Source organism: Aplidium turbinatum, chromosome 2 (genome assembly GCF_918807975.1).
Source record: "Aplidium turbinatum chromosome 2, kaAplTurb1.1, whole genome shotgun sequence".
NCBI classification, from domain to species: domain Eukaryota; kingdom Metazoa; phylum Chordata; class Ascidiacea; order Aplousobranchia; family Polyclinidae; genus Aplidium; species Aplidium turbinatum.
In genome coordinates this window covers 44,732,014-44,804,102 of record NC_137473.1, presented here as the reverse complement: position 1 = coordinate 44,804,102, position 72,089 = coordinate 44,732,014, and the positions used below count along the sequence as shown (strand labels likewise).

The 72,089-nt window shown below is 37.2% G+C and overlaps 3 protein-coding genes across 3 annotated transcripts in view; 2 read left to right on the top strand and 1 right to left on the bottom strand.

Moving 5' to 3' along the window:
- The window catches only part of LOC145764790 (small ribosomal subunit protein uS12m-like), a 4,395-nt gene extending 2,025 nt beyond the window's left edge, over window positions 1-2,370 (top strand). Inside the window, exons 2-4 of the mRNA XM_082576467.1 lie at window positions 1-123; window positions 563-679; window positions 991-2,370. The exon at window positions 1-123 is cut by the window's left edge and continues 3 nt beyond it. Coding sequence (XP_082432593.1) covers window positions 1-123; window positions 563-679; window positions 991-1,104 — 354 coding nt within the window. The 3' untranslated portion in view covers window positions 1,105-2,370. The remainder of the gene's footprint in view (window positions 124-562; window positions 680-990) is intronic.
- Window positions 2,371-24,054: 21,684 nt separating this feature from the next.
- Window positions 24,055-27,924, top strand: LOC145764737 (uncharacterized). Its single transcript, XM_082576393.1, has 3 exons — window positions 24,055-24,381; window positions 25,852-26,043; window positions 26,677-27,924. Exons 1-3 carry the CDS (start codon window positions 24,069-24,071, stop codon window positions 27,354-27,356), a joined length of 1,185 nt encoding a protein of 394 aa, XP_082432519.1. The 5' UTR covers window positions 24,055-24,068; the 3' UTR covers window positions 27,357-27,924.
- A 4,157-nt stretch (window positions 27,925-32,081) lies between these two features.
- LOC145787978 (choline transporter-like protein 2) lies at window positions 32,082-54,074 on the bottom strand. The gene is made up of 19 exons (XM_082599821.1): window positions 53,936-54,074; window positions 52,495-52,546; window positions 47,788-47,910; window positions 45,833-45,923; window positions 45,531-45,615; window positions 44,165-44,350; window positions 43,484-43,621; window positions 42,839-42,972; window positions 41,215-41,356; window positions 40,715-40,817; window positions 40,083-40,182; window positions 39,763-39,943; window positions 39,137-39,216; window positions 38,571-38,756; window positions 37,619-37,817; window positions 36,830-36,947; window positions 36,480-36,595; window positions 36,101-36,185; window positions 32,082-35,408 (listed from the first exon to the last, which is right to left on the bottom strand). Exons 2-19 carry the CDS (start codon window positions 52,544-52,546, stop codon window positions 35,296-35,298), a joined length of 2,232 nt encoding a protein of 743 aa, XP_082455947.1. The 5' UTR covers window positions 53,936-54,074; the 3' UTR covers window positions 32,082-35,295.
- Between the last annotated feature and the right edge of the window lie 18,015 nt (window positions 54,075-72,089).

The window sequence follows — 72,089 nt, the reverse complement described above, 5'->3', positions numbered from 1 at the left end:
GACGACTTGTGGATGTTATCTAGAATTGACGAAAAGCACCAAAGACAGGGTGGACTTTTCAAAAAGAAGAAAAAGCCGTCCAAGATGGATGGGAAGGCCCAAATAAGAGGGGTCGTTTTAAGGGTACGGTTGTTTCCAGCGACTCCCTTTACGCAGTAGGGAACCCATTGTATTAACCTATAACTGATTGTTTGAAGTACTTTCCTCAGTTTATGAAACCTTTTCTGCTTAATCTTGACAAAACTTAAGAGTGTCCTGAAAATGTACAGTAGGCTGAGTTGGTAATGGCCAAGGGTTTCTTCAAAAACAGACTTTTAATTATTTAAAATATTTTTGCAATACAAAATCTCTTTGGAAACCAAGTGCTGGTGGCTTCGCATGCTTGTAGAGTAGACCAAATGTATATGCTTTAATTTAAACCACTGCTGCGAATCCGGTTATGAAGAGTAGTGGTTAAAACTGTACGTACAGTCGTACATGCCTTTTACTCAAGGAGTTTTTCGTGCCAACTTTTAGTTTTCATTGTTATTCACACAAATATATTGTTTATTTTTTTTTTTAGACTTTGATACGAAAACCTAGGAAACCAAACAGTGCAAATCGTCGTTGCTGTGAAGTGCGGCTTGATAATGGAAAGACAGTCATAGCTCGTATACCCGGCGAAGGCCATAATCTTCAGGTAGACTTTGATGAAAAATAGGCAACATCGATGATGCTTGTTATTTTGTTCTTTATACAAGATTGACTCCTGTGTGCATCTGCGTTATGCAGAGCTGAAGGGTTGGTGCCTAAATTTTGTCTCCGATTTAAAGTATCTTTGTCTGTAAAATTTAGATTGGTTTGTTTCCATCAGTATCAACTTTTAAACTTGCAAAGCCTTCAGTAGCTTAGAGATGTTGCATTCGTTTTTTATTGAAATGTCGCTTTTCTAGCTGGATCAATCCAAAATTTATGATTGTCCAGTAGTTATAAGAAAAGGTTTGTTTTTAGGAGCACAACGTCGTGCTGCTTCACCTGAAGAAAAGCCAAGATCTCATCGGAGTTCATTTTCGTGTGATCCGTGGAAAATATGATTGCGCTCACGTGGTCAAGCGTACACAATAAAGGTTGATGCCAATAACCTCTGATGTGAAATTGATGAAAGTCGCCGAAAACGTTGGCTTCTGGACCGTCGGCGGAATCTTCCACAACGACAAATGTCTCGAGAAGTTGAATTGTTTATAGGCTGATATTCGAACGAAAGTCACTGAGTCAGTGCTGTTTCTTCTGATGACGCCACATGGATGCTGGTTTTTCAGCGCAACGTTCTTTAAATTTACGGTCATGATCGTGATTAAACTTGTTTGATAGTGTTGTGACCTCTATATATATTTTTTTTGAAAAATGCATACATGTGCTGCAGTCTTGTGGTTGAAATTTGATTGGATTTGTGCGCAAAATGGCGTTGTAAAGCTTTAATTTCACTGGCAGAATAGTAGGCCACCACATCGAGCTAAAATTAGGTTAAATGAGGTTTTGTTACCAATTCATGATGTTTGAATTGTGATATTTTTTATATCTTGTGACCTTATAAACTACGGTAATTGTAGCCCAATGGGATGCAGAGAATTTTGTTGAATTTTTAATATGGCGTTTCGTCTACCAAACTATTTGATTTTTGTAACAATTTTACAAGTTAAATTTCCTCTTTGTCCAAATTTTAGATGAATTCAATATTTTAAATCAAGCTTGCAAGCTTTAGACGCATGGGATTGTGATATTAATTTAATTCGAGTGATTCGCTGCTACCTTTTTTTAAACCATGTTGCGTCACATAAAACATTGCTTTCATTTCCACGTTCAAAATTGAAATCAAGCTAAACCGACTAAAAAATTCGCTTTCAGAGTAACAAATCAAGCACTACATCAACTATTAATTACCAAACACTTGCAAATTAGATGATAGTTAAATGAGGATATGTTTGCGCGAGGCAGTGTTGTGACTGCGCAAGATGCGGTGCTGATAGACGTACTTTGCAAATGAAACCTGTTCCGCTTGTATGAAACTAAGAGTAAGAAATATTATTTATGGTGTGACGCTGTGCTTTATGCCGAAGAAGCTTTGCATTTAAATACATTCATTGTTCGGTGGTTACGCTCAAGTTCTTTGTAAAAACAGGTTCGATGTCCCTTGCATAGGCTTAAAACATAAATTATCCTCATCTTTATCAGATTGTGCTCTGCTGGTCTAAATACCGCCAACTCAATCAGTGATTTGACGACCACACATTTGTGTTGGAGAGAAGGCAGTGCTATTCTTATAGCATGCAAGAGCTTTATTTACAAGCAAGCATGTGGTGTCCATAAACGCAAAAGTGGCTTCAGAATCTCAAATCAACCTCATTTTCAGCAAAACGTAAACTTTCGATTGTAAAAACAATGAAAGATTTACGTTAGTTCAGTGGCTTAGCTAGGGGGGGCGGACCGCCCCGGGCGGCAAGTCTGGGGGCGGCACTTTCAGACCACGATTTTTGATCTTGATTATAATCTGATCATAAAAAAACGCATTTCATTTTCACATGCTTTTTCTTGAAGGGGCGGCAAAATCTGAATCCGCCCTGGGCGGCACATTCCCTAGCTACGCCACTGCGTTAGTTTACATCTAACTTTCTTCTTGACTTGCGTGACGGCAGCTGGAAATATCAAAATATATTCCAAAACCTGTTTTAGTTGCCTACTGTTCCAGACGGTTGTTCGCCTGGTCAAACGTCATGTAGAAACCGTTCGGGTCTACTGAATATTACGTCATGGAAATTCCTAAAACATGAGCCAAAATTGCACCATCGTCTGTAAGACCTGTGTCAAACCTGTTGAAACCGGTTTAAACATGAAATGTTGCGTCGCGCTACTGCTGGCGTGCCTTTGAGTCATCACAAATTTTTCTGATTCATTCTCGAAGTTGTTTGTTGGAAGTCGGTCGCACATTTAACTGGTTTATTTGGTGCTTGCTAGCTGGACAAATTCTCCGTCTTTTATCCAAGTAATCTGTATCGTAGTGACAGTTTTAGAGGTGTATCGCGTTGCACCCCATTTCGATAGCCGCGGGCTAATTTTACAGAAATACACTGTTTGAAAAGAAGTTCAAGTGTGTGTTTCTTCGGTCATTATATACAGACGAACGGATTCGGGAACTTTATGTTAAAATTTTCCCACGAAGAGATTATGGTTTACCGCTGTGACCACCTACATTCTAGCCTAAATCGACAGATTTTGTTCTTGATTGGTTTTTAATTTCAGTATTCCAAAAGCCAGCAAATGTTTCGAGTTTGCAGCTCTGACGACGTCACAACTATCAAACAGGAGAGGTGGATACGACAGACATAAACCCCCTTCAACACATAGAGCACTGCTCCATTAATGAAAGGCTCACTAAAACAACCATCACTCCAAATAATAGTTTTTAGCGATAACTTTCAAATCTGCATTTTTTTGAGTGTCCAGACTCCTGCTTTTAGGGCTCTTTCAACATCACATAAAGGTCCAAAAGTGCGTAACAGTTCCATACACACACCTTCCTCGCAGTGCCTTGTTCATTTTTCTGATTATAGGAATCGATGTAAGTCATCAATTTAAAAATAGTGCAATTCTTACGTGTAATGTATAATTCAAACTTGTAGTCTACGCTACCGTACTGCCTGAGTTTGGCAAGTTTCACATAGCCTACACTACTATACAGCAAACTTCAGCTTAACCACAAGCGGAAACAACTTTGTTGATCTCAATAACCTGGACTGCAACAGTGGTTCTACTCCTCTGCACATTGCTTGGATAAAGTTTCCTATAGGGTTTTTTTAGTCTCAAGACAAGCTTTTCCTTCCACCATCAACTAATTTGTATAACGTCAAACCAAGATGTGTGAATTCTAGTCAAAACAACACAAGCATGGGTATGGTGATTGTTTTCGACACATCCTTAGATGGAAGGAACGTATTGCAGCTTTAAGTTGTTAAGCTTTAGCTTTTATGGATGGAGGTATCTTGACAAGGCCGTCATGTCTTAACGTTGAAGTTCACATTAAAGTTTCCCTAGACAAGAGTTAAGTACATTGGCTCAGTCTTTAATTAGTTTCTTGTAAAATTGTGGATTTTTGACTGTTGCTATGTAGTTTAACAGAAGGCAAAAAACGACTATTTGAATCTTGAAGGTAACATCCTTACCGACAATTCTTTAATTAAGTTAGCGAAAAAGTTAAAAAATGCAATGTTTTGTGTCTATTTTCTGACCTATCTTATGCTAAACTTTGTGCGCGCGATCGTACCACGTTTAGTGTCCGCTTGGGAGCGTTAAAGATCTGAATTAATGATTGTGTAACAAAAAACTTATCTTGGTGTCAAAAATATCGCTAGAAAATTCTATGGCATATCATACCGTACATCTTTCTGATGTAAAATTCGCTTTCCCTGTTATCTGCTCGCAATGTTCAGCCATTACACCAGACCACAAATAGCCTACTTTCCGTAGATAAAAATTGCCCTAATCATTAATGATAATTAATCGCCGTAATCATTAATGATCATTAATGATTATGGCAATTTTTATCTACGGAAGGGCAGAAGCTTGATTGTGGTAGTTTTGCTAACTTGTAGAGGCTTTGATCCACTAGCAGAGACCTAATTGTTAAGGTTTATTCATTAAAGTTTCTAGTTGTTGAAGTGTTGTTGCCTATGAGTTATAACAACCTTTTACAGACTTTGTCAGTCTGATGATAAAGATTCAAAATCAACCGATCAGGTTGTTGCATGCACTAAGTGCCACTGAATGGAGAGTGGAGACTGTTCCTTGAAATATATTGCTCAAGTCAATACTCCCAGTGTTGATCAATGGCGACTTGGTCTTGCCATTTCTTTTTCGAAACCTGGTACCGCTATTTGCTTTATTCTGAGCTAGCAGATGCAGATCAAACAAAGAGTGTGACTGTGGATTTAATTCAAGTACTTGGCGAAGTTTTGGTGGGATGACATTTCCAGGAAACTTTGTCACAGGAAACTTTTGTTATTTATTTTTATGAAGTTTAAGCTGTAAACATGAAGAAAAAATTCTTACTTTACGAGGGGAGAAAGAAATGTTATCAAATATTTATTTTACGCAGCACGTGATCACGCCATTTCTTAAGTTCATTCACCTTCATTGCGGTTGCTTGCGCACACAAGATGAGTCAGGATTAGTCTGAGAGGTCTTCAGACGGTTTGCTGACGTAATGTATTTTTCATGTTTCAGTGTTTGTTTAACTCTCAAAAAGCTAGTTATCACACTTTAATCGTTTTTTTTATATTGGTTTAACATTTGCAGACGTAAAATCAATGTGAAAAACGGTTGATTTGCTGTCTGGAAAGCTAGTATTTTTCCGGAATCTCGATTGAACAATCTCCCGCAAAGCAACGGAAAGTTTGAAGTCATTTGTTAGTTTTGTCACAACACAACATCCGTTCAATGTTTCTCAATTTTACGACTGCAATTAAAATCAGAAACGAAACGTCAGCTTGTTGAACTTACGTCACATCAAGGTGAAACCCCAAAGCTGGAAAACAGTCTAGATCTAGACCAGCGGTTCTTAACCTTTTGCCTTGTTGGCACCACCTTGAAATTACCAACCAGTTCTTGCACCCCCTCCTAGGATTGGCTGAAAAGTAATACTTGCCTACAGTTCAAAATTTTTGTTGAAACCTGGTAAAAACAACTTTGCTTCTTAAGTCATATTATAACAAACCTTAATAATTCAGCATCCCCGCATCGCTTAGGCACAGGTCTCGCACCTCAGGTTAAGAACCCCTGTTCTAGACACTTCAATTACAGTAGAAGCACAACCAACCAATACCAGCTGTTTGGCCTACATGCTAGATATGGGGTGACAGAAAAAATGTCTATTTAATTTCACTTGTGTTTCGTTAGGGTGCTAAGCGTAAAAGAGTATTTCTACCACGGACAGTGGTAGAAATAGCGATATAGTTTACCAGAGTGTCAATGAACGTGAAAAAGTGGTAGCACCTCGAATAGAGTTGAATTGTGGATAAAAAGTTTTGGGAAAAAGGCTAACCCACATGTTTAAAGCGGCCAATATGGCACACTACAGTAGCGCACCCAGCATGGGGCTAAGGGGGCTCAAGCCCCCCCCAAACTCGTCACAAAAAATAAAGTTTTTGTATGTTCCCTATGTAGGCTAGGCTATACCTTTTACTTACAGGTTAGATATGAATAAGACACAACAATACAACAGGGCTGAGCATTATAACAATATATTTTACATAATTACCGTACAAATAGTTTTAACAGTCGAACGTTTTCGGCTTAATTTTAAGCCCTAACCAAGAATCAGAAAATAATTAATAAATGCAATAAATTTCAACTTCTTGAAGGTAAATTTACATTAGGAAAAGGCAACTACATAAATAACTACAAAAAATTTGCACCACAGGGAACGTGATACATCAAGTAAATGTTGAGGAGAATGGAGGCGCCTCCAGCAAATAATTGCTTGTTTAAATTTGGGTTATAGCGTATAGCGTTAACAGTGCTTCCTGGATTTTGGTGTCAAATTGGGATTTTCCTTTGCTTAAAATTATAAATGAGTCAGCAGAGAATTTTTGATCTGTGCAAAAAGAACACTCAATGATATGGTCTTTGATGGCACCTTTCTTTAACTCCCTAAAGCTCATTTGCTCCTGTACTCTCGTGGTCAAATGTCTGGTGGACAACTGGACATACCGATGTACCATAGCGTCATACGTCAATGCCGAATCACACGGACATGTAAAACTGTATAGGCCTACGACATTTGAGCAGAGAGACGAAGGCGTCTGGGACTTCAATTGAAAATACGAACTAATTTTGAATGTTTTGTAAATAGGAAAAACGTCCACATCAAATTTACTGTTTACAAAATTAGTGTTTTGTTTCAAACTGTTTTCGTGCTAGTTGTTGGTTTCGCACTTATCTGTGTTGGCAAACAGAAAGCTAATTCTATCTTGTCATAAGCCTAGATGACGAAAAGTCGAGATCTATAGAAGATTGCGAGAGTGGACGTAGGGATGAGAGTGTTGATGGTTCTAATAGCGTGGGGTTCACTAGGCCAACTTCTAATCTGATTTGAGAGAACGAATCTTGATGTATCGGCAAACCGGTGGGTAGTGGGCTGTGAGTGCCTTTAAATATTAATCAAAGAGATGGGCACAGTGCCGGTCTTAGGGTATTTCGGGCCCTGTGCGGAATATATTTTGCTGGCTCCAATGACAATGATCCAATTCAGTAGCGAAGCTAGATATTTTGAAAAGGAAGGGGCGTGGTCTTACGGTCGGCGAGCGAAGCCTGACGGCGTCATCGCCGAAGCCCACCCTGTGGCGGGGGGTCTGGGGGTCCTCCCCTAGAAAATTTTGAAAAATTACTTTGAATTTGGGGCATTATGAGAGCATGTTCATCAAAAATTTGGGTATGAATATTACTGTAAAATGGTGCTGTCCGGTGGCATAGCAAAAGGATAAAATCATGCTTTCCTCAGCATTTTTCGGAAATATAAAGCTATGTCTCTATGTTGATTTGGATGCAACCTATTTCGTTCCCTAAAAAATTCTTACCCCGATTCCGTACCCTGAAGTCGGAGTAACAAAATCAAATTTCGACTTAGTTCGTCCCCTGAAAACATCGAGAGAAATTTTGAAATGTTTGCGGCAACTCCGATCAGCGACTTCGGCTCTGTTGTTTTTTTTCTCGATCTTTTCAGGATACGAAACATTCAGGGGACAAAAAAGGTTGCACCCGTTGAGTCTCTATGTTTTCTTGTTGCTAATTCCTTTGTTGAATTCACTTTGTTGAATTTTTCCATTGGAAATAACAAAATTACTGCATTTTCTGATTAGATTGCGAGCCCCCTAATTTGCGGGCCCTGTGCGATCGCACGGTTTGCACACCCCAAAGACCGGCACTGATGGGCATTGGCCTACAGTCACTATTATCGCAAATCACTCGACCGACACTTCTGAATTAGCCCCCCCCTAAATTTTTTTCTGGGTGCGCTACTGGCACACTATAATAAACAATCATCTCTCTCTCTCACACTTTTGTCGAAAATGCGTTAAGATTTCTATCATACGTCTATTATATTTTTCTTTATATTTTTAACTTAATGGAATCGAATAACTTCTTTTTCTTTCAGTATGAAACTTGGTGAGAATTCAACAAAATAATAAGTATGCTATTAAATGCTCACATTCTTGATACCGATATGCTACAAGAAAAGTTTTATATCCGTTCAAGATACTTTTGCATTTTTGTAGATTAAGTAAACATGTTATAAAAGATTGTAGTAAAAAATCATTGTATTGCTTGGTTCTGAGGAACTGGTCATCAAACACACTTCAAAAGCCCCACGTTGTTACTCTGAGTCAGTTGCTCAGTTAGCTTTTAACAAGTTGTGTTTTTTTCACCATACAAAGTCAAGAAGATGATCATCACTTCTGTATGGAAATTAAGATCCTTGATCTAATATTTTTGAGCACTCGTCATATTTGGTGCCTCTACGTTGAAGACTGAAGTGATCTTAACCAGTGGCTGATATAGCTAGAAAGTTGTTTTGACCCATTTAGTAATTTCGTTATAATTTGGTGGTTGAGCAATTCCATGTGTCATCAGCCCGCCTCTTGACTCAACTTTAAGACGCATGTTTTCAAGACCTAATTTTAGAAGGTTTTGTGATCGCTCATAAAAGTGAGATATTTACTGTTGTTCAGAATGAGTAATCGAAAATAAAGTCATTCGTCTTACTGCTTTTAAATCTTGATTTCTAGTCACTGGATTTTAGAAGATATTGTAGGCTACAGATCGTCACAACAAATGAGCCATGATCTGTTTTGGATAGCCGCGCGATCACTCAGAGGCCATAGGTTAAAATTCCATATAGCCTACTGTTTGTAAACTAAACACGTGTTTACCAACGCCTGCCCAATGTTACAGGAAATTTGATCTACCAACGTGGTTTAATTTGTTTTTGGTGATATTTTCGTTCTCATTGTCGGATCAGTTTTAGTTTATTGTGAGAGCTTTTCTTCTCAAGTGTTAAATGACTGTTTCGGTGTACAATAGAAGAAGGTAAAACTATACTAAAATACCAGCCCCGCGTTTTGTTGATCCAGAAAAGTCGCGTTGTTTTGGAAATTTGATTTGGCAGCTTGTGGGAATTTTCATGGAACAATGCACGGTATCCGGTTAGAATGAAATGAAACCTCGTGACTGTGGAAAAGAATACGTCGGCTTATTAACAGACGACCACACCAAAGTAAATCATCAATGATCTCAATCATTAGAGTAACTGACTGGAAACTGCAAAAGTGCTGACTTCAGGATTATGCGCCTCGCTTTGCCCTCTGGGGCGGAGACCTTCAAACGACAAAACTTACAATGAGTTGGTTTGGTTTCAAATCTTTCCTATTTAAACCAACGAACCGACAAAACCAACACCAACGTACACCTAATACACATAGCAAACAACAGAGAATCTTGGAAACTTTTCAATTTCATGCAAGAGGCAGTCAATGCTTGGAATCAAGTGCGACAATAAAAGAAGATCCTCGTACTGATAAATCCTTGATAAGTTATTCCTGGTAGTTTCGTATACTTGTAGAGGCTTTTGACGTAGGGTCGGTTACCGAGATTGACAAAGTGAATTTTCCGATTGTTGAAGTGTTGTTGCCGATTCATATCCGATCATTGCAAGAAGAAAAGAATATTTACCAAATCAATTCAACCTTGAGTGCAATACAAACTCATGTCAGTTAATTGTGTGCTTAAAACAATTGCATTGTGTGTACTACATTCTGCATTTTTGTCTTGTTTTGGCTGCAGTGTTGCAGGATCAACATAAACAAACAAGTCAAACGATATAGACTAACTGAGGAAGCAAATATTTGCAAAGATTTATCTCCTAATCTTTAGGTTTGCCAGATGCCCTCAGGTGACGTTGAGCACTTTGAGCTTAAAATAGCCAACCGTAGTCACGAGTTTTGGTTAAGTGCACTCGAATGCCGCAAACTGGCGGCGTGACGAGGCTTCCCAGTGCCTAACTGCCTATTAACACTCTATAGGCTATGGCATGTAGTTTCATCAAATGACATTATGTTAAATTCAGCCTATTTCTGTCAACGAAAATGTCAATTCAACAAATTACCTTAGAAAACCTTTATTTTTCAAGAACACATGTTTGTATTATTTGGAAGGTATATTTCAAAAAAATTAGTTGTTCCAAATGAAACAATTATGCTTTAACCACGTTTACTTGCTGAAGTTTGTACCGTACTTGGCAAGATTTTGCTTGTGCCACAACGCAGAGAATTCGAAAAAAAGTGAATAGTGTCAAGAGTTTGAATTGGCATCCTTGCGTTTCCAACACAAGTGATGAATTCCCATCAGCAAGCCTAGTGTTCATATACGTTTGTGGGCTACTGTTTCGCCCAAGCCCATAAAAATGTTTTTGCATTTTACTTTTCGACCACATTGTGTTTTTCATTTGAAAAGTCTTGAAATAGTCGAAATAAACGACCAACAGACGTACGGCGAAAGCAATGGTGCTGACTGCTAAGCATCCTACGTAGTACATTAATATAATTTAATTCTTGTGTTGTTGTGTTGGTGTTTTAACTGAAGTAAATCATCGGTCGCAATAGTTTGCTGTTCTTGGACTTGGTGCAAGCAATTTAGCAGAACCTCAGGTGTAAATACTAAATAGCAACAACGCGAATTGAAATACCAAAAACACCAGTTAATTTCATTTTAATCTAATTAAACGCATTGCGATATAGCACACGCAAGTAGGCCGAGCCAGCCGATCGTGTTTGCAAAGCAGTTTTCTCAACTAGTAACCAGCAAGAAATTTTCAGAACCGCTTTTCTTGGAAAGGACCACATCGTGAGAGCAAACGTGTTGTGCGGTTATTGCTCAAAACTGATTTACGTCAATACGAGACCGATAAGCAGTCAATGCTGTTCAATTACCTGAGGCAAAGGTCATATTTTGTAACATGTTACATCTGTTTTTGGTAGTGAAACATGTCCAAACAAACAACAGGAAGCGATTTAAATTCAAATTTAACACTGAAATATCAGGTGAATGTTTTCTTCCTGGCGGTGTTGGTTAGTAGCCTATCCTTCTCAATTTCCTACTAGCCTAAACACCTTATCACTCACATGCTGTGTAGCCGCTTGGAACAATACTGAAAAAAAAATTTAAGTGCACAAAAACTTTGTAATTAGTCCTCAAATTCTTAAGCGTTCTTTGTATTGTCGGATTGTTGATAACAATTTTGAGTTGAAGCAAGAATTAGGCTGATATTTACCATTCTGTCGTAGACATTGGGCTTTGAAAAGTTCGTTCTGTATGAGTGCGCTCAAAAATTGCGGTGACTTAAATGTAAGTTTAAAAAGTTTAACTGTGCAAGTTAGAAAAGTTTTTACACAACTTTATGCATCATATTGATTTATTTTGTCGGAAAAAAGTAGGTGAATCGCTTTGAAAGTGGCCAAGTTATGCAGCTCTAGGTCATCTGGCATGGAAGAATTCTTGAAAAGCTTTAACAACGGTACAAATACCTGAATGTGGTAAATTTGTTAGACTTAATCTCATAATGTTGTTTATCGTTTTGGGTAGTAACTGATTGGTTGCCTGCTAAAATTTGCTAGTTTGAGTGAGAGATTCATTGTCAGATGTTAAGTGATACAGTTGAGTTTATTCCATTAGTTTATTTGGCAAATCCAGCAGTAAATCACAGCATTCCCATTGGACGTTTTAAAACAAAACTTTGCTTTTCCCATGGCTATGTGCAATAACTCTCTCTGATCCAAGTCTTCTAAGGGAATATGTATTTGGAATCGATAGGCTACCACAACAGAAATCCAACATTTAAATACTTAGTTTAACAATCGATTGGCATTGGCCTCCCACAGATAAGATTACTGAGAAGCATCGCTTTAAAGCAGTGGTTCTTAACCTTTTTTCTATCAAGCCCCCCTTCAATAATGGTCATGTGCCTCGCGCCCCCCTAGATTTTAAATAAGTATCTTACCAAAAACATTGTATTTTTGTCTGTTTATTGTACACATCAGTGAGTTACTTGACACTTGTTCTTAGCGACTAGATTTTAATGCGAGGTTTAACTCCAGAGAGTGAACAACGTAGGAAGTCTCCTTCAACTCTCAGCCTGTTTCTGTACTTGGTCTTGATAGCAACTTGAGTACCACGTGACTGCAACTATAGGCTGGGGATAGGCCACTGAGCTAAGCACTCATGTGACCTGATAAGATGATAGAGCATTAAATAAAAGTGTAAAAAAGCAATCGAACATTAAGTAAGTAAAACAGGCCATTAGTAGCCTACAGGTAATATTAAGTAAGGTGATCGAGCATTAAGCAAGTAAAACTGTAAAAAAGCAATTTAAACAAAAAAGTAAAAATGAAGCAACGTCGAGAAAATTTGATAAATCTGAAGGAGTTCAGCGCAAAATAGTTTTGTAAAGTTCTGGTCTAACTAATAAAGCAAGAATTACTGAATACAATATAAAATAAGATAAAATACTAAATATGACGAACGGCATAGGTCCTAGGACATTAAAGTAATTAAAAAAAAAATTGAAATTGTTGTAGAGCTCGCGCCCCCCCTGAGAGATGCTTTACGCCCCCCTGGGGGGGCGTGCCCCCCCGGTTAAGAACCACTGCTTTAAAGAATTTAATAATTTGTTGTTAAACGGCAAAATAATCTTTCAAACTCTTTCCCAACAATGCTTAAAAACAAATTTCGGAAAGAAACTTTAGGCTAGCCATTTACCTTGTAAGTAGGGCAACCAAAAGGCAATAAAGGTATAAGACATTGAAACATCAAGTGCATTGTGAAATTGAGAGGAGAAAAGTGCCTACATTGGTTTGTAAAGCGTCCGAAGATAGGCCCACCCAACCTGCTATGCGCCTGTGAAAAAAAAGCTGCCCTATGATGGCAAAAAAATGGCCAGTAACAAAAATTTAAAAGGCTACAACTAGGACAACCAAAACTAAACAAGAGTAGTTTTTCTTGCATTTTGCTGCTGACAAAACACCTACAAATTACATTTCAGGGTTATACGATGAAAGGCTGCAAAGTTAGTAACTGAACAAAGTCAAAATACATCGTTAAATCAATATTCGTCAATAAAGCTGAAGTTCTAATTTTCTAGATCAAACAATTTATGAACTTCTTGTTAATAAATATCGTAATTGTGGTTTGCTGAGTTCATCGGACGGTTTTGTTACATTTCTGTAAGCTACTTTTTAAAAGTTTACAAATTATTGCTTTTGGACTATTGACCTAAGAAGCAAATGCGCAGCTATTAACTTGTGCATAACAATAGCTTTGAGCAGATTACTAGATACAGTCTGCTGGAAATAGTTCATTTATTTGGGTGTGTCTCACTCGTACATTGCTCTACCTCGGACCAACTGAGCTAATTATAAAGTTGAATTAATTGGGTACTTTTCTGATATTTCTGAACAAAGATGATTATTTAAATGATGGCTTTTATGTGCGGTTTTCCGGCAAAGCAAACGCTGACAGCAATTTCAGCCATGAACACACTGCTGTGGATGTGCAGTGTGCACAATGACAAAATTAAATCAAAGTTTACGGCTGAATTTAATTGAAGTATTTTGCGTGATGCTCTGGGCTACCGCCGTGTGACACACGATGAAGAAGAGGGTTGAAGTATTTTTGATGTCCATTTCATCATCATCAGTCGTCATCTCCGCTTGCAGCAGATTGCGCATCAACATAGGTTATTTGCCATCGTTTTGGTTGTCTGCCACGTTTTCTTTTTCCTTCTACTTTGCCTTTTGTGCAAACTTTGCTGATTCCGAATTGTGATCTTTTAGCGTGGCCGAACAGTTTTAAAACTTTTGATTTTCTTATTGCTGCAATTGATTGTAGTTTTTTCATAGTTAAAAGATCTTCTGTTTTCGGGTGGTCAAGTAGCCTTTTGTTGGTCATGCTTCTCATGATGTGGTTTTGGAAGGTAGTGAGTTTTTTCATTGTTGGTGATGTCCAATTTACGCATTCTAGACTGTACAGCACGACTGGTAAAACGTAGGTGTTGAAGATTTTTGATTTCAGTTTAATTGGGAGTCTATTGGATGTTAGAATCTTTTTGTTCTTTTCAAATGCTGCCCAGCCTAAGCCAATTTGGTGTTGCACTGCAGTCATTCCATTGTTGGTCGCGGATAGTCGGTGGCCAAGGTATATGAATTCCGGTACTTGTTCTATTTGTTTTCCGTAGAAAGTGAGATTGAGTGTGTTGTTAGTTTTGTCGGTTGTCATACATTTGCTTTTGGACACATTTATTTGTAGGCCAAATTTAGCAGCATTTTTTGACAGGGCGTCTAGGTATTGCTGCATTTTCAGTTTAGAATTATTCAAATTATTCCATTTCATGCAACAGCCAAAACTGAAAGTTGAAACTACTATCGGCTACACTGCTCTGATGATTTTGTAAAAGAAACTTTATATCATAGCAATAGTCTCATTGTGAGTACCAGTGTGTGAAAGTTGAAAGGTAGTTAGAAGGGTCTATTGCCAATTCAATGTAGGCTACATTCTAATCTAAAACAATATCCAGAGAACAAAATCCGTCATTTTGTAAATTAAATGTTGAATCAATGTAAAAATGACGGGTTTTTCTGTCTGGGCTTTTAATTCTGTGCAGTTTTCTACATTTGCATCGTTTTGAAACGCTGATCAATTTTAAAGTCTCATTCTACGTTTTTGTTTTTTTCTTTCCTTCCAGCTTCCACTTCAGACAAAAGAACGAATCTCCTATTCAGCACTTTTAAATATTTTGCATAGAAGTAATGGAACTAAACTTGAACCTTAAGTTAACAATAAAACAGAAATCCACCACGTTCAATTTAAAGAAAAAACAAACTGGGCAAATTCATTCAATTACGCTAAACGACAAAGCTTTCTCAAACCAGTTTTGTAAAGGTCATGTGTATGTATTTATTTATTTTAAAAAATCTGATCAATTATTCACCATTTCTTTAAAATAAAGCTAAAAATAAAAAGAGCATTAGAAAGTATCTGAACGTGTGACGTAGAAGTACCCTTTAAATTATGCATTGGTGTTTTAATTCATGAATATCAAAAAATAATGTTGTTAAAGCAAGCAACCTGTCATTATATTTATATGTAGGTGTGAAGATCAAAAATTAATTTGAATTGAGCCTGAAAATTAATTTGGAAATTGTGAGATTTTGTAAAGACAAAGTCTGGTTTGTCCACAATTATACAAAACGTATTCCTTTCAAGGTAGATAATAATTAATATTTCTTTCACATTCGAGGGTGATTCAATATCTGAATATCCTAAATTAATGTAAAAAGAAATAATTTTGCTTGTTTGAATCCGCGACCCTTTGCACAGTTTACAGCCAGCAAGTCAATTCGTTTTTGCAACGATTCGAATTCTTTAGCAGCCGTCGTTACTATAACTTCTTTAACGTTGAAACAATATAAATACTGCTGGGGCTGGGTCATTGTTCAATGACAACTGAAAAACAAACGTTGAAGCTGTTGAGCGGTCATCAAAGCATGCCAGCTGGAATGCGGTTGGTCTTTTGCAGGATGTTTTTCATCAAGCTGCAGCTGTTATCCCACTCAATTTGGCCAATTCCTGGACACCAAATCAGTCGTTTTTTACATTGATGCAACGTCTGTCGAATCAATGTAAAAAAAGCGAGTGATCTGTTGTGTGGGTTGTTGTGAGGAGAACGTTTCTGATAAAAGTCGTAAAAAAAGCTCACCTCCAAGCAAATATTGGTTTTGGAATCACTGGATGAGAAAGGCGGACTTATTGACAAACAAGCCAATGATTTTTATCTTTTGCTGTGTATCGTGTCTTTGATTTTGAACTCTTGATTTTGTAACAATTTTTTTGTTTAAATCTTATACTACCCGATACAATAGAGCGAAATCCATAGAAATACAACTTCGAAATGACATAATTATAAAAGAAGTTCTTGTTTAAAACTCTCTGCACATTTGCACATGCAAAAACCAATATTTAGCAACGCTAAGTTTATGTTCTTTGTTTGTTTAAGTACAAAACTTTTTACGTTCTGTCCAAAATCAGGCCTTTGCATCCAAATCAGATATTAAAATCTCAATATTAAAATTTTAATTGGCATGTTTGATGACACGAGGCAGAATTTTTGAAATTTTATGGTAATAAAATATAGATCAACGGTGGTACAGGATATAACTAGTTAACTACGTGCTTTATATGGAAATGTATGGTATGTTGCAATTCTAACACGGGTTCTAAGGGCATCATGTGATAATTACGTGTTTAAAGAAACATTTTATCAATGGGACTTCTGTGAGGCTTGTGGGTCGTCACTTATCTTTTCATGCAACGTTCTTTAACGTTTACTTGACAAAAGAAAAACATGTTGCACTGTTCAGAAGCAAACAGCTCATTCCACTCAACATAACTTTCAAGCCACCAATTTCGAGAAAGTCCAATTAAACGCGAAACATTTGTTAGAGTCGAAAATTACAAGTACTCCCACACACACTTCTAAGAACCGGCTAATGGTCACATTTGAAGTAATTTAGAAATTGCTAGGTTAACATTTGACTCAATTAAGGTTAATTAATATGGACAGTTGTCAGTTGGTGAATTAAAGGTAAAAGTAGCTTCTTGATAAATGACAGAGCACCAGGTACAGAAAGATAAAATTCTGATTGCACTAGCACTATGTCTTCCTTACTAATGAAAGCAAGGTGGTCACATTGTTTCTCTCAGCTACACTTTCTTTATCTTCTAACTGAGCCAATTCAGTCTTATCAGACCATGACATATGAGATCAGGGCCGTTGAGTATAAAATTTGGGCCCACTGCCAATGAAATCCTCAGGGCCATAAATCAAGACACTATTAAAAAAGCGCAACATATCCAAAGAATACGCGGTGGTTTCTTCAAGTTCCCAGGCCCTTTGGAAAGGTTCCAGGCCCCCAAATCATCTCAGGCCCTGGCTAAAAGTATCACTGGACCCCCCTATCAAGGCTACTGGATAAGATATGAGCGGTGTTTGTGAATACTTAGCTGTGTGCCAAAGCGAGTTTACGAGATTGCCATCTCACGGCAAATTATAGTGCGACAAATGTGAACTTTAACTTACTTCACAACACAAATGCATCTGTTTTAATGTCACACATCGATTGATGTCAAAGTAGAATAAAGGAATAACGTCAAATCTTTCGTTTTGAAATTGATCCGCCTTACATTGGGGCTTGTTTCGAACACAGACGGAAAGCAATGTATAGACATTTCTTTGTCCTCGTCATCCATACCACGCAGGTCTTTTGGACATAAAAATAATACAGCACAACTGTGTTAGTGACGTGATTTTACAGTAGGTATGTTTCTCAAAGCCAAACTCACAGAAAGCTAAAATCGTAACTCCCTCTGTTTCAGCCTGATTTATTTTTCCGCTGTCATTCCACTCTCCGTTTGTGGACTGTCCATTGTCCAATCCGACTGGTATGAAATCAATATTGCGACAACTGATTATTTTTAAAAGACTACATGTAAAATGTTACCTCAAAAGAATGTGGTTATTTAATATTCTGATTGTATTTTAAACGATAAAAGTTACAGAAAAACAAAAACGTTGCTTTTCTTCTATGCATGTAGGCTATAGTGTAGTGTATTTCGTTTCGAGACTGGAAAATATAAAGGACCAAACTTGGGAATTCAAAATGGTTTGAAAATTAGGCTCTTGGCTTTGTTGATGTTGTAGCGTTGTTTCCCCAACAACGTTGTCCCCATGATAAACAATTTATTCTATTTGGTTTCACGATGCTTTTAAGTTTTGGCAACATCACCACACAGACGGACAGCAATCTTAAAATAAGAGCACGAGACACGTTGTCTGTCTTCCGGATATTTATTGATTGCTGCAGCGAATTTAGAACAAGCAAAGTCAGGAGGACACCAAAGTTTCAACAAATCAAAAATGTAAGAGAAAATAGACAGTGCAAAAGTTGAAGCTCAAAAAAACAAATGACCCAGTGCCCCCTTTGAATTTTCTTCTGGCTGGTGGACATCTTTATTTGGCTGATTGCAAATAGAAACGCATGTGTCAAATCTAAATTGGTATTTTTCAAATGTAAATATTTAATTTATTGCTGAATGACGTTTTGGTGTATTTTCAGTGACGTCACAGTGACAAGAATATTCCAAGTTCAAGCGCCGAAGTCCCAGACTGAAAAACCCGTCAGTTTTACATCGATTTAACGTCAGCAGACGTGAAATCAACGTAAAAATGACTGATTTTGATATTTGGGGTGCAATGGGTATACTCCTAGTAACTATTTGGGCTTTATCGGCTTATCGTAAGTAAGAAAGTTGAAATGGCAACTCAGTGTATGAGTGTGACGTCACAATCTAAATTTGATCAAGCAATTGCCAAATATTCTTTTGTCAATGATCCATGTGTTTTGAAGTACAGTAGGTCAAAGTTAACCGAGCAAACAAACTGCCAATAACTCGCCAAATTAGCGTACAGAGCACACTGTTGTTTCCCAGCCATTAAATCTGTCCCTTTTTACATCAATTCAACCCTCAATTCTCAATTCAACCAACCCTTAACGTTAATCCAATATCACAAAAAAGAACCGAGTTGTTGGTTGGATTGAATCCGAATCCCATTATTTGACGTCAGAGAAAGATTACTATCATTGCAAACAAAAACCAATGATGACATCATGGCGAACAGCAATACAACCAAACAACAACTAATCAGTAGCGTTGACAAGGAGGTTCAAAGGTTACTTTTAGATCCGGGTCTTGGGTCATTTTAGAGACCGAAAATTTCTTTAGGAGCACGAAAACGAAAAAGTATCGCGTGTTCTTTGGAGTCTTATTGTTTTTTTGCAAAAGTTTGTTGTTTTGGGGAGACGGACCTTTTATTGGTACCGGGGCCAATTTATCCTCTCAACGGCCATGCAAGCAATACTGCGCAATTCAATCACATGCATCTTATATCAGTCACAATTGGTGAAAACAAGTTTGTTACTACTACAACAACACAAGATATTTTCATTAGAATTGAAACGAAAACTATACAACGATTGCATGAAAACAAGATATTTTGAAGTCGCAGGAGCGCAAAAAAAAAAGAATTTTGTGCGAACTCTGAAAATGGTTTTCTTTTTAATTCACAACGAAACGAAATATATTTTATTTTGAAATAAAACTAAACGAAGACCGAGTTTTTGTACTTATGCAATATATTCTTATTTCGAACAGACTTACCGCACAGTGGATTTAAAGCGTAGTATTTATGCAGTATATTGAGTATTGTTGTATAGACGCTTTGCAGCAAACTTCAGTTTCAAGAAAAAGTCAAGCTGGACCTGCTGAAAACTTTCCGTAGGTGCTTTCCAGCATAAATCCGCGGTGTTATGGTGTTGGAAAAATTAGGAAATTAGAGTATAATAAAACTGAATGAAAAAACAATGTTTTCCAAAATCTTCCAATATTTTTGATATCCAATTAACGTAAGAAGATGTTAAAATGACGAAAGGAATTAACATTTTTAACTAGTGTTTCATATTTCAATTGTGACTATATTACCAATATGTTGCTAGGCAATTGATTTCCCGGCAAAACTGGCATGGCCTGGATGAAGACATGAATGATGCAACAATGGCGCAATATGTTGAAAACCGACTGAGAGAAGCTGTTTAAATATTTATCGTTTTATACGTATAATCAACGTAAAGAATAATTTTTAGCAGAGTGCTCTTGCTTGAGCGAAAAGTTCCCGCCCATTTGTGTCAGCAATGATGGATCGTCAACTTGATTTGTATGCATAGTGGCAAGGCATTAAGGCAGCGAAGTGCCGTCTATCATTATTCAAGCACTCAAATGTGCTTGACCTTAAAAAAGGGAAATATGTTTTGGCGAATTGAAAGCAATTGATGACTACCTTGTGCTGTGTTTGTTTGTATCGTCATGCAAACTAACTCCTAGCTTCGTGTAAATCAGCAATGCTGTGTTAAACGAAAAAGCTTTGCAAAGTTGCAAATCTCTACTAAAAGCAGCCCGTTTATGACGTGTTTTTTTGAGAAAAGCTAGCTGCAGTGCAGAATGCTTCGCGCCATTTTGCAACAACATGCTGTTGCATCATCTATTTCCACTAGAGCACGTGTTTAACCCGGAAGTTTCTTCATGCAAAACAAGGAACTAAGGAAGTCATCGCAAAATTCTTTTCCTCTCGTGGGATTTGTTTTAAGTCACGTGATATAGCGTCAGCATCACGAGACACTATGCCACGTCTTCTGTTATGACGTCATGTCGCTTACTATGTCGGCTTCAGCAGCATACGGACAACGCTACCAAGAGCTTATTGATCAGGCTGATTATTTTCAGAGTAATCGAAGTTTTCAATCGATGCAAAAATTGAAAAGGTTGGAAACATGCTGCATATGGTAGGCGGTTGGCAAAAATAACCTGACAATTTTTTTCCTCGTAACCATTTCCAACAGTTGTTACTGGATTTTAGTCTCTTGTTGCAGTATCATAGCTTCGTCTTGTCCCTGTAAGATGGACCTATAAACCACACCCTCTAGTTTGGGTAAATGGGTAGTTTTATGCTATGCTGGACGCTTGATATTGCACTGGTGCGAATGCTTGGGAAATTTAAAAAATAAGTTTTAAAGATTCCAGCCATTGTTTAGGTACTTTTATACTACCTACAAAACGGATTAGGTTTTTTGCATGTTTGCACAAAAATAAGTATTCTTCTTGCTTATGAGGCAGCAATTCAGGCAACATTTCCCAATTGTTGCACAAGTATTAATTGATGACAAACGCACAGTTTACAGCAAGGGTCGATGACAGTACAAGAAATTAAGTTTCTAAATTATTGCTATGCGTAACTTGGTCCAAGAATATGAAGTTGCGCTCGTTACTTGATGAAGTCTTGGAAAAGCAAAGCAGCTTGAGTTTTAAAACCAAATTTAAGTCTAAAATAACGTCATAGAGAAAAGAGCGGAGCCGGCACAAAAATAGCTTCAGCAGTTGTTACGAAGATTACGATTGAACGTTCTTTTACATAAGCTCAACATGCAATGACACTGGATCAAATTCCGAACATCGGATCACCAAAATAGAAGACGGCTTTACATTTCCATAAAAAAGTCGTGTACTCTTCGTTGAATGTATGTACAGAAACAGCAAGAAATGATGAAAATAGTTGCTTTTGTTTGATGGGATTTCGTGGCTGATTGAAGCAACTGAAGCTATTTTTGTCTTTTTGTTTTCCAACTCCCATGGTGTCGTTGTTGTTAATATTTAATAAAGGACTTCGAACAGACACTACATTGACAAGACCTACCATTACCACACCGGGCGTCAGCTTGGATACGACCACCTTATTCCTGTTCCGTTTCTTTTTCAATGGGAAATGATCTTGGTTGAAATTAACGTGGATTTGGCATTTTGTCACAGCTATTTGTTACAGTTTTCAGTTTCGTATAACTTTTACCGTTATTTATCCATAATCTGTTTTGCTGTTAAAGATGATGGCAAAGCAAAAGTGTGTACTGTTTTAAATTAGAATCATGTGATTTCCGTGGTTTGTGCATTTTTGGACATTTTTGGGTTGTGAAAGCTCTCGTGTGTGTGTGTGTGTGTGTACAATATTTTGCTGCTAGTTTCGTTCAGGCAAGGCAATGTTTTGATTTTCTTTCTCCAACAAGGTACAGAGATATTTAAATTTGCTTGCTACAAATTATACAAGGTCATTTAATACTTGAAATTGCGTTTACCAGCTGTTCAATGTTCATCTCTCGATAGCGAAGAAATGTGAAGGTTATTTCAGGTAAACACATTTCGCAATCAGGCGCAGATGGATCACGTACGCTATTTCGCAATCCAATCTCCTAAATTGTTTTATAATGCATGCACCACTTCACAGTCATTTGTCTGTTGAAGACCGCAAATAATATTCTGCATCATGTCATTGTGTTTCGATATCTAAGGGCATTTCTCGGTCGCAACCTTTTTCGAATGATGTCACTAGCAATCTGCATATGGCATACAGCTGCACACGAATTTTATTTAAGTTTTTGAGTTTTAGAACTTGAACACAACAAAGTTTTCAGTTTCTCATAAGTTTTACCTTTATTTATAGCTCTCTCTCGCAAGCCAAAGGAAGCGTGCCCCAGGCAGACAAAGATTGACATATAGCAACAAACCCACAAAAACAACATCAGCAGTCAGCTCAGATCTACGGAGAAACTTGGAAACTTTTCGCATAACAGACAGTCAATGTTTGGAATTAAGTATGAAAATGAAAGAACTGCATTTGCATTCAATCCATTTTGTTTTAGAGACAATCTCTATTTTTTCTCGACGGATTTGAATTTCGTATTTTCCCTCCCTTGAGAGGTGTCTTGTTTGTTTCCTTTTTGTTAAGACGTGTCTTGCTGTGCTGCAATAGGGGTCGTGACTCGTGAGATCATAGAGGAACTAGGTCTAAAAAATCTTCTCAACGGCCCTGACTGCAGTTATAGCTTTTGTTGTAAAAGGACAGGTCAGAGTGTTAAACACTCAAGCAAATAAGTGTCATTCTGCAAGTTTGTCACAGCTACTTGGTGAGTCAAAATCAAGTTATATTTTCACGTTTTGGAAAGCAGTTATGAATTTATGCCAAGTATCGCAAAAAGAATGTGACGTCAGAAAATAAATTGTGTTGTTTTCATGACAATCATTTGCGGAAATAAAGGGACCAACAGCCCAGAGGCAACCGCCAAGAACAACTCCATGTATTTTGGAACATGTTGGTCAGCGTAATTTTTGATGGATATCCACGTTTCAGTGAAGTAGGACTTGTTGACAACAACCAGTCTCACACTCCTGTGACCTACAAAAAAACGATTATCGCCTCTCAAAAGCACAGTTCATGTTAACAGTCGTCTGCCTTTGGCAGTCTGAAAATAGAAGAAAACATTGAAACAACATCTTGCAACCCTTTATAGACAATACAAAAATACAAGTTAAAAGCTGCCTTCAATTAGCTATCCAGCGTAGTGGGAAGCCTGGCCGCCAAAACATTACGCAACCGCACGCGGAAACACTTTACACACACATGCTATTCCGCACACACACAATGCGCGTTGCGTTTCAATTATGCAAACACACCGAACATTCACTCCCCGCAGAGCTGTGTTGTGACGCAGAGCTCGAGATTCTTTGTCATTGAACATTGAACAAAGAATCGTTTGAAGCGGTGTTATTTCCACTCGAAAACAAACAACAAGGGACATTGGATCAGGCCATCAAGTTTCGGCTTGAAATCCCAAGAGATTTTAACGGGTCAATAGATCAATAACGGTTTTGGATGGTTAAAAGAAGCAAAAAGAAAATGGAAAAAAGGCTGGAGTGAGCGTTAGAAAATCAGTAGCCCGAAAGGTCGTCGATTGAAGGGCATAGTGGAATTTTAGAAGAAAAACGCAGCGCGGCATTAAGGCAGTGCTCCTCGCAAAAGGGCTCGGCTCGCTGACAACCTCGTGCCAGTTGGGTACTTACCTTCAAACTCAAATATGAAGCACCGATTCATTTCAAGTACCGGGAGTTTCAACTTGAAAGTTGGCTTCCGAGCTAAATTCACAGAAGATTATTATTTTGACCTATAAAAGACCCTGTTTTTAAAAAAAAAGTGATCCAAAGTTTTAACGAACAACGCTATGCCCTGAGGCGAGTTAAAATGTAGGCCATAGCACTCACAAATAGGATTGGCTTATTTGGTATATCTGTGAAAGCCCATCACGATCACAAAGCACTGCGCCTAATAATTCGCCATATATAAGAGAGAGGTTAGTTTCTTCACGCTTTTTCAGAAATCTTTCTATCGACAGTTGGCTAGGCCTGTAAAGTATTGGCGGCTATGATGATGGCGGTGTAGTTTTTTTCAGTCTTTTAACTTCAACTTGTTTTTATCTCAGAAATAAGAATAAAACAAAATGCTTTTAAATATGGATACTGAGCTGCAGCATCTGATCAGTATATCCATGGACAAAATGACATCGGGAGCCGGTGCTTCTTCGGCCAGCCATGGAAGCCGGAAATCCCGTGGAATAGACTTGCGTAAAGCCCTTCTAGTTGCTCATTTTCTTCAAGATGTTCGATGTGCATATTTCAACGAAGACTATCAAATAGTGGAGAATACAATAAAAGAGCTAAAGACACCGTTATTAGATGTTAACATGGAAATAAATAACTGCGACAAAGAAACGATAATTCCTTTGAAAGACGTTGATGAAAGATGTAAAGAAGGTAAGTTGTAGTTTTGTTTTTTCCACAAAGATTCAAAAATGTTACAGAGCAAAAGGGCTAAGTACCTTTCTAAAAGTAAAATCCCTTTCTAAATTATATGTGTCTCAGTTGTAGAACCAATTGGGGTCAGTGGAACTTCCTTGTTTAATTGCTTTTGCAGCTGGCACAAACTTTTCAAAGCATAATCGGAAGAGGAAGGAGTTTCGTCAGGTTCTAAATTTTAATCCAAGTTAAAGTTACATTGGCAAATTTTTACCCAAAACTTTGCTATTATTGGATTCTTGCAAACAATACCCTTGTGAGGTTACACTTTGAGAGTATTGTGAGTGAAAACATATTTCCTTTTGGTTTAAAAAATAAAATGAAAAAGTAGTTGTCTTTTGTTGCTGGGGATTTTTGCAGTCACTTGTCAAGCATTGCTCCGCTTCATTGCAACCAACGTATTTCTTAGGTTAAAGCCTTGGCGTTTAATCTTGCTCACAAAAGGTCACAGTACCTCAGGCGTTTATTTTGTGCCTAATGTAAATTAAAGTGTGCTGTCCATTGTGGTTGTGGACTGGTTTTGGTCTGGCTCTAGATTTAACGTTTTAAAGCATCAAATTACATAAGATAAAATTTTAGAGTGCAATAAAAACCACAAATATCTGCAATGCACAGAGTGCAAAAATGTGTGGGTTATTTCTCCACTTCAAGGTCATTATTGCGGTATGAGATTATTTTTCTGCAAGTTTGCACAAGTGCTCAATGGTTGTGTTGTGGTTATTGTAGATGTCAGTAAGTTGCTGTAGATTGTGAGGTATAACCTATACATTTTAAAAACTCTTCATTTTAATAAATCATTATGTAAAACAATGTGGAAAGTGATAGCATCGAAAACCTGAAACTAATTTAATAACAGCAATATGTTGCTCTTTCAAGCAAGTCTTGCCTTTTTATAATTCCAAGATAATATTTAACCTTTCAATCAGTTGGACTTTGAAAAGGATAAAAGTTAAAACAGCTTCAAATAAGATATTTTCCACACATTTACAGACTGGTTGAAAAGACCAATTTACCATGTGGTCTGAGAAATCCATTAGTGTAATCAGATAGGCCTTAATCAGATCAAAAATGCATTGTGGAAGCAACTGAAATAGCCATGGATTGTTTTCACACCAAACAACCCTTAGAACACTTTTTAGGTCTTGTGAATTTGTGTATGCAGCATTAGATAGCTCATTCTTTTCAATAATTTTCTGTCTTTCTAATGCAAGTTGTTTATTAGGTAATAAAAAAGCACTTACGTATAACTTCAAAAATCGTTAAGCTTTTGATTTGAATGCTTTGCTGTGATAACAGAGAATTAACATGGACAGTTAGACAAATTAATCAAAAGATATTTTTGCCACTGTCTAATTCTAAGGTATGTGTTATGTAAATCCTATCTTTTACTAGCAACAAATTATAACAGATGTGCTTTTTTTCTTTCAGAATCCAAAACATATCTCATGGAAACCGATTTGGTTTCTCCAGCCTCATCTACATCAAGTTTTCAATCCTGTGTCACGAACAGTGATGTCATGGTATCCAGGATTGCCCAGGTCACTCGTCCTTTGTCAGTATCAGTCAACACGAACCATATCATGTCTTGCCCCAGTTCCTTGGACTTGTGTACCAATAAAGGTGTGTATTGTTTTAGAAATCGTGTCGCACCCCAAACAACAAATCAATAGTTTTTTACATTGATTCAACGTGTGCAAACGTTGAATCAATGTAAAAAGCGACTGATTTGCGATCTGGTACGCTTCTTTCAGCACATGGTGTTGGCATTTCTGTGCAATAATCATGTCATCAAAACATGTTCCGTTGTTTTAGTTCTAAGAACATTTATAATAATATGCTTTGCAGCGCTGACGTGCAGTGTAGTAAACAGCGTGATGTGTTATTTCTTTTAAAAGTTTCTTTAGTTACTGTCGATTGGCAGCTCACAAACTACGTCCCAGTATATTCTATGGTCGTTGTGCTGGTATTCATATTTGCGTAAAGTTTAGTAGCAGCGTGTGATCTATAGAGAATATCGTATTGGGATAATAATAATCAGCATGAAATTGGTTAGCTCACAGTTCCTGAGAACAAACTTGTTTAATCTAGTTTTTCGCCGTTTGCTGACTTTCACACGCGTGCTTGTGTGTTGTCATGTCAATGTAAATGCATTTGTCATATAATCGAAGCTTTTTGGCACTTTGTTGAAATTAATTATATAATTTATCATTTATACGTGTTCTTGTATTTTTGACGTGTTCACTGCATTTTCAGATGAGTCTAACAATGAGGAGGAAGTTCCATCGATTTGCGAGGAATTAGAAGTGTCTTCGTGTTGCGAGGTGGATGGTTGCAATACAGATGAGGACGTTACTCAAAGCGCAGGCGAAACGACACGAGATGGTCAGGCCACCAAAAGGATGGATTTACTAAGCGGAAATAAGTCAGCCTCGGAAACTAGTGTGATTCGACCGCATGATATGGCTTGTTTACCATCTTCACCACAATGTGCTGCACTAAACAACAATGAAGCCACGTCTGTTTCAAAAACGGTTACACCTTCAAGAACCTGTCCTTTACCGAAGAAAAAGAGACCTTTACCAAAGGAATTTTTAACAGATGACAAACACGTATTTTTCTGTCCTGTTTCTAAAACGTCAAGATCAAACTTAACGTTACCGGTCGAAACCAGCATCAACCAGTTTGCCTCAACTACGTCTGCTACCTCGATAGCCCACGCTGTAACGCTAGAAAGCATGACATCAACATCACTTTCTACTGTATGTTCAGTCATGGGTACAATTCCATCATATAGTGTTCAAAAGTCAGGAAAGTTTCAACCCAACCCTAAAGTTGTGGTGCAACTGACTCATTCTTTGGACCCGTATTTGCCGATTTCTTGTTCCCAAAAGCTAGGACAGCGACTCAGTGCGATGGCAGCCAGGGCGTACTAAACTTACTGTGAATTTTTTTTGTTTGTTGAAGGTTTTTTGATTCAAATTTGTTCCTTAACTTGATTTGGCAAAAACGCCGCAAAAACTCATTTTTGGCAGCAAATCACTTTCTGTGTGTTTTTAAGAGTTCAATAGGTTTTTTACTTTGCACATTTATGTTCATTGTCTAAATTTGAGAAAATCTACGCTGATTTTTTTCTATAATTACAACTGTGCATAAGTCACGGTTGAAATGTGTATCTCTGCAATGCGATTGTTGCATTGTGGATTATATGGATACAATATACGTAATAATGATCAATTTTGACCTGGAGCTTGTAGATTGGTGTGATTTTGTTTTGTCATCATGTTGTGATAAAATCCACTTTGATGTTTTCAGTGTTGTGTTTCCAGTTAACAAAAACAGCTTCTGTCCGGCTCAAAGCTTTTCTTGATTTGCTCATGCAAAAAGGAAGCTGTTTTTAAGCTGCGTTTTGTCGTTCAAGTGCAATTTTAATGTTTTCTTGTGATTTTTTTTTGTTCGTCTTTTTTTTTCGCATTTTTGAAACAAGGTTCTTGATTTTGCAAACTGAAACTGTCTTGATATTGGCAGAAATGTAAGTTCGCAGGCTTGTTTTGAGGCAGTAGCAGTTAAACTTTTGTCATGCATCATCAGATGATTTATTTGCTCGACCAACTATTAACCTTATGCAGAGAGCAGTTCATTTGAAGTGTATCAGTGATTTTCAATCGAAACACCAAAAATAGCTTTGAAAAGAGCTTTCCGATTAGCTCAGAGCACGGTCACTGTTCGTTTGTGACGTCATGTCCTTCCAGGCATAAGATATTAATTTATTCACTCAGTGGCGTGATATTACTCTTAAGCATTCCTAAAGTTGTGACCTCAAAAAATTTAAGTTTTTTGCTGCTGAAGCTGCAACAAATGCTTTCGGCACACTTTGCACAATTGCTATGACGTTGAAGCGATGTAAAAAGAGCAATTCGGCATCTCAAGGGCTCACATAACAAAGCAGCATTGTTGATGAGGTCAGCTGATCAATTTACAATACGTGACGAGACAGAAGCTAAAATGATGTTTGGCATACCAAGCTATCGGTCTTAGCCAACTGATGATGCAAATTTGGCTTCGACAAAATGGAACTTTTTCTTTTCTTGTTTTGTCAATGACATATCATGCCACTCGGTACGTTTCTACGAAATAATATTCTGAAAACAATTTGCCCACCAACTTACCAAGTTTTGTTTACACCCCGGTGTCCGCAACAATGCAATTCATTCAGTACAGAGTTTAACCAAAATGTAGAGTCAGCTACTCTGGTCGATTAAACTTTGATACCACAAACTTTACGACACTGCAAATACGGGATATTTGCTAAAGGGGAGTTTGCAATGCTGCAAGTTTTTGACCCTTTTCAGTTTCAGCGTGGACAAGGTTGTCTTTTCCAGCTGAGCTATTTGCCTTCAGGTACTACGGGATCAATTGAAACCTGTGGAGGGAGACAAGACTTTTTTCCCGGCGGTTGGTAGAGTGACGTAGTATCACCGTCACCGGGTTCGTTTCTCTTGTCGAGGGTTTGTTGCAAGGTTTTTCAATTGCAGTTTTGTTGTCAAATCTTGTTTAGTTTTTAATATCATTAGGGCTAGGCCTAAATTCTATACACAGCAAAATTTTCCAATAGGCCTAGAGCCCTAGACACGCCTGAAGTCCCCTTTAAAAAAAGTGACATTCTAGTGATATGTCACAATAGCCGAATTCTAGTGGGCATATCAATTTTGTAAATCAACAGTGATAGGAAAAGGAAAAGTGTTTTGTGAAAGTTCCATATTTCCACAACAGAACTTGCCATTTTCACATTATTAGAATTTAGAACGTCGCCAGACCCTGAAATGATATGAAAGATAACTGCTGGTTAGGTAGGCGTTTTGATTGCATTTCTTGCAGGTGCGATAATTTTTGATCCATGCAGGTGCTTTTATCGCTATGATCTTGCTGGCGTTGATTTTACATGTATCAACTTCGATGCTGCACTGGCATGCAAAAGAAATCTCAGTTCTCTGCAGTATATCCCACAATCGACAGCTTGTCAAGATAAGGCTTTCAAAATATACAAGGCAGAAAATGTGAAGTCATTGTTTAGGCTGATAACGTAAAACTTGTGGCTTGCCAAGGTTTCCTCAAGCAAAGCATCGAAAGGTAAGTTAGACTCGCTTGTCAAAATGGAATAATATATTGTTTAAAATTATAGCGTTAGTTTACTAATAATCTCGACCTGTGCAACTTGAATTGGATCTAAGTTATCCAAAAAGGTGACACACAAGCCCTCAATCTCAATTGATCTAAACCAGGGGTGGGGAACCTGCGGCCCGCGGGCCGAATGCGGCCCGCGTGACTGTTCCATGTGGCCCGCGTCAAAATTTCTTTACCCAAAATATATTAAAACAACAGCTCAAAAAAGAGTAGGCTCTGCATTCTCGGTATATTGCAAATGGCCTTCTGTGACTAGTAATCCATCATAAAAGGCCATTTGTAACAACAATGTGTACGTCACAATGTGTAGGCTACGTCACAATGTGGCCGTCCCAATGTGACCAGTTATTGTTAATCGGCCAGTTATGCCATTCGTGAAAAGTGTTTTGCAAAGTTAGTGGCCTACTTCTCAAATTAGCAAAATTTAACGTTGTATAATGGCTTCTGGAAAGAAAAGAAAGATTGGTGATGAAGACAGAATGTTCCAGAAAGATTGAACAAAATTTCGAAATTTTTAGTGGCCCACCTGTGTTATTTCTCATTTTATGTGGCCCGCAATGCTAAAAAGGTTCCCCACCCCTGATCTAAACTAAAGCAAACAACTTTAGTACAGTACTTTTAACCAAACGTGTTCTACTCCGTCATTTCCTCGACCTCATGTGCCATTGCTACAGAAAATTGCATGGTAAAATTCCCAGATTGCAGATCAGTCCCTTTTTCATACTGATTCCAACGTCTACAGACGTTAAATCAATTAAAAAAGGTCTGATTTCCAGACTGGGTTTACACTTCACGTGCTTAGACTACCCCAATTCAGAAAGGTATTTAAATGACGTGTTTCCTGACATTTTCTGATGCGATCGCTGACGCATATAAAGAACTTACAAATCTTTTTATATTCATGTTTGAAGCAATTGAAGTGGAAAATTGCTGTAGCTTTCTCGAAACAAGCCGTCGCTTTTTCAATCCGTTCAAGGCTTTCCGGTCCGAAGGGTATGCGGGAAAATTTCAACAGATTGTTCTTCAGGTCACTTCAGGTCGGCTATCAAAGTCACATGACAAAAAAAATGTCTTTCTGATTGGCACAATGGTGGAAGCAGAAATTAAAAGTTGATGATTCATCACTTTGAAAGCCATTAAAAATGCTGATTACTACAGTCTGCTGAGAGTTTGTATTAATAGCTGAAACTGATGACTTTACCCAAATGCTTGCACGTTTTACCGGAATTTTCAAAGGATTTAGTTTGCTTAAGCCAAAGCTTTAAATAAATATTATAACGAGAAGCAATGAATGGATGCGCTGTTGCTGATCTTGGCTTTTCTTGGAAATCGAATTGCCTCGAGTAAAGCAAGCCAAACGCGAAAGCTCTCGTAGAGCATGATGTCATTATTGACTAACGTGATGTTTCCCTCAAGCTGGGTATGATTCAAATACGATTTTACAGTCAATTGAATGCCCATTTTTATTTGAAAGACGGTAATGACGATCAAAAACGAAACCCAAAGGAGTTCAACCGCTCACTCCCGTCATGGTTTCGTTGAATTCGCTCATACACAAATGCGATTGATCGCTTTTAAACTATTCTAGAATTTAAAATTTTGAACTCGTGAGAACTCGAAAAATGGTGCAAAGTTGAACCAAACTGATTGCAACTCAGAAGTATTTTAGTCAAGGCTTGTCGAGATGAAACAAAATTCTTTTATAAGAAAATTAAATCGAAACAAAAGACAGGAAATTTGCTTCGAAACGAAAACGTATGAATCTTTTTGTTGCGAACGCTCGCAAGGCCAAACAATGGTTGGCAAATCTTTAAAGAACATGGGCAAGCACACACTGTGAACGGCATGGCTCGAAGTTCTGATTTCTACGATTTTTGTGATTTCGATTCAAAAGACGAAATCGATTGGAAACCTTCGATGCGCATTTCATGTGTTGCATTGTAACAAACCCACTTATGCAACAGCAGGAATGTCTATTATAGAAGTTAACCAGTCGATAAAAAAATACAGCTTCAGAAATTTTATTGATTTCACTTGAACCATCGTCATTCTGTCAAAGAGTTTAAAATTAAAAAGGGACCATCAAGCAATCGTTGCGAAGCAAATAAAACATAATCTCTAAGCAGCCAGCTCGTTAGTTTTAGTAGATTTTGTATTGCTGATATTTCGTAGCTGAGATTGTCAAACATTGCTTGAAAGTTATCCCTGGTTTGGTGCAGAAATCTTTCAACTAGAATAAAATGCGGAAAATTTTTAAAAGCAGTCACGGAATTGGTTACGTTGAGATGAGTCAGCTTTAAATAGCTCGCTTGGAAGTCATCAGACCACAAATTCCTTGGATTCCTTGGGTCAGCAGGTGAGTTAGTCTGCAGACACGTCACAATGACTCGATATGCACGGCTGCTTTCCAGGCATTTATTTAAAGGTTCCACCAAAACAAGTGACGGGTCTTGGGAGAAAAAAAAACAGGCTTCAACTCTGTAACTACGATACTTTATTTTTTAACAAGAAAGCGCCATCAGAATGTGCGTCATCGACGCAAATATTTACAAAATAAACAGAGATGCAAGTTGTTCATTAACACCTGGTGTCACCTTCATTCACATTGATTCAACGTCAAAAGTAACAACTTTTCAACTTCCAACTAGCAAATGTTGCCTATTTCATATTGTTTCAAAGTCTGAAAATGTTGAAACGATTGGAAAAAGACAACTTTTGCAAACTGGGTTTGATATTTGTGTGACCGTGGGAGTTTTTGCAAAGTTAGGGCCCATAAAAATAATGAGTAGCCCAAGTGTTTTCACACGTCAACTCAAAAACAAATTGGAAATAGAAAGTACAATGTTCTCATACTCAAAACACGATTAAGACTTTCTTGACTTTTGACGATTCTGACTTTTTGCAAAACCGTCTGTTAAAATCATCGCCAAGGTCCAAAAAGTGTGGTGCAAAGTAAAAGTGAAATCTTTAAATGTAAAAGTGAAAGGGTGAAAAAGTTATCACTGTAAGACAGTTTGTAAAGCAATTCTCCTTGATTTAAACATTTAAAGGCAATACGTTTAGGACAAAATTTAACTTTGCTTAGCACGCAAGTCAAATGAGAATTAATTAAGAAATCAACCATGTTTGAAATTTCCGAACAGATGTAGTAACTGTATTAGAACGATTATATGAAATAAAAATTGAGATTTTCACAAGCATATAAATCCCTGTTTGTATGAAAGGCACGTATCCATGGATTGATGAGCAGAAGTCCAAGTTCAGGTACCGCTAAGGTTGTTTTTACATCGTTTTAATGTTGCTAGACGTTAGAACAATGCAAAGTAACGACTTTACGACTGGGTGCAAAATAAATTTTAACAAACATCTTCAAAGTTAGTTGAAAAAACATAGAGATAATAAGATAATAAAATTTGAAGGAGCGATACAAAAACAAAACAAGGAAATAAATCATTACATTGTTTCAGCATCAGTTGACGATAAATCACCATCAACTGCTGAATATCGAGAATTTTAACCAGCGCAAATAATGCAAACAAGTTTAAAAAGGAAACAAACGAGTCATTCATTGGTCATGGTTCTAGTGTCGGTTGTCAAAATAGGCGGAAAATAACCCACTGGTCCAACCGCCCAACAGCGTTAAACTAACAAGGTCCCGTCAGATAATCAATCGCTTGTTTACATTACAACGTCTGCAGACGTTGATTCAATGTAAAAAAGCGACTGATTTCGTGGCAAAGATCTTAATCTTGAGATAAGAGAAATAAATTGAACCGTAACAAGAGTTATTTCTGGCTCACTTGAAAACATGAAAAATGTGAATGGCGGTGTCTTTAAAACGTGTATCAATGTGGAAATTGCATAAAAAAATACCGTCTTCATTTGGAAATGACAACAAAGCGCAGAGCGGCATATGCCTCACAATAGGTGGATGACATCACAATGAAGACAATTGATGACGCCTTGTGAAAATAAACGGTTCACGTCACAATGCCATGAAAACAACTTCATCATGTTACATTACATTGCTTTCACATTGCGATAACGTCTGACCTGTCGAGCAGTGGTCAGACAACACGTCAGCCAATTACTTTTGTACAGTTGTGTTTTTCAAGTTTGTTTTACGTCTTTGGACGTCAAAGCGATGTGAAAATAACAAGCTTTGTTATTCGGGCAATATCAAACAAATTAAAATGTGCGAAAGTGAAAATTTATAAAGCGATCGGGCATGGACGAGCTAAAAGTTAATGGGATACCTCAGAAACTACGTGGTCTACAAACAAAACTCGCTCTTTCGCTGAGCACACGTCAGTAACCACGACAGACTTTCAGTCATTCATTGGCAATGTTAAGGTTTTTGCTGTTCAAAAAGTTGGGTTCCATTCCATTGCTTTAGAAAATATTAAATATAAAACAAAAGAAAATAACAAAATAAGTTGCGATTAGCTTGATCTACACAAGACGTTTGTAAGTTCAGTTGAAACATTGTTGTAAACATGTTGTTCCGTCAGCTACCGCAATATTATGAAAGCAATTCCGCAATACAATCAAGATAAAAATCTGTATGAAAAATGCAATATTCATTTTGGGCATAATCAAAGTACAAAGCGAGAGGTAATCTCACCGATAATGCAGAATTAGTTAAATCGGTAAATAAGCACAGTAGTCAAGTAACCAGGAGCCTAAACATAAAACGCATAAGCAATATCTTATACACCAGTGTAGCAAAGGTGTACAGGATCCGGACAGGATCTTCCTGTATATCAACAGATCCGGATCTCTTTTTTTGATAAAAGCCGGATCGTATCCGAATTATAAAGTTGCATGACTTTTTTAAATTTTGAACACAAAAAAGAACATATTGAGTGAGCCCTGGCACCATGTCCAAACTCGGAGAAAGTTTTGAAACTTTGTGTGTGTTGCTGCTTACGTGCATATCATGCCTTATCCCAAGAAGCAAACATCATTTAGCCAAAAACTATGAATACGGTAACTTATCATGCCGTGCGATATTTTTTAAATGAATTTTCTGAAGTAAAAGGAATTTGGATTTGCTTCAGTTACAGACCTGAGACATCTAGAAATTGTCAGATCGCGATCTCAAAAAGCAAAAGCCGGATAAGACCACAATCCTAAAAATCTTGGATTCGTACACCTCTGGTGTGTAGATAGCGGCCTCCATCGTTTCGACCTCAAGGTCTCATCAGTGCAGTAAGTACAATGGGATGACCGCATGGGTGTGTAAATTGATGTGACATCGCAAAAAAACGGCATAAAAATATACTAGTTATAAATTGTCGCTATAGTGAAGATAGAAATATCGCTTGATAAGAATTTCTATACACGTTCTTGAAACGAGATTCTCGAAATGTCGACGTAATTTACAATAATTTCTTTTTCAAAATCATACTACTTGAAGAAAAAAGCAATATTAAACTAATAAAGTGCTATAACTACGCAATATGGAAATACTGAAGTAACTATTCAATCAAAGTCAATCAAAAAGTGTTTGCAAAACCGTAAAAAAAAAACAAGATTCGATGCTTTCTGGCTTGATCAAAGCTTTGCAGCTTGTAAAGCCACCAATTTACATCGTTTTAACATTTGGCGACGTTAAAGCGATGTAAAAATGGACAACGTTGCAAGGCAGGGTTCTGGTTGCATGAAGGCACGATGGACTCAGTAGGTTTATCAATTGTCTTTATTCTTCACTTTCTTGTTCTTCTTCCCAAGGACCTCCCTGAGTCCTTTGCTCATGAAGTAAGGCTTCTCCGGGCTCCCGTCGTTCCTCTCCAAGTCCTCCACTGAAAGTTAAAAAAAATTGAGTTAATTTTTCTTGCTAGCTTTTGATAAAATCCTTCAACAATCTGAAGAAAGTTTTTAGACATGCCGGCAGATCAACAGCTAAATGGCGACAAAAGGATAAATCTTTTGAATAATCTTCAACAATTTTGTAACCAAGGAAAAGTTTGGGAGGCTTTGGTCCAAAGATATCACAGGAAACAATCAGCCTAATTTGAAATTGTCCGATTTCAGAAAACATAACTCTTGCTTACGTGCGTCATTTTGTGGTTAAAAAAAAGAACCGAAAAAATCGCCAAGTGATGCAGAGCATTAATTTTGTGGGTGTAGAAATAATTGAGGACATCTTAAAATCTTAAATTCGCTCTTTTAAAGTTTGTTCTATGGTTTTGTTGTTCCTCAATCGCCGTTAGTGAACGTTTTTTTACCGTATCTACGTTAAAGACGAAAGGTTAAAGACTTGAATTATGTAGACGGGAAGGCGAGGAAGTTGGTCTTTGCATCCACCTTCAAGCATTCAAGACAGCAAATCAACCATTTTATCAACGTCAGCAGATGTTGAATCAATGTAAAAAAACGACTGATTTGCTGTATGGGTAGGTGTCGAACTAATGCTTTCGTGAAGGTAAGTGAGACGTTCTCACCACTCAAGAAAGCAGTAAACGACATCGACATCTTTCGATCATGTACTCACGGAAACATAGGAAGATGGTGTCCACAGCCATTCCAAAGGTATTGAAGAAACCGGCCGCCACAAAGTATGCTGCAACTCCGATCATCTGAAAAGGATTTTTAAAACTGTTTTATCAAAATATAACTATTTTATAACGTAATGTGACGTTGCTGCGACGTAGTTTCAAGCAAACACATTAGTAATCCAGAATGACTCTCAAACGGGAGATGTGCTGTTGTACGAATAAACAAGCGAATTATGTATTTTTTGAGTTCTCAAAAAAATTTGCTAAGTTGTTGCTATGTTAAATTTTAGCGCATTAACAATCCAGAAAAAAATCACAATCCAAAAATCAAAAATATCTTTATCGAAATACACCAACATAAATATTTCGACTTACAATGACGAACATCCAGTAGTAGTTCAACTGGGGAGCGACAAGGTTAATCGAGGCGAACTTGTCTGTGAAGAAAGCCCAAGACAACGACCCCATTCCAACAGCCACCACAAGCTTGCCTGTGGTAAAGATGGCTTGTTAGAACGGAAGAAAGGTTATAAAAATGTGTAACGATATTAACATTACAAAAAATAAAAAATAAAGATCTATTGAAAAGTTTATCTGTATGTAACAAATATAAAGTCAATGTCTAACAGCAGGCAATCAACAAATTTTCCTTTTACTTTTTTCTTTTATCTTACAACAAAAATTACAGACAAAAACACGCAATAGTTCTACACGCAAAATCATACCAATGAAGACGATGAAATCTGTCACTTTGTCCAACACGGCAACTCTGAGAATGTTACGCATGAGCAACTTGAAAGCTTCCTTTGCTGACCAGCAGAAATGTTTTCCGTACACTGCCACCTGATGGCGAAAAGGTGAGATTTAGAAAAGATTTTTGCCAATTAGCCAAAATCTGTCTTCACATTAATTCTTCTAGCGACATCCAATCAAAGCAAAAACTAAATTCTGATTGAGAAATATAAAAAGAAATTTCGAAATCAATTTGCAAAACAAAGGCCGACAAAATTTATAGCTTTAAGTATCAAGAAAAATAAAATATTATTGACCGAGGTCATCATCCGAACAGGGGAATGGAACAGATAGAATTTCCAATCAGTGTTTAAGTCGTGAAATGATACAACAACCGAAATCCTTGATTCCTTGGAAACGAAATGAGAGACGGTGAAAACATCAGAAAAGAATGCCATGGCGAAGAAGGAAAGGCTGAAAAAGGAAGATGACTAGCTTAAGAAGAAGCCTTGAAAAGAGTGCAGTGGAGAGTGACGCCAGAGCAAGAAAATAATGACATTTGGATTTGCAGCTTTCTAATATTTTCCACGAGACTGTGCACAGACTTTGGATGCAAAAAGAAATCAAACTTTGGATCTATTCCAAGCACCAAGATTTATTCAAAATGTACGAAACACTTTTCTTTTTTTGAAATTTTTTGTGTTGAATAGCCTACTTTCGAAATAAAACCAAGCTGAACATGTTACAACAAACTACTTCGAAACATGAAAGTATGAACTGACCATGATGTAAGCATTCCTGTTGAGAAATTTGAGAAAGTTCTCCAAGCACCAGAAGCAACACTTGCAACAGCAGATGAGGAACTTGGCCACTTTGTTCTCGGAGCCTTTCAACTTGTGGTCGATGTATTCGAGCATTAAGCGGATGATTTGGACAATGGCAATCAGCAAGGCACCGAACGCCATGGATCCGGTGTGATATCTAACGAAAAACAGCGACAATTCAATCAATGGAAAAATGAATTACACATTTTGAACAAGCACATAGTTTTTAACTGTTGTCAGTACTAGTAGCTCCAAATCACACACGGCTCTGAAAAGAACGGCGAAATCAAGCGTTGACGTTCGACTCCAATTGTGTGCGGTTGAACAACGTACAGTAGTGTAAGGATAATTCTCCATTCAGCGGCATGTAGGGATGGGATAATTTACAGGCAACAACACTTCACAAGCAAAAACTTCACTGTGTTAACCTCGATCATCGAGACATAGCAGTTCAAAGCCGCGCGCAAAGTACATAAATCTGTCAAAAAATTGAACTTATAGCAACACCTTGTGCATGCGAAATATCGTTTTTTCGATATAATTCGCTTTGCGGGGAAGATACGGCAATAAAGTCTCTTAAGAAGGTATAGGAAACCGGCCCTTCTGCGCATTTTGACACCAATTTCGTCTCTCTACCATGTCCCGTTACCGATTTACGGGAAATCCCCTATTTTTAGCCCCACACGAATTTCAACCACGCGGTGCCACATCTAAATGACGTCATAATGAAATAAAAATTACATTTTTCAAATCAGTGTCCAAAATCACATCATACGCAAACCCGAACGTTTTTAATTTCGGAAGTGTGGAAAAAATGAAACACCCTAGTATATAATATGAGCACAATCAATATGTACATTTCGTCCAGATCGTCTGTTTTTTATACAGTAGTTCTGCAAATAAACCTTACCTCAGGGCTCGTCCGAAGCTGGTATAAAGAGGGAGTGATGGTATGTCCTGGGGCTTTTTCCAGGCCCAATAATATGAGGCAAACGCCCCAGCTAAGGTCAGCTGGCCAAGCGCCAAAACCCAGTTCATGATCCACAGCATCCCGAACACTTCAACTACTTGAAGCCAAACCACATTGTTGTGAAATCTGAAAAAAAAATTCGAATTTGTTTCAATGACCTCATTCTGTGCATGTGAATTAGAAACTGTACACCACTGGTTTCAGGCTTTCTTTGCAACTTTTAATGCACAGAAAAAAAAATAACATGGATACAATGCTCAAGTGGCAAAATTATCATTTCTGGATGGATTGAACATTGAATTCGTTAGATACTTTATTGGCAACATAAGGTGTCGTGATTTAGCTTTACAACGTTGATAGGACAAGCAGGAAAAAGCGAAAATGTGAAAGCATGCAATTAGGGTAAGCTGTTTCGTGAAAACACAATTTTAGAAACTGATTGCAAACCATTTACATTTCCTGCAAACGTAACCACTAAAAAAGTCAACAAAATCTGGTCAACCTACATGGAGTCACCGCCGTACTTGTCAAAGACGCACTTTACCGTTTCGTTGAAGAAAAACGGGTGGCTTTCGTTAGACCATTCCTGCAAAGGCGTGTTTGATTAACATTTCATAACGCACGATCAAATGGAACTTTTAATTGTCACCTTCTTGTGCTTTTATTAATATTTCTAACACGTGTTGAACGAGCAAACGCACACTTTAACGGCCACATCCGATTAACGCTTCCGAATTATCCTTCCTTCCATAGTTGGGTACCGCACCAGCCCAAATGATGTTTCAGCATTTTAAAAACTCTTTATTCGGATTTTTTTTTCATTTGAACCTCAACTATTTTAGCCTTTTGTGTTTCAATTATAAGTTGTGAGCTCAAGCCATGATAATATAGCAACTTAACAAGGAGTGAAATGTACAGCGAAAAAATGACAAGTCTAGGAAAACAATTAAGTTTTTTCCTTTTAGAAACACGGAGCTTTTGTAAAGTTAGCCAACTTTAGTCAAAACGTGTTTGTCACTCTGTAACTTATTACAGCTGGAATCAAGATGAGATTTGTGTAAACATTTGTTGCAGCCTTTCGCACCAGTTTAACGTCTATTGCTGTTGAATCAACGCAAAAACAACCACTTACAGTGATGTCACATGTTTGTCCGTTCATTGTAGGCACGCTCCTCGAGTCGATGACTTGATACACAGGGTCGCCGGTGGAGGCCAAAAACAAGGCCGTTGCGGCCCAGAATGAAATCACTATGACCACCAAGACAAACGTGACTAGAGGGTAAAAGAGTGTGGATATCATTTCGCCAACGGCTCTGTAGAAAATCCAAATAGCGATTTTTGTTGTTGATTAACAATGACGCAGCATTTTGGGTCAAAAAATTGATTGATACGATGCGTATATAAGTGGCAGGATAAGTCAACACAAATTTAACCCCTATCTAGAAGACTCACTTGCTGGCTTGCCGTATGATCTGGATGGCGATTTGTATTCTCTTTCTCAAGAAGAGAATAAGCAGGATGAGAATGACATCGAGAACGGCAAGGATGATCACTGGAAGAGTAAAAAGAAACATTTAAAACAAACTCGAGTAAAATTCCAAACGTTGTAAAACAGTAACCAACTAAATAAACCTCAAAATGTAAAAAATTGAACAAAAATTAAGATATCAACTGCTAGCGTTAGAATGCATCAGTCCATGAAAGAAATGAGGTGAAACTATCGAGGTACTTTCGTAAGCTGAGCACTGCGTTGTTGACGTATGAAGTCACAATAAATCGGTGAAAATACTGAGCAATCTATGAAATGCTGAAACACCTTTGTTACTTTCAAATCGGATGCTAATGATGACATCAGAGTATTTTAGTCACGCTAAAATGACTGTGAATAACATCACAGGTGCATGTACCTCCCTACGTCAAGTCAGAAAACAGTGACGGTGTTCTCAGTTTAAAGTAGTACGCCTTGTTAGGGATTGCGGTTGATAACGGCTTTCTTTTTACGTCGATTCAACATATTTAAACGTTCAATCATTGTAAAAAGGGTATTTTTTTACACGCTGGGATGCAACATAAGTTTTACTCACAGAAAGCCAGCCAGGTATCTTGCAGAGCGAGGTATGTGGAAAGATTGGTGGTGAAGCCGACACTCAGTACCGACTCCTGTCCTATGTTGTTTGTTTTCAGTCTCTACGTCAATAATTACATCAATGTTACGTATTTTATAGCTAAAGACAACTGTAGTGTTATTCAGCGCCGTTCTGTTCACGAATGTTTTTTTTTTTTTACAAAAATATATAGGACTAGATTCAAGAATCGATGTAAAGCTTCCAAAAAGTACGAGATCATGATGGATGACGTTAACCATGACTCAGCAAGTACATACTCTCATGGCTGTCATGTTTAACTTGCGGCTGTTGGAGTAGAAGGTAGAATTTAATTTTGCTGCACTTTTCTACAAAGCTATGCAATACATCATATATTTAACAGCAAATACACTCTATGCGGCAATAATGCAAACTTTTGTTTAAATGCACTTTCCCTGTCTAAATAGCATTAAATCTATTCTTTAATTGCTAAGACTCACATTCCATTCGTCATAACAATACCAGACTCCAAAACTCAACAGAGCGACAAGAGATAAGAGAGTGGCCCAGACCATGATGCCGGCAATCCAACGCATGACAACGATCCACAGGAAAGCCACAATTGCTGATACGCCGAGCCCTCTGCGGAAGAACATTGAAATTGAAATCTTTGAACCGTGTTTGGTTTAAGAGGTGTGTAAGTAGTTGGTTAAAAACGTTTTACTTAATCGTTTTTTACGTTTTATTTGTTTTTTATATTATTTCCAATCGTTTCATACATTTTTTCAAGTAACAATTGTTTTCATTTATCATAACAAAGAACTGCAAGAGAAAGTGTAGAATTATACCGTTATGTAAGTTAGAAATGTGGTCGCATGCTCAGCAAGTGGTACCAATAAACCACCCAACTTCAGGTGCTACCAATGATGAGGATGAGGACTTTTTGGTATTATGTGACCAACTGACCATGTTAACAGTCAACCTCATTTGTTGCTTATCCTAATTTCTCTTATTAGTTTGTTTATTTATTTTATTCCAGTCATTTCTTTAATTGCAAATGGCTTATTATGATGAGTATTGTGGTGTTCTTTAAAGCCTAATTGGTGAATCTGCCGTCTAGTCGACTGATACACGTTAACTTATCGACAAAATAAGCTCTATTGACGTTTAAACAATATAAAATAGGTAACTTTTGGTGGCTGAGTAAATCTAGCTGAAGACTTCGAGAATTTAAGATTTTCCAGCAAGAGAGAGTTCACCTCGTTGAGTTATGAGTGTATTACAAAAGGAAAAACTCACGTGCATCTCTGTAAAAACAAGTGAAACTCTGCTGAGCAATGCACTATGCCAGTCAAAACATTTGCAAAACTTTTGAATACGGCTGAAAAGATATCTCACTGCAACGAGGAATGGGTCCCGTACTAACGATATATAAAAAGTGAAAAGCGCCACAAAGATTTCTTCATCTATTTTAAACGACTCACTACGTCAATAAGCGACGATGATGCAACGAGCTTTAACAGTCGGTTGTAAACTCGCGTAAAATTTTATTGTTACTGACAATTCTATGTAGTCAGTGCTGGGTTGTAAAGAACAACCGTTTTATTTGCATAATAGCTTCAAACACCGAAAATATATCATCATTAAAAAAGGGAGAGGTTGCATTTAACCTATCTGAAGGTTTTTCAAACATAAAAAGAGTGAAAAATTCATCTGTGAGCGCTCTCTGCTTGTGAAATTTATCTTTTTTAATGAAGAGTACGGGTTTTACTAGTTGGGTTGTGAATGAGTGAATTAATTTTCATTGCACAAGCGAAGCAGATAAAACATAACTACGTCATTTGATGTTGAATCAACGTTGAGAAATACAATATGGGACATAAAAGATTAGCGTTATTTTTAGCATCTAGCACATTCTTGTCAGTTCACCTGGCGATTTCTTCCGTCGCAACAACATTCAGAAATGGAAAATCAATGTTAAAATTTTACATACATTAAAAGGCATGGTTCATATTCTTTTTCAAACAGTGCACACGAAGTTATTTGAATTGTTCAGCAAACCATCTCCAAAGTCGAGGCTTTGTGCTAGGACAATACAATATGTTTGTAGAAAAAGGTACTCACACAAGCAGCCAGTACCACGACACGGAAAAGTCGGCGAATATTTTGTCGGCAATTTCTCTGGCCTCCACGTACAAGCTAATTGGAGTAAGACCCTCTTCCAACATCGTACCATTCACTATTTGTCCTTCCGCGTCCTGCAGGAAGATAAAGTTGAGATTAAGTTTGCATTTTAAACTAAAAATATTCAATCAGTCATTATTGAAAGTCTCATGAATGATTTTTAAAGCAAAGCAAAAGTGTATAATAAGTAAACAAAAACAGTCAAGTTCGGAAACTTGTATAATTTGTTAATAAAGCTATTGCCACCGCAAGGCGGTTTCTTCGGTACCTTATTCAAGGAGATGTAATGTACATATATTACGATTTTGTCACATAGAGACCATTTTCGAAAATCTAAAACCAAAGTTCGCAAAGACCATTATCCAATTATCCATTGATAAAAAGCTACCTCAAGGCAAGTGGCCACAACGACTGTATGAGTAGCCTAATCTAAATATAGGAAACTTTGTGTCACATCATTTTTGCACTTATTGCTGGCCTACCGCTTGACGTCACAGGACATTAGTTTGGTCATCAAAGGTGCATTTGTTGTTGTTAAGAATTCACAAGTTCGCTGAGTTGCAATATCTCGTGGTAAAGACTTACCCTCAAAAGTTCAGATCCTTGTGTAATCGTGAAGTTTACGGCGGTCACTAATACCTCAGGTATGCACCTCCCCACTACCGGGGTCATTGGGACGTAGTAGGGGGCACACTTGCCGCCTTGCATCATGGTCTGCACGCTCTAAACAGATATTTAAAGTCAAGTCTACAACTCTACATTATATTGATTCTGAAAAAGATTCATGATGAAACTAACCAACGTTTAAACAACATCTTATGTTATCTTTTGAACATCAGATGGTTCGTTATGGCAAAGACAATTTTCTACCTTTACTTTTGGCTGTACAACATTTTCTGCAGTTTTTTTTTTTTGTTTCTCAAAAGATGAAAAACGACTACATGAAAAATGACTACATGAAAAACACTGTAACATCGAAAGATGATAATAAGACGTGAATGTGGCATTTTCGCTAGCTAGGATAAGTGAAACAGTAATCATGATCTTTTTCTTCGTCGCCGTGTGAGCCTCTAGGGTCGAGGGTCTATCCTTTTACCACACCAGATTTAAGATGTTTCCGGACTGCACTGAAAAGCTACCAAAGAGCAGCCAGTGTTTGGTTTCATCATCAAAGACGCGCAGACTAAGACACATGATTATATGCTTTAATAAAACATAAAAATGACCTGAAATCACCCATAAAAAACATCTACACATTCCACGTACCGTTCCGTCGATAAACTTTTGTCTTGCATTGAAGCCATACGTGCAAATGTATTTGCTCCAATCCACAGGAGGAACCGTGTTGTCAGCAGCAGCTGTCCGGTTTGGGTCTAACAGCAGAGCTGCCTCCAAAAGAGCAATGTCGGGAAAGTAAGTCCAGGAATCGCTGGGACATGACGGAACACAAATCTGAAAAAACAAACAAAAAAACATCATTATTGCCATAACAAAATAAGCTCTCAGCCAATGCTCCCCAGCATCGCGAGTTGTAGGCTAAAAAGAATTTTTTACCGAAGCCATGACGTGAAAAATAGCTTTAAGGTCAGACGAGTCGTAGACGTATTTCTTTCATCAAGACTGCTAAAAATTAAACGTCAAGGCTTCATTGTTTCCTTTAAAATCCCAAACAATTAAAATGCCCATATACTGTAGTAACTGTACATTGCTTTAACGTCTGGCGATGTTGTAAAAACTTCAAATATCACATGACGCCATTTTTTTTAACTCCCTTCCTCCCATGACGCTAAAAATGACGTTTTTTGCCAACGTATATCACCCAATACGACGGTTCTAACATCCCTCCCCGAGAGTGTCATGTGACAATTGTGACATTTGATACACCCCTACACTGTTTGAAAAGATTTAGTTACAAGGGCAAACAATTTAACAGTGTAAATTTACACAAAATTTCGATGAAATAGAATATCCCCCCCCAGGGATTCATAGTATAGGGATGACCAACTCGGCTAGATATCTGACACGCGGAGTGTAAAAGTGTTGCCAAATATACTTTAAATTTTTAGAAAAACTCATTTTTTGGCATTTTTAAAGAGTAGTGGTCGCCCAAAGCTTGTCCGTATAAAACTAACCTGAAGTTTAAAGTTGCACAAGATTGAGTTAAAGTAGTTTGTAGTTGTGTTACTTTGCAATAAGAATGTGCTGAATTTATGTACAAAACTTAAATAAAACTTGCAGGTTTAAAAAAAAATATAGTAGTAACCATATAAGAATAAAAAAAAATTGAGAAAATTAAAATACACCTCAGGAATAAAAAGCTTCATGTGTTAAGTGATGAAGCAGGTAATTATTTTTCAAGTAACATGTTTTATGCACCAGAGAGGTTAATTTGCCAAAAATTTGATAGTTTGATAAGTGAACATTAAAATTGCTTTAGGCTAGTTTTAAAATAGTTATTTACGGGCAAGTTTTGGGCAACTACTACTTTAAAAATGCCAAAATAATATTTTTTTTAAAAATTTAAAAAATATCTGGCAACAGTTTTACACTCCGCTTGTCAGATATCCAGCCGAGTTGGCGATCCCTATACTATGAATCCCTGATCCAACCAAATATAATTGTAAGTATTTACCTGAGTGGTGGGACATTGCAGGGTCAGGGTCGTGGTGGGACTGGCACACTTCGAAATGTCGAAGTAGAATAAGTTGTTTTTCCCCCTGGAATATTTAACATTCTGTAAAGGTATGCGTCGCAATAGCTACTTTTCAAAGCTCGAAAAGTCGAGTTTTTAACTTTGTTGGGAAACACTGACACGCGGAAACTGATACATTACAAATTCCCAGCACGCCGAGTAGCATTTTCCGCGGGCTGTAAATCAGTGATTTTTTATGCTGATTCTACGTCTAAAGACATTTAGTGAATTTGTTCACTCACGATAGATCTAGGTCTCCGTAGTTGACTCCACAAATGCGGCCTTGGTTGTCTGTCGGGTTGATCAAGATGATGGGGTCCCCGTTAAGCCATGCTAAAAGCCAAATCGTTCGTTAGTCAAAGTTTTTTTTATTAACAAAAAACCTTTAGTTTCATCAATTGTAATTACTACTCAATGACAAGGGGTCTTTCCTTTCCAAAACACCGTTAAAAACTATCAAATTCTGTAACTTTCAGAGCCACAGAGAACCAGGTCACAGAAACATAGTACTATTGAAACACCGATTGAAGGAGCATCATAAATATTTCACATATGAAGCAACGTTTAAGCAACCGACCTTGTTTAATTTTCCAAAACCTATTCAAAGAATTCGTAACAGTAACAGTCTTCGAAATTAGCGTCCAATTGCCGAGGTGATTGCCGACGCAGATGCAGGAATGGCGCATTGGCGTCAGCAATAAAAATGCCGAAGCCACACGAGCGCTTGTAAGGACCACAAGATTACAAAAAAATCATTTTTTTTAGACTACACCAGACTAGGATGTTGATTCAATCTCACTATTGCTTGATGTTTTATTTGGGTTACTTCCTACTTCGCCGGCGCTTAGACACGTGCCCAGCTAGGAGAATTGAATCTTTTATAGAAATATCACCCTATTTGCATTGATTTAACGCCAGTAGACGTCAAATTATTGTAAGCATCTACTCCTTATTGCGCCTCACTTTCCGTTATCTCGTCCAGCTGATACAGCATCTGATGATACCGATTCTGACAATCTTCTCGCAGGAAGCTATTAATTTGTTATCGGTACTTGGTTGAGCAATTAACATTATTTTATGATAATTCAACGTCGCTAGATGTCGAATTAATGGAAAACAAACGTAAATTTCTTATTAAGCATTGTTGTTACACTACATAACCCGACGGGAAAATTAAATCGATTTGTGCTGACTCGAACGTTGAATAAACCCAAAATTAACTTACCCCCCCCCTCGTGAGTTATTTAATGTGAAATACCGTAACAGCGTGCGTATCGCGTTGCTCGCTTTATCGCTACTTTTAGTATTATTACACCACAATAAATCAAACAATGCGGTCGTGATATACTACTCTAGTATATTTTTCGCTTCTCGTTTTACAATTTTTGGTACAATCTTTTCGTAGTAAATGTTCACAGCAATTGCCCAGGCAATTTCAATTTTTGCCGTTTGGCCTCGGCAACGTTTATGCCGAAGTAAAAGTATGCTAATTTCGAAGACTGCAGTAACCAATTTGTTTGTGGCCGGTTGCTACAAACTTTACCTCGCGATTTCAATGCAGATTTTGTTTTCAAATTGAGATATTTTCTGCAGCTACCAATCTTGAAATGTTTGATTGTGGGAACCTTAATCCTTGGCTGAGAAAGCTTGTTTGAGAGCTTAATACTGGTTGGTTCACATGCTTGTAGAGGCTTTGAACCACTGATACAGGCCCAGTCATCCACAGAGCGAATAATGCACAATATTTCTTTGGTTATAGGCAAATTGTTCGTAAGCAATTGTTCGTAAAGCAATTGTTCGTAAGCAATTGTTCGTAAAACAATTGTTCGTAAACTGTTTTTCGTAAAATGAAATCCGTAAAACAATTCTTCGTAAAGCATTTCTTCGTATACATCAAATTTTAACTGCATGCACGAAAAATGCTTTAGGAAGAATTGTTTTACGAAGAATTAATTTTACGAACAATCGTTTTACGAACAATTGCTTACGAACAATTGCTTTACGAACAATTGCTTACGAACAATTTGTCGGACACCATTTCTTTTGCCAAAAAATTTTTAATTTAGCGATAGCGCATTTCAAAACTAATGTTAATGCAAAGAAAAGAGAGAAAAAAATGTCATTTTCGGATTCAGCAACCCGACATTATCCACAAACCTTTTAAACTTCTTTGGCACTCGAAAAACTATCTACCTACCAAAGAGACCGATCACTATGTATCCAAGGATGAAGACGAAGAAGAGTAAACAGCAAATGATGTCAGTGCAAGATCTGTTCCTGATTGGTCCGTGGAAGTTGGGGTCAAAATTCTTTTCTTTTCCTGTAAATACATCACTTGTGAGCGACACAAGTCATTGGCGTATGAAACCTATATATTGCAATATTTAAACAAATATCTTTTAACGTACAATATGCAAAACGTCGGCCGCTCCTCAGGCCACACTCGCGGAAGTTGCAAAGAAAGATTTTGAAAATCTTTAGATTCTCTATGATTCTTATTATGAATCTTTACATCTAAAAGCTAAGTTTCACTGCCGTTATTTTTAGGAAAATATTAATAGCTAAAATGAAAAAAACAAATCTATAAATCACAGTGTTGGCAGTGCTGGTAGAAGAGATAGAAGCATAAAAACCGTGACGCAACGATAACAAAGTCAGTGCGTAAGTACGGTAAGTATATTCTTGCAAAAGTAGTAGAATAATACCAACACCCAGACAGGAACAGTCATGACAACCTTCCATAGCATGCTGTATTCTCACGTAAATGGAGCTTCATATTGGTGAATGGTGATTGTTAGCAAAACGTTACAGCTATGAACGTCTATACAACATCCTATTCAATATGGCTATTTGACAGAATTATAAGTGGGACAAATGCGTTGCCAGTAGCAGCCAATCGAAAACAAGCTAACAGTGGGTAGTGATGTTTTCGACATAAAGCAGTAATTTCCATTGTGTTCCAAGTGAGCTTTGCCTCATGACAAGAACACTTCACTAAAGGCAAAAATATATTTGATCTGCCATAAGAGGTTTTTAAATTACCGACTTATCGAGCTTTAATATTTTCTTCATTGTCTTCTTGTCCCAGAAATTGCCTTTCTACTCTACTATTTTTAAAATTGAGCTTGGGTAAAATAGTACCTATTCCTGGATAAAATGCTTTTCTAGGATGGTATCTTCACTCACCAGACAAAGGAAGTGATTTAACGAAACGGATTATCTTCTAGAATAATCCTGGTTGAGGGGGATCTACTGCCAACAAAATTTGCTATTTTGCCGCTTTTGTTGGCAAGCATCGCTCGTTAAATTGCTCTACAATTAGAATTTTACGTATTCAATAAAATATACATTCATGGCTGCTTGGCCCGTGGCAGATGCGTCCAAATTTGTGACTGTATAGTTAGCAGACTTTTTGCAAAGTAATGAATGATTACAAAAAACAAATCGTTGTGTTGTGTATCAAAGTTTGTAGAAACTCATCAACAAAAGATTTGTCAAAAAAACAGTTAATACAAACAGTCACGTTTCTGCTTGAAAGCAGCAGATTCGAACATTCGTTAGCCTACCAAAAAAAAACAATGAAAAACGCTATCGAATCGCGATTTTCAATCGATAGTAACTCTACGCAGTGCTTGGTGTTAAAAGTCATAAAACTACCCCTTACACACAATCCCCCGCATCAAAATGTGACGCCAAGTACACCTTACCTATGGTATACTTGTGATGTTTGCTGAATGTTGAGTCAGGCGAAGACAGCCTCTTGTAAATGCTATGGATATTCAAATTATGAACGCAATTTCTCAACATGGAACCTTTGAATCTTGTGGCTTATAATCAAGTTTAGACTTGTTGTTAGGGAGAATTTCAAACAGTGAGTGGATCATACAAAAAATGAACGAAGTGTTTAGACGAGATCATGATGACCACAAACAAAGCACTTCAATGTTGAAAACACATTCCGACCCAAGAGTTTGCAAAAGGCAACTTGAAAATCATTCCTATTTTTTTTACATCAGTTTGAAGACGTTCTGTCAATGTTAGAAAGACTGATTTGCTGATTATAATGTGTCAGACGTGTCAAGTATTTTTTCATATTTTCGTTCAATGGTAAAAACTTTTGATGAAAAGTCATGATATTCCCCAAACAAAAAAATGTCACTCATGTTTCAAGAAAAACGAAAAGAATGCCATGACCACTTCCACATGAGCAAATACACACCAGAACAATTACCAGAAATCTAAACAATAACTGAACAGTCAATGATTGAAATAGAAATATGTGATGTCAAATAAGAGTGAAAAAGTAGTACCGACCACATCTAACATCAGAAAGCATTAAAACGACGCTGGACACAGTCACAAAGAAACCTTGCATAATCAAGCACAGTAAGACAAACAGTATAAATATTTAATAATAAAAATTAGTGGCAACAATGCACTTGCACGTTATGACGGACCAAGCTCAATGAAAAATACTGTGCCCAGTGTTGTCAATAAATCATAAAAAAAGAGTTTTACTGCAATATTTTCACATAGTGGTTAGATCCAAAGATATTGAATTTCGAAACCAATCTTGGTGAGCTTCGTTTAAAACATTAGACTAGAGATGAAAAAAAGTTTTCATTAGGACTTGAGAGAGTCGAGCGGGTGGCTTGGTTTTTGTCCACTGCTAGTCATTAATGAATGCTGGTTAATTATGGAAATGTGGGTATTTGTGGAAGTAAATAACACCCCGATCGAACGAAAATGGAAGACACCATGACAAAATGAGTGTTTGCATTACTTAAGTAAAGATGAATTAGTTCACAAGATATTTTATCGTTTTCTACTTGCAAACTATTTAACATTTCAAGAAGATTAAGGGAACAATGCGAAGTGCTGTACAGATTTAGAGAAAAGAAAACAAATGTTAGAGAGGGAACGCTTATGTCATGTATTACGCAAAAACAATTCGTTACGAGCTGCATCAAAAACAGCACATCTAAAAGATTCTGTTCTGTACATTAATGTGGTGTGTTGTTTGTACAATTTCATCACAGTTCGGTTGTTGACTTAACTACCAGGCAATTGTGATTTCAAACAAAAGCATGTAGCCAGCAAAATTACCATTGATACATCGCATTAACATTCAACCAAACCGTAAAGGAATAAAGAAACAAATGAAGTCATCTGCTTTTGAATGACCATCAACTAAACCAACAGCATGACGTTTTCTACCTATTGCAAACAAGACAAGCGCCCTTCTTTTCGTCACAAAAAATACAAGCATGACGCAGACCAGCATCCTGAATTAGCATCATCAAAGTAGCCAGAACTCATGACGCTGAGTGAAACTACAATATACTAAAGTCAAACAAAAAGCAGTGAAGTTTTTGCGAAGAAAAACGTATATATATATATAGGCTATTGTTTTTGTTTTTTTTATTTCAAAACTTTGCTGTAATGTTGTGTTACGATATTTAAAAAAAACATGCCTTATCGAATACACTTGATAGTTTACACATAATTTACAATCAAGAACCTGATGTATGGTGGTTGTTAGTGTTGTGAAACAAGTAGGCCTACTGGTAGAGAATGTTTTTGAATTTCAAAACCCTTGTAAAAAACAAAACAGAAGAGTTTGTTCTTTCTCTCACTGCAGGTATAAGACCACAAAGTCGAACACACATCGTTTAGAAGTAGCCTACACTTGCACATTTCTGAATATAAAGCAGCTTTCAGAATATACGCCAAAAAAAAACTTGATACCAGAAAAATAATAAAATGTGATGACAACCGGACCAATAGAAAAATTTGAGATAATAAATTTTAACCAACAAAACAACTGATTAAAACAAAACTTCTTGCAGCGCCTTGAAAATGTCACAAACTCCAAAGAATAAGAAATTAGCCTTAATAAAAACAACACAAGTTTATGCCATGCACTATTTATTAGTTTGAGCTGGAACCCATTGCAAGTTTGACAGATTATATGTAACACATTTCCAAGTAATCGCATGTTTTGCTTGAGTTTCCACTAAAACACACTTTTTCCTTTTGTTGTTCAGTCAGCAAGTCTATGAATACGTCATGTAAATAAAAGTTTGTGTAAAACTCAGAAAAAAATCGTCATCTCATTTCTCAACAAAGTGATGAATCAGATTTCAATGTACACATAGATTGTGTGCCTCACAACTCCTATTCGCCATGTATGCACAAGACTCTACCTTTGTTTGATCAACAGGAAACAACAAAGGCTTGTTATCAGCAAGTCCATGGAGATTTCTCTTCTTTGCTAAACAACAACCAAAACACTGCCTTTCACAAAAGATTTCAAATAATAAAGCTGGAATCGATTTACCTCATAGCATTGTTTCAGGTCTATTGTTCTTCAAATTTCAGTTTTTGTAAAGCTAATTTGTATGACTAAAAAGTCTTTGTAAGAAATTAAATGTGTCACAGTTTAATGCAACAGTGAATAGCAACATACTTCAGACATCTCAAAACTTGAAATACAGTTTTAAAGTAACACTTGGCAAAATAGGCCAACTGCATCAAGTTGGTATTCTCACCTCCAGTTTAACCATTATATATATACGTATCCCATAAAATATCTTGCTTAACAAACAAAACTTTTAAAAAAGACAGTTGTGATTTGACAAAAGATATCACAGACACCATGAAACTTCTCATTGATTACTTCAGGCTATTTTCCCCAAAAGCCGAAATGATTGCTATTTTTTTGAAACACAACTGCAAACAATAGTTTGTCCTGAATACATATACTGTTGCACAAACAAAACCACTTGCACACATTTACCGTAGTTGACCAGTATATCTCCACTCGTAGTACCAATGCAATCTTCATTTTATGAAGGTGATGAGTTTATTGCACATAATTAAAAAGCATTCAACATAAACTTACCATATGGCTTTTCTTCAGAAACATCATTTTCACTTCCACAGCATCCAGACATCTGCATACAACATACAATTATGCAATATAAAATACTGAAGAATTACCAAATATAAAAACAAAATCACAAAAATGTGAATAAAACTACTCAGAGAGAGCTTGTACTTCTTGCCACGTCAGGCCTAAGACCATACAATCTGGAAGCTGGTGTACAAGTCTCTGCCTTGGTCAAAAATGCCATGATGTCATAAATTGGAATAGACCAAAGTAGCTGTTTTGTGTCTTGACTACTTTACCTTTACTTTACTATTTTCTAACCCTAACCAAATCTCTTACCTGACCCTGAAGGTTACAGTTAAAAAATAATGAAGTAAAGAGAAAGTATTCATAAACAGCTTTTGCTTGGTTGTATGCCGTTTGGTGTTCACACACTTCACTTTATGTTTTGGTCGATTCCAATGTTTCAAGTATATTCATGTTATAGCATTTATGACCTAAGTGAAGACTTGTATACCAGCACTAAGAATACAACCCTGCAGCAGCTTTTACTGATATTAATTCAACCCTGTTTGCAGCTAAAAAATAAAACTAATTCTTTTCCAAGTAAAATTTTTCTTCAGAAAGCTCCAACATTCATGCAACTCTATGAAAGAACATGATGATAATATTTGTATAAAAACATATGATGAAGTATATTTCAATAGCCCAAGAAGTGGTGCAAATGACTTCATATGTGTGGTGTTTATGCAGAAAACTAAAACTCAAAACTGATAGCCAAACTGTCAATCAGCAAAACCAACAGCAGTAGACAAAATAATAATTAGTTTACACTACTGTTGTGACTAGTCAAACTTTTACTTAACACACTAGGTCAATCTTACTGTTTTAACAAGAAAGCATTGATTAAAAAAATCATTTTGAGTTATTTTATAAATACTTAGAAAAAACAAGTAGGAATTTCATACTAAACAAAAATATGTAGAAAATACAGAAATAGTTTTTTACATCAAATATAATGATTAGGATACTTTCTAAAACCTTTACCTACAGCCTGTATCACCATAAAAGAGGGATCATCAGAAGGTCCTTATTCAAATGGAATATTTAATAATTTTATTCTATTTGAATAAAGACCTCTACCAGCCTGTTTCACCCTAAAATGGGGATTATAAAAATAGAATAACAATGATTGAATAGTTAAAGTGGTGAGAACCCTGGTGTCGATTCGACACCAGTCATGAGCATGCGGCTGTGTCTTCGGCAAGACACTTAAAGGCATGGCTAAAGATGAACACCAAAATTGTCTTCATTGCTTTTTCGTCCACTTAATATCAACCTTCAACCACCAGGTATAAGTCTGAACATGACAAAAATATTATGTAAGTTGAAAAAAGACTAATATTTTACTTTAGCGATGTGACAAGACTGCTTGTTTAATATAGTGAATTACCTTTAAATGTGATAACTTTCGTTATCAATGATTGCAATATCGTTTTTACTTCAACAGGACACACAGTAGTTTGATATGCCCTTCACTAATTTGTTACACCTTAGAATGAATACAGCTTATCACAGTAATATACAATTCTGCAAACAGTACCAGATCTTAAATATCATTTAATGAAACTTGGCTTAAAGTTATAATAAAAACCTAAACAAACTGTCTTCTCAAAACCATGTTAGTTCACTGTTAATAGCACCAATGTCAGGGTCCACGCCTTTTAGGCACAGACAGTTAGGCGCCGGTCAAATAGGCGTGCACACTGTGGCGTCTGGATATTTAGGTGCGGAGCACTGTGGCGCCCGTTCATTTAGGTGCTATTCCTAGTAAAGTCTGCAGATTGGCAGGTAGGGCAATGCTTTTCACACAAAATGTTATATAAATATTGAACAAAAGAAATATGTTGTTTTGTTAATGCGCGTGTGGAGATGAGGTGCGAAACAACGCTCTACTACTCTTGATATTAGCATATCTCCACAGGACATTTGCTATGCATACTGAACACAGGTTGCAGCAGGGCGTTGCAGCCAGATGGAACCTTACTTAATCTGTTATCTTAAATCGCAATAACTTCTACTCGGGATGAATTGGTCGTGTGGCGAGTACGTACGAGACAACGCTCTACTACATGAATACATTTCTATAGGGCATATGAACCCTGGCTACAAGTTGCAAGCATAATGGTGCGACTTTGCTCGTTATTAAACCCAGTCGGGGTTTTGACGGAAAACTAAGTTACTCTTCACTCAAGCCTACCACCCGCTTGAATATTGGCTACGGTATATTTTTTTACTGATATTTAGTGTAGTTATATTTTGACTCACTAGAAGTGAACTCAGTCATGTTCGGAAACTTGAAACCTGGACTAACAACAAATAAATGCCGAACATGCACATTAAAATACAATATATTTTTTTGTTTAATATAACATTTTGTGTGAAAATCATTGCCGGTTTAAGCAGCTTCATGCACGGAAGCTATGACATATTTTTCTGTTCAATACAACATTTTGTGTGAAAAGCATTGCCCTACCTGCCAAGCTGATGCAATCTGCAGACTTTACTAGGAATAGCACCTAAATGAATTGGTACCGTAGTTTAAGTTGGAGCATTGGAGAAACAAAAAGAGTACAGCGGAAGAACGTGACTTGTGGAAGAAAATGACAGCCAACCTTCGGATCGGAGACGGCACGTGATGAACGAATGAGTTTAAGTTGATAGCTTGAGTAGCCTATTAACTCAGGCCTCGAAATTCCGGCGGTCATGACCTCCGGAATGACCTCAAATGTCTGCCGAAGCCGACTCATTGGTCGGTCATAAATGACCGCCGCAAAATTCTTGACAAAAATAGAGCTAATGCAGCAAAACTATATTTTAAATTTGAATTGTTACAATTGTTTGTTTAACGCGAACAAATACGGAGCTGAAACAAAAATAGTACAGGCAATTGCTTTAAAGATCACATTAAAGTGGCGTGGTTAACAAGCTGGTGGCAAAAGAAGCCATTTTTCATCATTTCAACGCCTTGCAATGTTGCCTTGAAACAAAGTTGTCTGAACTTTTCGGCAGGATATGTATTTTAATTTTAACAATGAGGATTATTACGTTACATTGATCGTTTGTTAAAAAGAAACGTCACAGAGAAGCAAGTCTCAGCTGGGTTCCGCACGTGCTCAGGCGAATGTGGCGACCTTATTCACGCTGATACTGATAGAAATAGAATTTCTGCTCTTAAGGGAGAGTATTAGACTAACATTATTGTGTTAGTTAGTTAACACTAACACTATTGAGGGCTAACACTATTGAGTCACCAATGCGCATTTGTCTGGACAGTCCTGACATGGAGATTTACGACCCGGCGCCGACAGTAATCGCTTGGCACAACAATTCTATAACGCGAAAACCACGGAATAAGTGATCGTAGTTGCTTTTGTAATAAGGAAATTTGGATTGTTGTTTTCAATGGTGTTTATTGCGTCATTACACGACTGTCATTAACGCACTGATTTATTTGCAAGCAATCTGCTCCAGTATACTTCAGGGTCAGTTAATTAAGCCATTAACCATTGCAGAGTTATTCTGTTGTAGAAAATCTTCTTCTACAAACACGACTACACAATACTGTGGTGTGATTTTGTGCAAAATCTACATGCAAAAATATGTCCGGTTGAGATATTAAATGTCCGCTGAAAGAGCCAGTCCGGTAGGACATGCTTGACCGCCGGAAAAAAGTACAAATTTCGAGGCCTGTAACTAATAAATTGCATATAGTCTTTGCATATATTGTTTAAAATTTTGAGTTACTTCTGAACTATTGTTACCCTTTCAATAAAGGAGTAGATTTTGGCACTTGTACTGGAAATCCAAAAAATGTCTGGCGACACTGGCAAATGGAAAAAAAATTGGTCTTTTTTTATTATCATGTTAAGATTTTTGAGATTTATAGAGCTTCGGTAGAGAGTTTATCTTGTTGAACCATAGGCATACGAAGCCGAGTAATGTGATCAAGTTTAACATCTTCAAGTTTATTACATATGTATTGTATATATAGTTTATAAGTTTATTATTTATAGTTTAGTATAATTTATAGTAGGTTTATTACATCATATTTTTGAGATTTAGTGATCACACTTTGGCAATTTGAATTTTGAAAACTATTAGCCTACTTCAAAGAGAGATAAAGTTAATTTAGCATAGATTTCCTAAAAGTATGATCTATGTTATTAATATTACATTTCAAAATCAAAATTGCATCGGCCTTCAGTCAGGTTTCCAGTTCGCATGCTGTCAAGGCTTACCGTATGCGGAATGGCCCGTTTCGGTGAGTCTGATTCGGTGAGTCTGATCCCTTAACGGGGCAATTTTTCAATTTTTTTTTTTTTGAATTATTGGGTACCGTAGCCTAATTATCATTGCCGTTTTAGGGTTAGGGGTTAGAGGTTAGGAACTCACCGAATCGGACTTACCGAATAGTACGTAGCACACCATACCGTAATGTAGGTATATAGATGGCCATGTTTTGTTGTGATGGTTAGAAATACACTAGCACTACTAGTGCGCCACTGAGCTGCAAAACTATAAAAAATTAAGCTGTGTACAGTATATGGAAAGCTTCACCTTTCAATTCTAATTGTCAATAACTACGGTAGATACCGTACTGCACAATATGGCGTTTTTCCAAGCTGTGCACACAATTCTGAGTGAGCATAATGACTGCAAGCATCACTCACTTTTGCGATAACCCTTGGTGGTTCGTTGCGAGCTTTGAAGGTCGCACACAATTTTTTAAAACAAAATTACCAAATTATCAAAATCGGACTATCCACTATCCAGTTCACAACCTAGTGACCAGAGATGCCAGCGACAGATTTCCAATAAACTTAGATTGTGTGCTGAAAAAAACCCAGATGAGGTAAAAAAAACCCAGGTCCAGAAAATATGTAGTAAAGCGGTTAAAAAAGCCTGATGTGCTTTTAGCACCACTTGCGTTTCATTATTTCATATCTATTTTTTGCAATCGCACTATCAGGAAATGCTTTCCTATAAACATCAACAAGATGATTAATGTGAGTGAATGGTACATGATGCTCAGAAAAATAACCTGCAAGCAATGCTTCTGCTTTAGCAATTTGATCTGACTGGGTGGCTAAATTTTGTGTTAAAAAGGTAGCGTATTGATTTTCACATGAGACTTAGCAGCACTGTAGTTTTGTTTGTGTTTTTCAGTCTTGCTGTGAGCTAACAACATTGATTTATTAGCATTTTTCAGTATTGCTTTGCAATATTTACAATAACTGTTGTTTTTATTGGAAGCATCTTCTTTCATTTGCAACCAATCTTTGAATTCAGGAACTTTTAGCCAGTCCTTTTCGAATGATTGTCCATACCACAATTTTTGCTTCGTTTTGGGTTTTTTATTTTTATCACTCGTTTTTGTAAGAGTACCGTTACTGTAGAAGAGTTCAGTTAAGTTTATAACATTAGATCTACACTAACAGTCGTATTTGAGTCTTATAGCTTAGGCAGCCTAATACCAATACCCCTGAGAAGCGTAATAAATGATGACAAATATATGTATCAATTAAAACCTGCTCACAACAACTCGCTAGACTACTGTATACCAGCTGTACCTCACTGACTACAGTAATTGATGCAAAAAACATTACCTTAAAATCATTTTTGTGTTGCAGTGTGGACCATTTACCGAGGATCCCAGTGCCTTAATACCGTGCAAGCTCTGTACAAAGTTAAAAACAAAAAAAACCTAGATTCACCTAAATTTGAAAAAAAAAAACTTAAAACCCAGATGTGGTCAAAAAAACCCAGATCTAGGTGGAAAAACCAAGCTCTGGCATCCTTGCTAGTGACCAGTCCAGTACGCAGAGAAACTTCAAAGCTATTTTTGGCTCGAATCAATCAACCATTAATTTTTTTTCAAATCTGCAAGGGTGTGAAATCTCCACTTTTGTTTGCTCTCAGATGTAATGCTCTCATAACCAGGGCTTTGAAGCCGGAGCAAGGAGCCGGAGCACCGGAGCTTAATTTCCACATAAGTTCATCAAATTTGCGGTTTTAATGCATCAATCAATACATCATCAATCATATTATTTTTCGTCATTAACGCGTCCGGGACGAAAAAGATACTAACTACAAAAATCGATATAAACCTACCAGCACGTTAACGAACGGGAAAAGGTGGCAAAACCTTGAAAGGTTTAAAACGTGCCTGAATGAAAAATTATGTAGTAGGCTATATATCAGTAGTTAGCACGGCCACAAAACCCCAAAAAAAAACAAATAGCAAAAAATAAACAAAAACAGAGAGAAGCACACATGTAGTAATGAATGACAGCCTAATGAAAAGTGGCGAGTTTCTGAATTATAATCTTGTAAAGTATAGTCTAGGCCTGCGATTCGTATGACAAAATTCAACACACAAAGACATCTTTATTAAAAAGAAAAAAAGTCAATAAAGTTAAAAAAAAACTGCATAAAAAAGAAGTTTCTGCACTCCCCTTGAAGGTTGTGCTTTAGGCGACTGCCTAGAACCGCCTAGTTCGCTAATGGACGCGCCAGCCCTGCTAGTTATGCAGATGTTTTTGCATAATATTTTATTTATTTGTATCAGACAAGGTTGTCCATATTAAAATGCGGGGGAGGGTCGTTAGTCCTCACACCCGTTGGTCGATGTTGCCTTAATGACATGCGAGAGTGGGAGCTCCCGATTTTGGGGTGCTTAACGAAGGCAAGTCGACCCTTGTGCTCTATCAAAAACAACTTAGGCTTGTGGTACGTAACGAAGTAAAGCAAAATCCCGAAAACGAATTTAGTTGCTTCGTGCCACCATAGTTAATATTAACTATGGTGCCACATAACACCCCACCAATGTCTGAGGGCGGGGTTTGCCCGAGACACGCAAAGTTAGAGTGCCCTGCGTTGATCTAAACGACGGGGGTCACCAGTGCGGAGGGAGCAGTGGCGTAGCTAGGGGGGGCGGGGGGGCGGACCGCCCCGGGCGGCACGCCTGGGGGGCGGCACTTTCAGATAGGACGTTTTTTTTTGATAATGCAAAAAAGTACACGAAAAATAAAAGCAAACAGAATGGCAACGTTCAAAACTGCACAGGGCCGGATTTAGCCTAAGCGCTGCCCTAGGCAGATACGAAAAGTGCCGCCCCCCAAACAATTTTTTTCGATGGTGCGCTACGATTTATATTTTCAATTCCTTACAAAAAAGTTATTTGCACTGTTTATTTGAATACATCAATGAATGTCATTGTATAATAAACTAATTGTTTAAAATCGCTTCCGGCGGGCTTTTTCTCTTGCAAACAAATCAATAATTTCTTCAAAGTCTGTAGAAACAAGTAAACATGAGTTGATCCTCAAAAATGTGAGATCATTCATGAGATCATTCATGGTTTACATACTTTAAGCATCAAGGCAAGTACACAAAATAGCCTGCAACTTTTTCATCAACCTAACATTGACTAAAAACATTTTTTCTAGGCTCCTTTAAATTTACTAACTGTGAAACAAACCGAACAAAGATTAATAAAAATTGCACAGACAAACCCTAGTCCCTAGTCCTCCATACTAAGCGAGACAGAAAAATAAAACAAGCGCTAAGCAGCACATATTGTTGAAAACCAATCAAACATGAAGTAGCCTACTCTAGGGGCGATGACTTGCCGCACTGTTTATAAATGTGTGTGATGTGATAACATATTTATTAATTCCATATTTATTAATTCTATTTGAATAAGACCTTCTGATGATCCGTTACGTGAAACAATTTGTAAAGGCTTCAGATAGTAATAACTACATTTGATTTAATTCTCTCTGCTTTGCCTTTTTGCTTGGCATTGAGCACTTTTTGTAGTATTAATAGTCTTCATTGTTTTATTTATTAATTCCTGTATATCTGTTGTGAATTATTATATTCACGTACAGTATTATCATTTATCAATGTAATATATTCGTATATTTTGCCGCCCCCAATAATTTGCCGCCCTAGGCAACTGCCTACTCTGCCTACTGCTAAATCCGGCCTTGTCAAAACATCTTAAATATCTAAAAACGTTTCAAATTTTCATGAATTTTTCTGCCGTTATGTTTTTAATACGTTACAAAATTCCTATTAGCCTTTATTAAGCAAAGGCGGAAACATGCTCTTCAAATTTGGGTAGCCTTGTAAAAGGTTACAAATTGATTATTTTAATTCTGCAGCAGTTTTTGTGCTTTTGCATTCAGTATATTACTAAATTATAGTGGTCAGTGGCCTAGCCAAAGGGGGGGAAGGGTTGGGGGTTTCAACCCCCCCTTTTGAGAAAAACTAAATGGAGAAAACTGAATCACTCTTTAAATTTTACGAAGCAGATCTGCCGTGTATAAACGCCCTTGCTATTATATCTGAACTGCGTATATGTGGTATCGATGTCTTTTCAATTCTTCCCAAACCAGCTTGCCAAAAAGTGCTGTAAGTGCATTGCCCGCAGTCAACGTTTCCAAACATTAATATTTTACTCAGCATTATGGCTACTCTTCCAGTTAGCCTACCACTTGCACCAATGAAAGATCTTTTTCTGCTCTTCGAAGACTTAAACTTACTGTATTTAAGAAATTCAACCTCTGAAAACCGATTAAATGGTTTGGCTTTGCTTAATCTGTATAGAAAATTGGTCCCAACTGTTGAGGATGTCATTAACAAGATGTGTGAAAAGGTTCGTCGACTTCCTTTTTCCCTTTAGTTTCATCAGTATCAATGATTTTTTGCATTCTTATTGCTTGTGTTAATGAATTTTTCATAGCTGTTAGCTGTAAGCATGATTCTACTAATTCGACATGTTAAAGCAATTCTGGTGCTTTATCTTTTAAAATGAGTAAGAAGTTGTGTGTCATATTATGCTTTATAATTCGAATGACCTTTCATAATTCATATAGCAGGGTGTGACCGCTCTACAAATGTTCAGTATCCATGGTAGCCTATCCAGCTAACTCGTGCAGTCGATGGAAACACCGCAATATCTACAGCTGTGAAAAATTGCACTAACCTTTTATAGCCTATACCCGATTCCAGTGATTTGTTATACAAAACTTGAATATATCAGAAATAAAGTAATTTCTTTGTCTCAAAGCTTTTTGTCTGACACTCATTAAGATGTATGACGTCTATGACGTTACATTTTTTAAACTTCAGGTTAACTTTAAAACATAAAAGTTAGTGACTTACCGGAATAAGATCGTTTTTTGGATCAACTAAGGAGAAAATTGATAAGTAATAAAACTGTAATAATCTCGCAAAAAAAAAGCAATCAACCTATGTCTCTAAAAAAAAGTTTGCCTAATTTTAAACGAAACTGCATTAAAAGAGCTAGTTTTGCCAATACCAAACATTCAAATATCTCAGTCAGGAATTAGCAACAAGAAAACATAAAGACTTCAGCTTTATTTTCGAAAAATGCCGAAGAAAACATGATCTTATTCTTTTGCTATGCCACCGGACAGCACCATTTTACAGGAATATTCATACCCACATTTTTGTTGAAAATGCTCTCAGAATGCCCCAAATTCTAAGTAATTTTTCAAAATTTTCTGGGGGAGGCCCCCCAGACCCCCGCGAGTACGCCGGCGGGCTTCGCCCGCCGGCCGTCAAAACCTCTCCTTTTCACAATTCCTGGCTACGCTACTGATAATGGTACGTTCGTCTGACTTTACACCGCAAGTTGAAAATAGCACGTTGCGTATTGCAGTGCTGATAAAAAAAAACGCATTTCATTTTCACATGCTTTTTCTTGAAGGGGCGGCAAAATCTGAATCCGCCCCGGGCGGCACATTCCCTAGCTACGCCACTGGGAGGGAGGGTCGCTAATCCTCACACCGGTTGGTCGACGTTGCCTTACATGCGAGAGTGGAAGCTCCCGGTGTTGAGGTGCTCAGCTAAGGCAAGTCGACCCTTGTGTTCTATTAGAAACAAGGTTTGTGGTACGTAACGAAGTAAAGCAAAATCCCGAAAACGGATTTAGCTGCTTCCTGCCACAAAAGCCAAAACAGGAAAAACACAAAAAAAATCAAGACGTAAGGAGTCGCTTGGATGACATGTGCAACATATCATTGTAGTGCTTAAAATATGTCTTTTTATAGAAAGCTAGGCTTACCATATTTTTGTGACTTCAAAACGGGACGCCTCCAAAGACCAAGACCACTTAGCTGTGATTTTTTAACTTTACATTTTCCGATATTATTACATATAGGCCTACATTTAAAGCCATCCCAGCTGTCTTCATTGACCGTATTGTCATCGAGAGTTCATGCGCATATTCTCTGTCTAAATATTGGTTTCAGTTCGAAAAATAGAAAGGAATTGACGTTAACGATACAAAATAATTCGAATTTACTTTTTTCTGTATAGCAAAAGGAAGAAAGAATAATAAAATATCCTGCGGTTTTCAAGTCGAGAAGTAACTCTCAATTGCACTGAATTTACTCAACACTGCGTACAAGCATTTGCGAATTTACTTATTTGCCCAATCATACTTTTCTGTAGATAACACCTTCTTCAAAAAGACATTGTTCAATTTTACATTCTCGTAAAAGTCAGAGCAGGACCAATCAGTATTAATTTTACATGTGATAACGGCTTTCACGTTCTGCTCCAGCATCCTGCTTCTGCTCTCAAATCACATGATGGAAAAATTTCTTTCAACGGGTGCGGATGTTTCGGGTAAACAAAATATGCAACCTAACAAGAACATGCTAATTGGTAATGTTCGTGAATTATGCTGGCTGAGCGCCCAAGCGGGACGTTTGGCTGACCGGTCGGGACGCCGGGACAAGACGTTAAAAAGCGGGAATGTCCCGCCTAAAACGGACGTATGGTAAGCCTATAGAAAGCGTCTGAGGACATTAATGCTATGATAAGAGAACTGAGAGATTTGTAACAACGTTGCACAAAGGCATAAACTGTTTTCCACAATAGAGCATCAAAAGTTGTAACATTTGCATTAACTTGACATTCACGTGCACTAGTAAGCTAAAGTGAGGAGTATTGTGTAGAATTCGAAATGAGTCATTATAGGCAATTCTAATCCGGAGAACGGCGATAATTGTGCCAAAATTGACAAGCATAAACAGATGTACAGTAAGAGCGAAACAACACATTTTTTACTCTTCGTGAACATTTGCTATATTTATTTTTTAATTTGTTTACAGTAGGCTATAATAAAGAGATTTAACTTGTCGCAGTAGCCTATGTCCTTGTCATCTGAAAATGAAGACGTGATATGCACACCGAAATACTTAATATTTTCAACAAACTCGATCGGTTCTTGGTCAACAATAATCCTTGGGGAAGCAGACAGATCGCAATGTGTGGGCTTAAATAATAGCCTATAGGCCTAACTAGGGACAGTAGGCCTAACAACGTTTGATACTTTATTGAGAAAACACATGTTTTCGTTTATAAACCGTTGCATACACTCCTCAAGTCGCTTTTCATCAGACCTGTAGGCCAATGTCATCTGATTGATTTAATCGTTCTAAATACTTTTAACTCTTTCAACGCTCATTGTATGTAGCCTAAATTTGTAACAGTAGATGCTTAATGAGCTCTTAGACTGACAACAGCCAAAGTGGCTCTCCGTGACCTTTGTGCATTTGTAGTTTGTGTATTATTTCGTTGTTTTGTTTTGGATATAGACAGCTTTGTCTGACGCAAATAAATAATAATAAAAATAATAACCTATCACCACCTCTGACATTGAAATTTAACAATTTAACTATTGTTAACCCTTTATGCCCTGACTTCTTTATTTATATGAAAAAATTTTTTTGTTGGTTTATTTCCCTTTAAAATGCAATATTAAACACATAATGACACAATTTTGAAACTTTTTGCTAATTACAGTAATTAAATCCTAACAGGACATATATGTCCTAATAGCGTTTTTGACTAGTTTTTTTCGTCAGGAAAGAGGACAAATCTGTCCTAATAGTTGTTAGCACATAAGCATTGCGAAAACACAAACACACAATAAATTACTCACAAAAACACATAAACCTAATTCAGACGTTAATAAAACTGCAAAATTATTTGGTATGAAAGTCGTAGAAACAATTTTTTGTTTTGGTGCAGCACAAATGCACTTCACATTTCATGCAAAACATGTTTATCTTTCCTGTGCATCCCGGGAGCTTACAAACGCCTCGTTTTTCAGAGCAAGCAGGAAAATGTCCAACTTTGTCTAGTCGAATGTCTTGCTGGGGGATTGGCTTAGTTGCATTTCCAGATGCCTTTTTCTTTTTGTATTCTGATTCAGTTGAATGTGCTGAAGGTCTCCCTCTTCTTTTAATCACATCTTTTCCCCCCTTCATCAATGAAAATGCTACTTTCAGTTTGAAATCTGAGAGACAACTTTGTTTTGGTTTTGCCACACCCAAAGTTGTTGCATCTCTCCTGTATAGTAACCATGCATTCACAACAGCCATGTCAAGAAGATGGAAGACAATTCTTTGGTAATACTTCTTTGATCTGAAAGACATCCTGTAGAAAGCAATCATTTGATCTTGCAGATCAACACCACCCATGTGTTGATTATACACACGCACTACGTTTGGTCGTGACACCTCGACATAACACTTATCTTTTCTGTCAAACTTTGTGCATTCAGCAACAGGCTTATGTGACAGGAATGTCGACAGCATGTGAACAGATCTTGTGTCTCTCCACTTTACCGCAGCAACGGTGATATTGTCAAACTCTGCCTTCCAAACGTCCATCGATCCTCTTCCTTCTCGCTTCAACTGAGTATCAGCTGTGAAGTGAAGCCCTGGCAACCGTCTAGCCTGCACCGTGCCACAACACCATATTCCTTGTTTTGCCAAGTAGCTAACCAGTGGCAGAGATGTAAACCAATTATCAAAAAATAATTTGTAATTTTGTCCAGATGGGATTGACTGTACTAAATGAAGGACTGAATTGGAGCTTGGGCCTAAATCAGGCACATTTGGCTTTGGAACAGGTGAAACTTTACCTGAATGCATAAAAAAGTCATAAACAACACCACTTGAATCACAGAGAAGAAAAAATTTATACCCCCATTTGTGAGGCTTTTTAGGAATATATTGCTTTAGCCAAGATTTGCCTTTGAACGGGACCATTTGCTCATCGATACACAAATTCTGATGCATAGGTATTTTTTGAAATTTTGACTTTAGCTCGTCCACTAATGGTCTGATTTTGTACAAGGCATCATTTGCATCAACCTTTTCATTGTCTGTTAGGTGAACCATTGCTTTTATTTTCACCCAACGGTCCCTACTCATAATACCAGTAACTGAATCATTGCAAAATTGAGGGCTCCAGTGTGACACAGTATTTGAAATCTTGCTTAACGAAAAGTACATGGCCATTCCAAGCCATTGCTCCAATTCAGGAAGAGTCAGATTGAGTGGCTTTTGAATATTTTTTTGTACACTGTACAAGTTTGATTGTTCAACTATTGTAGTTTTCAATGCTTCAGATATAAAATCATTGAAATACTCAATCGGAAGCCGGATGTTCTCTTCTTCGGGAAGAGATAAACCGATGAAAGGCGATGGAGGAAAAAGTATGTCTTCATTTTCCTCAACCTGCTTCCAATTAATTTTTTTGGCATCTTTCACATTCTTCGGAAAAAATTCTACATTAACTTCTTCATCACTTTCCATCTCTTCTACATCACCTTTGACCTCTTGTTGTTCAGTGTGTGAGATTACGTCTGCAAAAAATCAAACTTTATACTTCAATTGCAAAATCAAGTGAACAAATACTTGTATACAAGCCAAAACCATACATCAATAGGCTATTCCAAATGTAAAACAGTTTACAGTACATTTACCTTGCAAGTTGGTAAAGTTTGGCACATAATTGGTATCATCAATATCATCATCAAAGTCAGAATTATCTTCTACATCACTAATATATTGCAAAGTTTCAGCAACAGTAAGTCTTCTTTTCCCATAAAATGTTGATGATGACAAACCTGAAGGACCTGCAATGAACATTTCATTCAAACATTTGAGTTAAGGTACAAAACTTAGGCCTACCCTTTTTAATCAATACAATCAGTGAACTACTTGTTTAGTGGTTCATTGAAAATTGTTAGTAGATTACAACTATAATTCAGCCATAAAGATACTCAAAATTTGATTACAAATTTCTAAACTGCTATGTTTTCCACAAGCTTATCACCTAAAAGGACAAATATGTCCTGTTTCAATTTCACCCCACAACCAGGTTCTCAATATAGCTTGATTCATAAAAATCGCATTACACAAACTTGAAACACTACTTGATAACAACATAATTTAAAATTTTGAAAAACTTACCAGGATTTGAATCCATCTTGAATTTGATATCACCCAAATCAGCTTTAACCAAGTGTACTGAAACTTCAACTTTAAGCAACTGTCGCGCAATTTTAACTGCAGTGTTGCCGTAGAAAAATATATTCTTTGAAAACTGAAAACGGCCGAATGTGTCTAAACCGTTGGTTGAGCAAAATAAAAGTTTTAAATATCTCATACATCCATTTAAACGAAACAGGACGTATATGTCCTATTAGGGCAGAAAGGGTTAACTAACCAAGCTATTTGAGTGAGAAGAATTTACTTCGCAATATTGCATCATTCTATTAGTTTATTTTAGACACAAAAAACCTTTCGCTTCCTTAATCTCTAATCATGCTTACTCAATATCGCCGAGATGAACGAAATGTAGTTGAGCGAGCAAAACAAAAATTTCAAAAATGGAAAAAACTTGTAAAATTACAAGCCAAAAAAACGCTGCACGAACTAAATATGAGTGGGCCTCTAGTTAGAGGTAGGCCCCCAGTCGGGGATTTGGAAAGCAGTAAATACCTTGGATGGTTTAATTAGCTATTGATTTTCGTGCTTTTGCAATATCTTTTTTTATTTTTAAAACAGTCAAAAAACATTAGACAGAAAAAATGAGTGGGCCTCTGTGGGCACCCCCGGCCGGAGGGTATGGAGGGCAATTAACACGGCCCTGGATACAATATAACAATGAAAAAATAAATATAAAAACTCTCATTTGCGCGCAAACTTTGTTTTAGCAAAAATTGAACTTGAAATTAGAAACCATCATGTGGCCATAACTTCACTACACGACAGTCTTGCGCAATGAGCTCCTGCTGAGTAGAGTTGCCAGATTGGGCGCTTTTACGCCCAATTGGGCTACTTTTGATTTTTCTTGACGCCAAAAATTCGCGTTGAGCGCGCTTTTTTGGCTGGCGCCCAATTGGGCTATTTTTTTTTTAAATCTAATATAACTTTTTATGTAAAACTTGTATTATGTCTAAGATTTTTGCCTAATTTGTAGTTATTTCATTGAGGAGCAGCGTTTTTGGAGGTCTCGGTCAGGCGGCAGGGTTACCACTTTGGTACAAAGATGCCAATTTTCAAAAATGTGCATGTTTAGGCTTTAATATCTGGAAATTCTGGCAACTTAAGTGATCCAGGTTTTCATGAAAATGCAGTGGACATCAATCTAGTTTGTTTTTATTTCTGAGTTCTGACTATCACAACGAAAAACAATACATGTCAAACATTGCAGGGGTCTATAAATAAGTAGAAGCGACAAAACACGGACGCATGATGCATGATGCCAAAGCAGGACAATCAGTTATGGCATGGTCGCAACACCTTAATATAGCTTTTACAAATGTAGAAAGATAAGAAAAAAAAGTTAGTGAATTTTTTGGTAACTTTCTTCATGTTTAATTTATATGAGTAAAGAAAAAACAAGACAAAAAGATTGTTTCTACGTTGATCGACCTTGGTGGGTTATTAAAAGTGTTGATGGTCTTGAGAGGAACACTCTTGATGCGTTAGCTCATCACGAAAAGCAATTAAACCATTTTTTGTGTTAAGGTAGCCTACCGGTACTTGTTTGTAGTTGTTTTGACAAACAGTTGAGTTGAGAAATAGGTCTGCATGGTTGCCAATCTGCTTAAAAGATGTGAAGAACTGGAAAAACATTTATAATTTGGGACTAATAATCAAGCGCTCTGGAAGAATTTTGTATAATAGCCTATCTCTTTGCTTGGGCTCTATTTATGGCTCTATTTTAAAACTCCAAAAAAAATTGGAGTACTTTTTGCATAAGCTTGGGCTCTTTTTTAAATTAATCTCTGGCAACCCTCTACTGCTGAGCCTGATTCTGATTCTGCTGGGCGCACTCCAGTTTCCAATAGTCCAATTGCACGCTTTGCATTGTTTTGTCAGTTGCCTTGTCTTGCAGAAAAACACATGGGGATCAAAGCTGCAATTTTTTGAGAGGTTTACTTCCAATTCTGGTGAAAATGTACTGTGTATGGAAAAATGTGACCATATTGGCTTTTTTCAACATGAATATATGGGAAAATTTTATGGTGTCAAAAAGTAAGTCTGCCAAAGCAACATCCAGCTTGGGGTATCTGAATATCACATTTACTTTGTTTCATAGTTAACAAATGATGAAACAAGTACAGATAGATTAATAAAATACTTTTTTAGAAATCATTTTGTTAATTTGTGCAGCCACCAAACTACTTGTTAGCAGTAAAAATGAAGTACACATACGATACGGTATATACTGTAAAGGATCAGTCATTTCTCAATCAAAGCAGTTAATGTGATTGTGTTTTTTCTGCTTCCAGTTTTTGTTTTTTTTTGATTGTTTATCGGTCTTAAACCAATTTTTTAGCAAAATATGCGAAAAAAATTATTCAATTCGGTCAAAACTTTATTATATTTGGCACTTTTTTCACTCTGTTTTTAGTTAACTGAACATTGATGAAACCATTTTTTTAAAGAAGTAATGTAACTTTTTACAGCCACCAAGCTAACTTGTTGAGAGCAGAAATGTACCGGTAATGCGTCGTTCTGCAAACACGGTCACATCCTCTTATGACGAATGGAAAATTACCTAGAGAAATTCTCAAATTCCAGCAAATTAAAAATACTCTAACTTTATCACTTATATGGCTGAAAATTTAGTTACAAAAATAAAGCGCTTCTGAGTAGTATCGAACTCATTCACTTGGAAACACTGGACAGAGAAAGATCGCACCAGCCACGGGCTCAGTTGAATAAAGTTGTTGAATTTAGAACTTATACGGTATTAGGCACTTTTTTCTTCTCTCGTCTTTCGCTTTGAAAGAGGAAGAGAAAAAAGAATACGTCATGACCGGTCAAATAGTGTTTCAGATTCAAAGAATGGAGCTGGTCAAATAGCCACTGCCTTTAACTTAACAATGCCTAACAAAGGAGGGCACTTATTTTGCACAATTGTAGCTACCGTAGGTGAGTGATTTCATCTGAACATGTATTGCCAACAAAGAGTAGGCCTAATGTTTTCTCTTTGTTTAACAAATGGGTACTTTGCGAATAGATCGGTACTTTGGATAGAAATGTGAAATAAGTTATGGCAGAAGTCTGTTGAATCTTAAAATCAGGGCTACAGTTGAAATTAAAATAAATCTTCCCCTAGTGGTGAAAATACTGATACAGATTGTCCTCACTCATTAAGCCAGTGGCTCTCAACCTTTTTCGGCTTACGACACTCTCAGTCAAACGGCACCCAAAGTCAAACCAAAAAGTTTCTGCATTAAGTAAAAATAATTTTGAAACAAGTTTTCGCAAAAAAAAGGCAGTGGCTATTTGACCGGCGCCGGTCTTTGAATCTGAAATACTATTTGACCGGTCATGACGTCACTATATAGCCATTTTTTTTTTTCTCTTTCAAAGCAAAAGACGAGAAAAGTGCCTATATAAGTTCTAAATTCAACACCTATGTTCAACTGATTCGGTGGCGCGTACGATAAGTCTCCGCCTGGTGCTCCAGAGGGAATGAGTTCGATACTACGCGGAATAGGGTGGAGTGAAAAAAGTTTTTTGTTTAAATCTAAAAAAACGGGGTTCTTAAATCCCGACAAATGACCTAAAACTTCATTAGAAATTGACTTTAGGGAGTTGCCCCCATTTTCCAGCCGGCAACCCCCCAATTTCCGTGCGCGAGGGGGTAAAATTGCGTATCTCGGTAACCACTGGTCGTAGAGTCATGATATATAGCTCAAAAGCTGCCAAAACATCATGTTTCTATCTGTCCTAAGAAGAAAGTTTGCTCTATTTACGATACAAAACGAGTTATAGCCAAAAAACCAAAATATAGGGGCCTACACACATTTTTGTTAAAATTCAGCATTTTTTCTGACAAATTGTGATCTGTCATCAGTTTTTTGAAAAAAAAATCTGATATGTTGTACAAGATATAGTAACACACTGATAATACCGAATGTGAAAGATGCCGGGAGGAACTACGGCAAGAAGAGCAACAAAATTTCAGTATAGTGAATGGTCTATACTTTGATGGACGTAAAGATACAAACAAACGATTGTGCAAGGTCCAAACGAAAAGCACTACAGATCTGTTCAATTGGAAGAACACTATACTGCAGTTTACACACATTTTTGTTAAAATTCAGCATTTTTTCTGACAAATTGTGATCTGTCATAAGTTTTTTGAAAAAAAAATCTGATATGTTGCACAAGATATAGTAACACACTAATAATACCGAAGATTGGGCCCATAATCCAAAAATATTCACAACACAGTCCTTTTAACATCAGTTCAAAACATCGTAATGAAGCACTCACATTAAGCATTATGTTAATTGCAGCAGTGCAAAAATATTACAAGTGTTTGGTGATGAACTTCAAAGAACTCATATTCATTTTGCAAAAACAAGTTGCTTTGCCTGGTGTGACATGTTAGCGACATGGCCGAGCAGAACTGCTCCTGGTTTTCAATACTGCAGCGGCAAAGCACGAGTTTGATAACGGCTGGAGGCAGATTGTGTTTGACATATATTTGGGTGGCTGGAGACTCGAAGAGTGGTAAACTCATATCCCAGTCGCCCCCAAACTTAACGTCTTTTCATAATTTCGTCGATTTGTAATTCTTCAGTTGAAATATTTCAAGTGTGAGCTTTGCTAATCCTAAAAGGTTCTGTTTTTAAAATGACAATTCAGGCCTTCTGATGGCACAATAATCACAAAAAAAAATTGAATAGGTATGTTAATTGAATTAAAACGACTTATTTAAAATGCATTTTTGTGTCAAATTTTTTCATCAGTTTACGAGACTTAACTTTTTGGCAAATGAGTCCATCTCGTCTTTCAAATCCTGAAACTTGTGCTGATGCTTTTGTTACGAGCTTCACATGTCGTTCCACTGTTTGATTGTGGCATGGATAAAACAAAATCAGAGGCTTCTCGCGGCATTCTTCCAACTCTGCATCGGTTAAGTGCTCAATTGCTGGAGAAAGTTGTTGATAAGGTTCAATATCAACTAACTCGTGGTCAGGGCTGCGATTTTTGCCTTTTTTGGTGACGAGGTCACTCGACACGCGCCATCACTATTCGACAAACGCCGTGCTTTACGAAAAAAAAAAAGGAAAATAAAAAGGAAATAAAAAAAAACTGAGAGAGGACTAAACGTAGTCAGGTCGAGGAACAATCGGGGGGGGCATCACGTGATGCAATCATAAGAGTGCTGACTTACGT

Bases quoted from the DNA above. Each gene is read 5' to 3' on its own strand.
- LOC145787978 (XM_082599821.1), bottom strand. From the start codon at position 52,546: ATGTCTGGATGCTGTGGAAGTGAAAATGATGTTTCTGAAGAAAAGCCA. The intron at 38,757-39,136 runs GTAGGTTGACCA...TTTTTTTTTCAG, and splicing joins AAGTACGGCGGTGACTCCAT to ATTTCACAACAATGTGGTTT. The intron at 35,409-36,100 runs GTGAGTACATGA...TTTAACTTTCAG, and splicing joins CACCATCTTCCTATGTTTCC to TGGAGGACTTGGAGAGGAAC.
- LOC145764737 (XM_082576393.1), top strand. From the start codon at position 24,069: ATGCTTTTAAATATGGATACTGAGCTGCAGCATCTGATCAGTATATCC. The intron at 24,382-25,851 runs GTAAGTTGTAGT...TTTTTCTTTCAG, and splicing joins TGATGAAAGATGTAAAGAAG to AATCCAAAACATATCTCATG. The intron at 26,044-26,676 runs GTGTGTATTGTT...CTGCATTTTCAG, and splicing joins GGACTTGTGTACCAATAAAG to ATGAGTCTAACAATGAGGAG.